At 41.3% G+C, this 72,089-nt stretch overlaps 1 non-coding gene and 1 pseudogene across 1 annotated transcript; one reads left to right on the top strand and one right to left on the bottom strand.

The window, feature by feature from the left end:
- The first annotated feature begins 22,466 nt into the window (after positions 1-22,466).
- LOC122099485 lies at positions 22,467-47,626 on the top strand (annotated as a pseudogene).
- Positions 26,360-26,522, bottom strand: LOC122099506. Its single transcript, XR_006145951.1, has one exon. It is a non-coding gene; the product is annotated as a U1 spliceosomal RNA (small nuclear RNA).
- Positions 47,627-72,089: the final 24,463 nt, after the last annotated feature.

Genomic DNA, 72,089 nt, shown 5'->3' with positions numbered 1-72,089 from the left:
ATTATTTTTCTAAGGGAGCATTGTGAGAATCAAGGAGTCAAAAACCCCCACTATTAACCAAATGTGAGACCTACAGTAAGTCTTTGCCCTTTTGACCTCAGTTAATGTATCTTCTAAATATCTTCCTGCTGTCCTCTGGAAATTCTATGGAGCCAACCTTATGTGTCAGATGAACGTGTGGCCAAAAGGACAAAACTGTCCTTCCTGTGCCAAAGATTAGGTGGGGTTGGAGTGAGGCCAGGCCAGGCCAGGCCATGGGGGACAGTGCTAGGATAGCAAAACCTGCATCCCTCCAGATCAGGCCAGTAGTCAACAATGGCATGTGATCCACATCATCTTTTCTCCAACTTGTTGGTCAAACTCCTGTGAGTCCCTGCTCCAAAGTGCTGACTGTAGGATCTGGTCCCTGAGAGGCATTCATTGAACTTCTCTACAGTTCATGGTCCACTTTACATAATGAAGACTGCTGCCAAGTATGTGTGTGTGTATGTATACAGAATGTTATACTTAACACTATGTCCTGATATTCTTATGAGAATTTTTTGCTTAATCCATGTAAAAAAAGCTAGTGCCAAAATACACAAAAAGTGTCAGCTAATATTCCCAGGCATGGGTTAGTATTAGCACTAGCCTTAGTATAAATCAGAGCACATAGAAAAACCCATCTGATCTACCAGTTGAGAATTCGGGTATCATTTCCTCCTCTGCTGCATTTCAGGCAGTGAAAGACAAATCTTTTCAGTAGACTTGGGGAAGAAGGAGTAAACACCTGTGAGACCAAAAGAAGCCCCATGCTGACATATGAGTACTGTCACACACACACACACACACACACACACACACACACACACACACACACTTGTGGGTCCATCAGTATTCTCAAGCATCTCCCCTGATCTGTGAACTCTATACAGCAAAGGCTAGAATTGGGTGGAAACAGGATTAGAGCAGCTTGTCCACACTTCACCAGCTGTTTGAATGATCTTCCACTGCCCATTAATAGATAGATGTTATCTTAGATGCTCTGCTCTGAGCTGGAGGGACAGTATCTTCCCTTGGGAAGACAGTGAAGGGATTAGACAATCTACATAGGTAATATGAGCAGTCCTGCATCATAAAAATACTTCCTTTAAATGCTAGTTTATTAGAAAGCTTTGAGCACACTCGTCCAGTACTGACATATATTCATGTCGTCTCCCTATTTTGTTTAAATAAAAATCTGTATTTATGAACTCTCATTTCTCCTTGCCCCTTCTGGTATATTCGTGTAGTATCTAATGCCTCACTTTAAAGCTTCATTCCCCCCTCTCTCTGGTGAACTTTGGTGAGAGTTATCAAGTAATTTTCTTATTTAATGCAACCAAGACAAAGCTGATGAAGAAAACAATGTTACCTTCAGGTTAGCATAGGTATCTGCTCTGATAAAGGAAGATGATGGTCTTACAACCATCATACCAAAGGTCCCTCTGGAGATAGGAGATTGCATTTCCTCTGCCTTCCTAGCTTCCAGGGTAACCTCTGGCCTCCCAGTAAAGGAATTCCTTTCTAAGAAAAAAGGCATGCCACCAAATTGCAGAAGGCCACCACATCCACATTATTTCTGCTTAAGAACACTTCTCCTACCATATAGTGCTGATTCACACCAATAACCCTAGCCATTCAGGAGTTTGAGAGCAGAGGATCTCCGTTCAAAACTTGCCGGGGCAAGAACAGTCCACAAAACTTTTTATCACATTCACCACAAAAAGCAAGTAGGAGAGTTGTGGGCCAAGTGGTACAGTACTACCCTTGAACAAAAGCGCTCAATGACAGTGCCCAGTCCTGGAGTTCAAGCCTAATACTGGCACACAGACACACAGACACAGACACAGACACACACACACACACACATACACACACACACACACACACACACACACACACACACACACACGAAAAGCTAGAAGTGGAGCTGTGGCTCAATAGTATAAGATTAGTCTCTTTTTGTACATTTTTATTGTAAAAATGCTGGAGAGAAGGGTTACAGTTACATGAGCAAGGTACTGAGTACATTTCCTATTGATCATTGTTACCTCCTCCTTAGTTTTCTCCCTACCCTACCTTCCCTCCCACCTCCACAAAATACCCTTCCCATCCCACCCCCACCAAAGTTGTAAAGTTCATTTTCAACTTAGTGTTTTGTACATCTTATTGTTACACTGGGTCAACTGTATCCCCAAAATCAAAGTTCAGTCTTATGTGAAAATTTTCACTAAGGTAAAATGTCAATGCCCAGAGTTCAAACCCAATATCAAAATACATTTTTTTAAAAAGACTACTTTTAATAAGCTTTCCAAACATAACTGGTTGTCTTCCTTTTATGGTACTGAGGTTTGAACTCAGGGCCTCATGTTTTCCAGATACACACTGTAGTATTGAGCCACACTTGTATAATTTTTGCTGTTTTTGAGACAGGGTCTCATTACCTGCTCAGGTGTGCAACTGGATTTCAGTCCTCCCACTTTCCTCTCCCATCACTGCTGGGATGAGAGGTGCACACCCCTGTGCACAGCTTCTTCTGTTCAGATGAGGTCTCAAAGAATTCTACCTGGGTTGATCTGAAAACACAACTTTTGCAGTCTCAGCCTCCCCAAAAGCTAAGCTTTTAGGTTCATATCACTATGCTCGGCTTATTGAAGCCCTAAATTCAATCAGCAATACAAAAATTGAAAATGAAAATAAATTTAAATGGAAAGGCAGTATGGTAAGAGCAGGGTAAAAGGATGGAGCATTGATCTTGGGCAGCTCCTGAAGTCCAATCTGATGGCTTTATTTACCAACATTGGAGAATAAAATGAAACTATGTAACAAGACAGCCCTGTCTGTTTTTCCTTAGCAACAAGACAGCCCTGCCTGTCTTTTCTCATTTATGCCAGAGCCAAAGGGCTCAGTAGACCACGAATAAAGGAGGAAGTTAGAGCTGTGTAAGATGAAAAAGAACAAGCCCGGGACATGTCTGGAAATCAAGAAAGCCTCTGGAGCCTTAGAACTCTTAGGCCTTTCAGAGACTACTATTCCAAAAAAAAAAAAAAACAAATGTTCAGAGAGAAAGTCAAGATGTGCTCTGAGGTGTGTAGATTCCCTTACTCAAAGAACATACAGACCTCCCAATGGCACAATCCTCCCTGCCAACTATAGTTCTTCACAGTGAGTGTCAGGGGGTAAACACACTGCCCTTTTCTACCTGCCAGACACCAGCCCACATCCTGAGAGCACCAGGACAGCAGCGAGGGAGGGCTCAGCCCTATAACAGCCCGAAGATGAAGCTCAGAGGACCACACCTAATCACATAATGTTCTCAGACCTCATAAAGTTCTAACCGCTGCCAGAAGGAGTCCTCAGCCTTTCAAAAAAATCAAGCTGTAATACCCAGTTTTACAGCCTATCCCCACCCGCAGGACTTCAAGGAGGGCAATGAACCTAAGCAAGAAGGAATGAAGGGACAAGAGACACGAAGAATGACAGCAAGACAAGGATTCTGATCAAGATGCAAATTTTTATTTTTCACACAGGGGTATTTATATGCTTAGAATAAGGAAGCTTTTTCATTGGCGGTAGCAGCTGCAGGATGTTTGCTTAGGGCAGTGTGAAAAGGTGGTCGTTAGCAGCTACCTGGTGTTTGTTTGGGGCAGGATGAAAAGACCAGATTCTGTAAACAGCCTCGAGATGTTCCAGTGAGATAGTCAAGCCTATCATGCAGAGAGACTCCCTTTAGGGCTCCCGACAACAGCCCAAACTCCCCACCCAGTATTAGTCCTGCTGAGTGACATGCAAGCTAAATAGGGCTCTCTGATAATTTTCCTAAAATTATCAGGCTCCATGCCAGTGTCCACTCATTTGTCCTCTGGTGACAAAGCCTCAGGGTCCTTCAAGACAGAAGCAGCCATGACCTCAACTCCACCTTCTGTGGGCAGTTCAGCAATCCTTACTCTTTTGCTCCCTCAGGGGTCTGTTTCATTTGGGGATAATCTCACAAACACTGTCTCCTAATATCACTGTCCCCGAGGGGCGACTCCCTACCCAAGCAAACAGCCAAACAAGCTGGAGGTGCTCTCTTTGGGAAAGACACACCAGCCTTCCCATGAGCCCATTTTGAGGAGCTCCCCTTTCCCCAGAAGCCTTGGAAGGGGCATCTGCTCCCTCCAGCAGCAGGCCTGCCATTCCTCCCAGACCCAAACTGACCACAGCATCCTCTAGTGAGCTGAACACTCATTTCCAAGTTGGGAAAGCTGCTGTCCCCAAGTTCTTTGTCTGAGTAGATGCTAGGCAGCTTCTTGTGCCTTCAGGTGCCTCAAGTTGCAGACTCTGCAAAGCTATCCAGCAAGGTTTCACCTTTCAGCCTGTCTAGTGTACAGCTAGCCAATCCTGGTGTCTGCTTGAGCTCTGGCTTCCCTGGACATGCAGTGTTAGGGAACCCGCAGCTCCTCCTGCCGGTGCCAGCGTTGAATTGCCCACCAAGAGCGCCAAGTACTCCTGGTCTGTCTACTTTGGTCTTTGGGATTTTGCCCCTCACCAGCATGGGACTCTCTGGTGCATCCAGTTTTAGGGGGATATTTCTGGGTAGCAAGAAAGTCTAACTTTTCATTAGGAAGCCGGCAGTCTACTAATACAGGCTCATCACCTGTCCCCCTGCCAAACTGGACAGTCCTGTTCCTCCAAGGTCCATTGCCCACCCTGTGTTTAGGGGCCCCTTGAGCTCAGCTTCTGCTTCCTGAACATGCCCATGTATTCTGAAAAGAGCCCAGAGAAGCCTTTGACATATGTTGTTCCCCAGAAGTCAGGGCACAGTGAGGCTTCTGCAGTGCACAGCCTTGCTCCTAGCACAGTCACTAACAGGGCAATGGCCCCAGGATCCAATGCAGACCTCTGACTTGGGTAAAAAAGGCTGTGCTTGAGTCGCCCACAAGTCAGCAGTCCTGGCACATTGGCATCTACTAAGTCCACCCCAGTAGCTATGGGGGCTTTGACATAAAGAAAGAAGCAGGCACACCTGTGTAGGCTGACTTTGGAGCAGCTCCTCTTCTAGGTGCAGGCATGGTGGCCTTTGAAGGACAACATGACAGTGCACACACTAGAAGATCACAGCACACACTAGAAGAACTTGGTAAGCCATGGTCCTGTGCTCAGAGACCTGACAGGCAGGAAATCAGAGAGAGAGAGAAAGAGAGAGAGAGGCTAGCTCTGATTTGTACCAGTTTAAATATCCTTGCCGAGAAAATTTTCACCAAGAAATAAAATGGAAAACTTCTAACTCTAACTCTGATGGAGTAGCTGGGATCAATCTAGACTTCCTCCATAAACAATCACAAAAGAGGATGTCATGTGAAAAAAAATATGTATATAAATGTATATATAATATAAATATGTAGGCATATATATGTGTATTCACATATGCAATGTGAATATGTATTGTATGTATAATGTGTGTGTGTGTGTGTGTGTGTATGTGTGTGTGTGTGTGTATATATATATATATATATATATATATATATATATATATATATATATATATATAACATACAGGGAGAAAAAAATACATAGTATTTGAAGGAATAATTACCAAAACCTTCCCAAATTTGATTGAAAGTATGAACCCTTCTATGCAGGAATCTAGCAGCTTATAGAAGTCAATTAACATAATTACACAGGTCCACACTAAGACACATTCTAATTAAACAGTCAAAGACAGAATATCTCCCAAAGCACAGAGACACAACTCATCACACACAAATGATCTTCAATGATATTATGACAAATTTCTCATCCAACACTAGATTAACTATTAGACAGCAAGGGCAACAAATTTAAGTTGCTAAAGGACATATCTAATACCAACCTTTCTAACAAATATATATACTTCCTCCAAATGTGAGCGATGAGCTAAGTAACTAACGATGGCTCAGGCATATAATCCTAACTACTCAGGAAGGTGAATTGTGAGGATTGTGGCTCAGATATTCTGGACCTTGTCCCCTCAGGAGCAAGTTGTAGGACAGCTGTCCTTGAGAAGGCAGAGGCCTTTTTGCCATTTCATTGGTGGAACAAGATATAGGATAAGGTGGGCATCAAGAATGGAGGCTATTGGTTAGTGTCTCCACAGAAGCAATTTATGAGATTCAGGAGTCTTCTATAAGGTCAGAGGACTTTGAGTACTGTCCTAGTGGTTTCAGGAATGGCATAATAGTGACCAGAGCAACCTCAAGCCAACATGGAGTCCTTAGCCACAGTCTTTGAAGCCTATGAGCTACAGTAGCAATGCTGGCAAGCTATGATTGGTCCACTTTTTCTCTGACCTCACTGGCCCAGACTCTGATTGGTCCATTTCCTCTATGATGTCACTATGCTGGGCTGTGATAGCTCCATTTTGAGAGGTCATGCAGGATATATAGGAAGCCACTATACTCCAACCTATGTCAGTTAACACCTTTAGGAGCTCTTGATTGGTGACCCACTGGACTGTCTCAAAGCTAAATTCATGATTTTTTTGGCTGGGGGGTGAGTTGTTATTTGGATTTTAGTATTTATTTTTACTTTTTCTGGGTTTTTCATTATTTTATTTAGTTAATTTTAGGTAGACTTGCTGCCTGCCACCATAGCAGAAGCATGGAAGAATACAAAGAATCATCCTCCAGATCTTTGAAGGAGGAGATCATCAAACAATACCAGACGAAAGAGCTCATTGACCATGGTACTAATGGACAAGTGAAGCTGGCCCATCCTCACCTCACACACATGGCAGTGGCAGTTAAAATACTCCTGAAAGGAGAGTTCTCCAGTCATCAGTTAAAGAATGAGGTGGACATTTTTAAGACGGTATGGCACAAACACATCATGAAGTTGTACCAGGTGATGGAGAAGGAAGAGTATATGTATTTCATCATGGAACTGGTCAGTAGAGGATACCACCTGGGTTGGATCTGAAAATTCTGCAACCTATATGAGGATGAAACCAAGAGGCTCTTCACACAAATTATAAGTGCTGTTCACTACCCACACTAGAATAGAATCACACACCAAGACCTTAAGTCCAACAACATCTTCTTGGATACCAAAGGTAATATCAAGGTCAGCGGTTTGGTCTGAGCATCTGGTTCACCCTGGGGCAGTTGCTATCGAATATATGTGCTGCTGTGCTATTCAATCCCTCTAAATTTTCCTGGAAAAAAGAAATGATGGCTGGGTGCCAGTGGCTCACACCTAGCTATTCAGGAGGCTGAGGTCTGAGGATCACGGTTCAAAGCCAGCCCAGACTGGCTCTACCCTCTGAGCAGACTCATACTGATACCAAAGACTAATATGAGGAGGAAATGGCAGTGGATAGAGGAGGCTAGCAAAATAGCTACCACTCTTCTCAGAACAAGCTATTGAATGTGGGCCTAAGAACAGAGCAGTTCCAGACAAAGGGGAGGAGAGCCCTAAGAGATATCAAAGATAACTTCACTTGAAACACAGGAGACCCTGTTATTGAGATGGGAGAGATTTGTAGGTGGTCTACTAAAAAAGAGTTGTAAGTGGGATTCAAGAATGGAGATCAAAACATTTTGCCCAGCAACACCCTCAGTCCAGCCAAGAAGACAGATGCATCAACTGCCTTAGGTTTCCTCAGGAGAGATTCCAGCCAAGGGGCACCTTATATTGCAGTGTAACTGAACGTTGTAGTTATCAAAGCATGTAATTTTTGTGCATTGTATCAGTTCCTTGCACATTCAAAACTACTTGAATTACACTTGAAATACACCCTAGTCTTTAAAAATATAGTTTGATTTATTTTATTCTTTGCAGTCTCATTATATAGCCAAGTCTGATCTTAACTTCATAATTCTCCTGCCTAGTATCCCAAGTGTTGGGATTACAGGTTTTACAGGGATTACAGGGATTACATCTATGTTATCCATCATACTATTATTTGCATGTTTCCTTAAGTTTTAATACTTTATTTTATCCCTTGGCAGTACTGTGGTTTTGATTCAGAGGCTGGTGCTGGGCAAGCAAGTGCTCTACCTTTTGACCCCTGTCCCCAGCCCCTGTACTTCATTTTACTTTAGATGAGTTCTTATTGTATTATTTTGCTTGAGTCAGAATCAGACTGTGATTGTAATGTATTTTCCTGCTGGGAAGCTTATTTTGTCCTTTTATATTTTTTGTAAATATAATTTTTCTTCTTATTAAAAAGAAGAGAAGGTACACAGAGGTGTTACATTTATATAAGTCATTTTAAAATTCAAAATCTTATTTTAAAAGAGTAAAAATGCAAATAATCACTAAAATTTATCTCTATAAAAAAATGACTACCAGATTAAATTTTTTTGGAGGCTAGGTAAGTGGCATTTGGTATTGTTCTCACTTCAGCTCTAGACAATGCTTCACAGTTCCAGGCCTGCATGACCTAAATAAAAACAAGTAAAAAGTAAGAAAAATGATCCTTTAGGGCACAGCTGTGGAAGATTTGAAATACTCTTGTGCATTTTATTGACCATTTTTACATTTCTGTGGTAATGAAAAGTGATATAACAATTATGGTAGAATTTGACACATTCTTCTAACAAAACATAGCATGACCACATTACCCAGCAATCCCATTGCTCATTGCATAACCAAAAGAACTGAAAAGAAAAAACTAATAGCTCATATGCCAATGATAACAGCAACATTTACAAGAGTCAGAGGTTGGAAATACCTGGAGTGTCTATCAGATGAACAGGTTTATAAAACATGAGGCATGCATAAATGGATTATGCCTTATCCACAGAAAAGCTGCAATTTAATATATGTCTGTCATGGATGGACACCAAAAATAATCTACTATTTATGTGAAACATATTGACTAAACCATTTCATAAGAGAAACTGGAAGATTAAAATTTCTGGGGCAGGTCATTGGGGTGATTATTACTCAATGATTGTGTGGATTCCATCAGTATCGAAAAGATAGTTCACAAATAGAGGTAATGGTTACAAAGCAGTGTGGATATAATTAATGTCACTGAATTTTATACCTGCCTAGCAAGCATGAAGCCCTGCGTTCAACCCCCAGCACATCCAAAAAAAAATGCTAAATCTTCCTTCTGTTACCTACCTTGAGTGGTAGGTGTTTTTCTACTGTTTTGATTGTATTCCTCAGAGGATCTCTGGTGGATCTCTGATGTTTAGTCATGCATTACAGAAAATCCATTATTTGAATATTAATTCTGAGTTTTAAAGGAAACCTCATATATTAAAATGAGAACAATGCTTGCAGTATTAACTCAAGAGGCTAAAGCAGGAAGATCCTTACACAGTTAAGGCTTCATAGAGAGGTCATGTCTAACTGTGGTATCTGCTGAAACTGGAGGGACAATTATTTGTAAGCAATTACAAGTGAGAGATAAGAGAGAGATAAGCTTTTGATCACATTATATTTTGGTCATGTCAGCTTGTATTTAATATTTACATGATTTTTAAAAATTTTCCTTTTTCCCTTACTCTCAGTATGTCATTTTGAAACTTTGTACTATGTTCTCATTTGCCACATTAAAAAAAAAATCATAGTTTTTCTTTATATCATATTAAACATTTTTTTTATTTTTTCTATATTACAACTACTTTTATTTATTTTTGAAAGCTTTTAGCATTTTTTTTTCTGCATATAGGGAGTGGCCACTCTCTCAGAGATTTTTCTCAGTTCTGCCAATTGAACCACAGATCAACTTCCAGATTCATTCTTTGAAAAGTCTCATGCAAAGCCCAGCACAACTAAGGAGGCTGAAATCTGAGGATCTTGGTTTGAAGTCAGTCTGAGCAGCAAAGTCTGAGATTCTTATCTCCAATTAATCACCAAAAAGCGGTGGGTAGTAGAACTCTAGCCTTGAGTTAAACAGGGCAAGTTCAAGCCCTAATACTGGTAATTACACAAACAAGTCTCATGGACTTTCTTGCTTGGGCTGGCTTTGAACTGCAGCCCTTAGATTTCAGCCTCCTGGGTAGTTAGAATTAACAGGCATGAGAAACCAACTGTTGACTTATATTAATTTTTTTTTGGTCGTTCATGGGGCTTAAACTCTGGGCTTAGGTGCTGTCCCAGTGAACTTCAGCTCAAGGCAAGCACTCTACCGCTTGAGCCATAGAACCACTTCCAGTTTTCTGGTGGTTTATTGGAGTTAAGAGTCTCACGGACTTTCCTGCCCGGGGTGGCTTGGAACTGTGTTCCTCAAATATCAACCTCCTGAGTAGCTAGGATTACAGGCGTGTGCCACTGGTACCCGGCTTATTTTACTATTTTTAACCATCTCTTTCTTGCCTTCAACCTCAATACTTTTTTAAATTTTGTCCAGTAGACTTGATCTTTGGGCCACATTGCTGTTTCTTAGTTATTTTGAAGGGGGGTAGGGGTTGAACTCTCAGCTTGGGTGCTGTCTTTGTGCTCTTCAGCTTAAGGCAAATGCTCTATCAGTTTACCCACAGAGTCACTTCAGGTTTTCTGGTGTTTAATTGCAGATAAGAGTCTCATGAACTTTCCTGACCAGGCTGGCTTTGACCCATGATCTTCATATCTCAGCCTCCTGTGTAGTAGGATTACAGGCTAGAACCAGCAGTGCCCTTCTGTTTCTTAGCTTTCTGACTCAAGGATGATGTTTTACAACTTCAACTACAGCTCCACTTCTAGCTTTTTTTGGTTTATTGGACATAAGTTTCAAATGTACTTTTCTGGGTAGTCTGGCTGCAAACCATTATCCTCAGATTTCAGCTTCCTGAGGTGCTCTGATTATACATATGAACCACAAACCCATTGATCAATTAAAAATATTAATATGTTTTATTCACTTTTATTTTTAAAATTTTCCTTGCTTTTATTGTTGTATATGTTCTAGTCCTGGGACTACAAATCAGGGCCTGATACAATGCCAGAGATTTATTTCAAGACTAGTAGCTTGCCACATGGGCCAAAGTATAATTTGTGGCTATACTTGTTTTGTCTTCGTGCTTGAACTAAAGCCCTGGGTGCTGTACTAGAAAGTGATTGCCCAGTTTGCATCTTTGGTCACAGCTCAACTCCAGGTTTTTGTTTTTTTTTTTTACTTCTTGGTAGTTAATAGGAGATGAGTTTTATGCAAAGCCTAGCATGAATCAGTGGGCTGAATTCTGAGGATCATGGTTCAAAGCCAACCAGGGCAGGAAAGCCCATGAGACTCTTAGCTCCAATTAATCAATGAAAACCTGAGAGTGGTATTGCTCTGCCCTTGAACAAAACAACATAAGTTCAAGCCACAAGATAGCACACAAATGCACATACAGAGAAAGCTTCATGGACTTTCTTGCATGGGCCAGCTTTGACCCATGCCCTCAGATTTCAGCCTCTCTTCATCCTCTCTCCTTTGAAAATTTTATTGGCCCTGTAGCTTGACCTCTGACTCTAAGGCCTATGTGTTAGCTTTTAAACTCAAGGCTGGTGCTTTACCACCTCATCCACAGCTCAAGGCTTTGTGCCATGTGGCTAGAGATAAGAATGTCAAGCATGTTCCTTCCTAAGCTGACTTGACTATGCAATGCTCAGTTGTCAGCCTCTTGTGTAGTAAGGATTACACACATGGCCATCAACATTTGGGTCATTTTAAAACTTTAATATGTGCTTGCTTCCACCTTTTTTTCTTTTTCTTTTTCCATTTTTGCTTGTCTTGGGAGTAGAAATTGAAGCTCAGATGTTGTCTCATGGCATACATGGGACCAACCATAACATTTGGCTTTTGAGGGGAGGTTAATTGGAGAGAAAAGAATCAAATAGAGCTAGACCAATTTCAGGAGGCTGAAAATTTAGGAGAGTTCATGACACTCCTATCTCCAACTAACCACTAAAGTCTGAGAGTTGTAGACCATTGAGCAAAATAGTGCAAGTTCAAGCACCAGGACTGGCAAACACACACACACACACACACACACACATACACACACACACACACACACACACGTGTCTTATGAACACTATACCTGAGCTGCGCTTTAAAGAGTACCCTCATATGTCAGCTTGAGTATATAGAATTACAGACATGAGCCACCAATGATTGTCTCATCAAAACCTCTGTTACTTGGTCTTTCTTCTCTTCTTCTACCCTTCTTTTCATTTATTTCACTCCTTTTGTGTGTGTTGGTGCTGGAGCTCGATCTCATGCAAGGCCTGGCCTAATTCAGAAGGCTGAAATCTGTCCATCATGGTTTGAAAGCAGCCTGAGCAGGAAAGTCCATGAAACTCTTATCTCCCTTCAAGCAACAAAAACTTATCCCCAGTGTGGCCACCACACACAAAACAGTCTACTGTAATTTCTTGATTGGGTTTGCCTTTACACAGGATCTTATATTTCAGTCTCCTGCATTTCTAGAATTACAGACATGAGCCAACAGTTCTTGGTTCTCTACTTCCAAGCATTTAATTTTCTTATTGTGATCCTGAGGCTGGATCTCTGAGCCAGGGCACTGTTTCAATAAGTTATTCTTTCAAGGCTGGTGCTTTACAACTACAACCACAGCTTTATTTCTGGTGTTTTTTGCTGGTTAGTTGGAGACTTATGCACTTCCCTGTTCAGGCTGGCTATGAACAACAACCTTCAGATTTCATTCTTGTGAGTCAGTAGGATTACACATATCGACCAAACATTCATGCATGGATCATTTTGAAAATTTAATTGGATTTTCTTACAGGGGGGGGGTTCTTTTTCCTAATCCTGGGGCTTGAACTCAGGCCTTGGGCACTGTCCTTGAACTTCTGTTACTCAAGGTAAGAACTCTACTACTTGAGCCACTGTGCCACTGCTAGCCTTTTTTATTTATGAGGTACTGAGGATACAAATCCAGGGATTAAAACATGGCAGGCAAGCACTCTGTCACTAAGCCACATTCCCAGCCATTCTTACACCTTTCTATTTGTATTTTTATTTTCTTGTGTATGCTGGTCCTGGGTCTAAAAATCAGCCCAGTTGCAGTCCCAGAAGTTTTTATTCAAGACTAGCACACTAAGACATGAACCACAGCATAACTTGTGGCTATTAGTTTTTGTTTTGTTTTAAGTAGCTACTTAGATTTGAGTCAATGAATTCTACCGGGGCTGGCTTTCAACTGTGATCCTCAGATTTGAGCCTCCCGAGTGGCTACTGTCACAGATGTGTGCCACCTATGCTTGGCTCATTATAAGCTCTGGAATTAGTCATTTATTCTCCTAACTTTTCTGCAATTATTTATTTTATTGTTTGTGTGTATGTTGGTCCTGAAGTTAATATCAAGATCTGGGTGCTGTCCCAGAAATTATTTTCTCATTTCTGCCATTGAAGCCACAGCTCATCACCAGGTTTTATTTTTCTTCCTTTTGGTGGTTAATTGGAGATAAGAGTCTCATGTAAAGCCCAGCAAGACACAGGAGGCAGAAATCTGAGGATTGAAGTTGAAGCTATCCTGGATAGGAAAGTCCATGAGACTATTTGCATCAACTAAATACTCAAATTCAAGCCCTAGGCACATAGTAAAAAAGCCCCATGGACTTTCCTGTTTGGACTGGTCTTAAAATGTATCTTCAGACTTCAGCTCCATGAATAGCTAAAATAATAAGCAGGAACCACCAGCCCCAGGCTTATTTTCAAATCTCAAATGGTCATTTCTCCTCTTCTTTCAGTTTTGTTTTTGGTCGACTTTGCGCTGAATTATGGACCAGGGAACTGTTTCCCAGTTTTTTTTCATGAAATTTCAGTACTTTACAACTACTATCATACCTTCATATCCAGCTTTTACTGGGTAGTTGGAGAAAAGAATTTCAATCACTTTCCTGCACAGGCTGGCTTTTAGCGGTGATCCTCATATTTCATCTTTCTGAGTAGCTAGGAATACACACATAAACCAATAACTCATGACTCATTTTGAAACTATAATTTTCTCATTCTCCCATCTTTTATAATTTGTGCTTTTTTTTCTTTTCTTTGTAAGTGTCTGTGCTAGGGCATCAGCACCAGGGTCTGTGTGCTGTCCCAGAGCTTTCTGTTTAAAACTAGCACTCTACCACATGTGCTAGAGCACAGCTAGTGGCATATTTTTGGTGACAAGTGAGACATAAGAGTCTCAGGGATTCTCCTACCTGGGCTAGCCTTCAACTGTGATCCTAAGCTTTCATTCTCCTGAGTAGCTGATAGAACATCAGTGAGCTACCAATGTCATTGGATCTGTCATTGAACTCTGTCATTGGATCTTCCTTCTGCATTTCTACCCTCCTTTAATTCTTCTGTGATTGTCCTGGGGCTTGAACTCAGTGCTTGGTTGCTGTCCCAGAAACTGATTGCCCAATTCTGCCACTTGAGCCATAACTCAATTCCCAGGTTTTTTTTTCTTTTATTTTTGACAATTAATTGGAGATAAGAGTCTGAGACAAAGCCTAGCATAAATCAAGCTAGCCTGGGAAGGAAAGTCCATGAGACTATGACCTCCAATTAACCACTGAATAGTTGGGAGTGGTAGAACTCTATCCTTGAACAAACCAGCACAAGTTCAAGGATGGCACACACAAGCTTCAGGATGGCACAGAGATGTACACACACAAAGTCTCATGGATTTTCTTGCTTGTGTTAGCTTTGAACTCTGATCCTCAGATTTCAGTCTCTCTTCTTCCACTGTCCTTTTTATTTATTTGTAATTTTTAGTGGTCCTGCAGCTTGACCTCTGGCTCTGGGGACTATTTCTTAGCTTTTTAAACAAAGGTTGCTACTTTATCACCTCAGCTTCAGCTCAGGGCTTTGTGCTAGGTAGCTTGGATAAGCATCTCAAGCACGTTTATGAGCAGGCTGACTTGATATCACAATCCTCAGATGTCAGCCTCTTGTGTAGTTAGGATTATACACAGGACCAACAACCCTTGTGTCATTTTAAAACTTTAATATGTGCTTGCCACTATCTACTGTTGTTTACTCTTTTTTTGCATGTGTGTGTTGTTACTGGGTCTACAAATTGGGGCTCATATTCTGTCCCAGAAGTTTTTATTCAAGGCTATCCACTATTACATGAGACACACTATAACTTTTTGGCCCTTTTTTGGGGAGGGTGATTAATTACAGACAAGATTTTCATGGACTCTACTGCCAGGGCTGGACATAAACCATCATCCTCAGATTTTAGCCACTTGAATAGCTAGTAGAACATGTATGAGCCACCAATGCTTGATTCATTTAAGCCTTTGTCACTCACTCTTCCTTGGTTACTTCTACTCTTCTTTATTTCTTCTGTGCATGTCCTGGGGCTTCAACTCAGGGTTTAGGTGGAGTCCCAGAAAATATTTGCCCAGTTCTGTCACTTAAGTCATAGCTCAAATTCCAACTGAATTAGGTGGCTGAAATCTGAGGACCACGTTTCAAAGCTAGCCTGGGCAGAAAATCGATGACACTCTTATCTCCAATTCACCACCCAAAATCTGCTAATGCTAGGGTACTAGCAAAGTATGGTACACAAACACACACATCACAAATACAAACACACACACAAACACACACACACACACACACACACACACACAAACATACACACACACACACATACACCCAAAGTTTCCTGGATTTTGCTTCTTGACCTGGCCTTGAAAGTTGATCCTCAGGGGTTGGGAAGATGGCTCAGAGGTAGAGCGCTTGCCTTGCATGCATGAAGCCCTGGGTTCAATTCCTCAGCACCACATAAGAAAAAAGAAAAAAGCCAGAAGTGGCGCTGTGGCTTAAGTGGTAGAGCACTAGCCTTGAGCTGAAGAGCTAAGGGACAGTGCCCAGGCCCAGAGTTCTTGCCCCGCGTCTGGACCCAAAAAAAAAAGAAAAAGAAAAAAAGAAAGTTGATCCTCAGATTTCTGCCTCCACGATCAACAAGCACCAGGCTTATGTTTCAATTTACAATTGGCCTTTCTTCTCTTCTCCCACATTTTTTTAGCACCAGGAATTGATCTCTGGATCAATAAACAAGTTTTTTTTTTTAGCTTTTTCAACAAATACAATGTTTTACAACTACAATGATATCTACACTGGGTAGTTGGGTAAAAGAGTCTCATGTACTTTCTTGCCCAGTCTAGCTTTGAACCTTGAATAGCTAGGAATACACATATGAACCAAAACCAATGCTCATTTTGAAACTGGCTTTCTCTTTTCCCATCATTTTTAGTTTGTGTTTTTTTTTGTTTTTTGAAATGTGTGTCTAGGATTTCAACTTAGTGCTTAGGTGCTGTTCCAAGCTTACTGTTTGAGACTACCACTCAACCGCACGAGCCAAAGTACAGCTTGTAGCTTATTTTTGGTGGCAAATTAGATAGATGAGTCTCATGAGTCTCATGGACTCTCCTGCCTTGGCTGGTCATGAACTGTGATCCTTAGATTTCATCCTCCTGAGTACCTCGTATAACATGTGTGAGCAACCAATGTTTGATTCATTTCAACCTCTATCACTGATAGAGGTTTTGTACTTCTATCCTCCTTTTCTTTTATTTCTTCTGTGTTTGTCCTGCAGCTTGAACTCAGGGTCTGAGTGCTGTACCAGATACTATTGCCCAGTTCTGCCAGTTGACCACAGCTCAATTCCAGGGTTTTTGTTTTTTTTTCTGTTTTGGTGGTTAATTAGAAATGAGTAGAGCCTGTCAAGATTCATGAGGCTGAAATCTGAGGATCAACGTTTGTACCAGCCTGGGCAGGAAAGTCCATGATATCTCCAATTATAACCACTAAAAAGCTGAGAATAGTAGAGTCTTGAGAAAAACAGTACAAGTTCAAGCAACAGGACTCTCACACAGACATACAGACACACACACACACACGTGTCTTATGGACTTTCCTAATTGGTCTGGTCTTTAAATATTATCCTCATATTTTAGCCTCCTGAGTAACTAGAATTACAGTTATGAGCCACCAATGATTGGCTGATTGGCTCATTGAAGCCTCGGTTATTGGTTCTTCTTCTACCCTTCTTTACATTTATTCATTTCATTGTTTTGTGTGTGATGGTCCTGGAGCTAGAACTCATGCAAGGCCTGGCCTGTTTCAGGAGGCTGAAGTCTGACCATCATGGTTCAAAGCCACGCTGAGCAGAAAGTCTAAGATCCTTACCTCCAATTAACTGCCAAAAATCTGGGAGTAGTACAGTTCCAGCCCTAGGATGTGCCACAAAGAACTGTCTTCTGAGCTTTCTTGCTAAGTTTGGTCTTTACACTGGATCCCCATATTTCTGCCTACTGAGGTTCTTGAATTACAGGCATGAGTCACCAGCCCTGGGTTCTATTTTTCTTATCTTTTTTTGTGATCCAGAGGCTGGATCTCTGAGGCACTCAGGGCACTGTTTTGTAGCTTTCTCACTCAAGGCTGGTGCTTTACAACTCCAGTCACAGCCTCACTTCTGTTTTCTTGTTTGTTTGTTTTGCTGGTGATTTTATGATGAGACACCATAATCCTCAGATTTCATCTATCTTAGTTTCTAGGATTACACACATGAAACAAAAACTCATGGCTCATTTGGAAAATTTAATTGGATTTTCCAATACATTTTTTAATTTCTATTTTTTATTTCTATATGTATGCTGGGCTTTGGGCTATAAATCAGAGCCTGGGTATTGTCCCAGTACTTTTTATTTTTGCCGGTCATGGGGCCTGAACTCTGGGCTTGGGCACTGTCTCTCAACTCTTCAGCTTGAGGCTAGAGCCCTACCACTTGTTCCACAGTGCCACTTCTGGCTTTTTTTCTTATTTTTTGCTGAGGAATTGAACCCAGGGCCTCATGCATGCAAGGCAGCACTCTACTACTGAGGCAACTTCCCAGCCCCGTCACAGTACATTTTTAATACTAGCATGCTAATACGTGAGCCACAGCACAATTTGTGGATTTTTTTTAAAAACTGTAGTTGGCTAATTAGAGATAAGTCCATGGACTCACCTGCCTTGGCTGGCCTTGAACACTGAGTCTCAGATGTGTGACCCTTGAGTAACTTTAATAACAAGTGTAAGCTACCTCAGTTTTTATTTTATCCTCTGAAATTTGCTCTCCCTTTTCTTCTACCTTTCTTTTCATTTATTTATTTTATTCTTGTTTGTACTGGTCCTGAAGCTTATCTCAAGATGTGGGTGCTGTCCCAGAAATCAGTCTCATTTCTGCCATTGGAGACACAGCTCAACCTCCAGCTGTTTTTTTTTTCTTTTCTTTATTTTTTTCGTGGTTCATTAGAGATAAGAGTCTCATGCAATGCACAGAATACCTCAGGAAGCTGAAATCTGAGGATCACAGTTTTGAAGCCAGCCTGCAAAGGAAATTCCATGATTCTCTTTATCTCCAGTTAGCTGGTAGTGATCCCACCAAAAAGCTGAGATTGATAGAACTCCAGCCTTGAATAAAGTAGAACAAATTCAACTCTCATGACTGGCACACACAGAAAAATGGCCAAAGGATTTCCCTGCTTGGGCTTGCCTTTTAAATGGTATTTTCTGATTTTAGTCCCCTATGTAGTTAATATAACATGTGTAAGCCACCTGTGATTGATTAATTTAAAACTCTGTCACTGGCTATTACTTTTTCTACACTTCTTTATTTCTTTTGTGGTGGTCCTTAGGCTTTAACTTGGGGCTTTGGGGTTTGTCTTTTTATGTCTTCTATATAACTTGTTCCAGTTTTGTTCTAATGTTTCATTTGTTTATGTTGCTTTTTATATCTTACATAAGTAAATTTTTATATCTCACAAAAGTAACTTTTAGCTGGTGGCTCATGCCTGTTATCTTACTCAGGAGGCTGACATCGAGGATCACAGTTTGAAGCCAGCACAGGCAGAAAAATCTTGGAAATTCTTATCTCCACTACACTACCAAATGTACTAGAAGTGAAGATATGACTGAAGTAGTAAATTGCTAGACTTGAGCAAAAAACTCAGAGCCCAGGTCTCAAGTTCAAACCCTTGGACTGGCACAAAAAGAAAACTTTCATTAACTTATATTATACCAGGATTACTGGTGTGAGACACCAGTTGGTTTTAAGAACCAACTTTTGTAGCAGCTGCCACTTTTGATGTTTTCCCTAGGAACTTTTATGTTGTTTTTTTCCATGCCTTACATTTACATTCCATTAAATGGCATTCGTATTTCCTTTGTTTGGAGGGACATCTCAATAATTCAATGACAAATCAAAAAAGGCATGTCTTGAATTTTTCTTTAATTTAAATAGGAGTCTAAACCTAGCAGAGAGTGAATGACGGTTTGTTTAATGTATTCATGAATGTGGGAGCCTGCCATTTTGGGTGCTTTCGTGGTGGGGTCATCCTGCAGCTTCACAATAACTTCTATGATGTCACAACCTCTTTTTCCATCACAACGGATAGGTGTCAGCCACTGATCTCACCTTTATGTGGACTTAGATACACAAGGAGGAAAAGAATAATTAGAATAAATGACTATTAACTACAAGACCACAGCTTGATGAGTTTTCCTGACTGAATTCTGATATTACATGAACAGAGCAGGCTCACCTCTATACAAGGGTACTAAGCACTAAGGCTCATCTCTACACAAAGCTACTAAGCACTAAGGACCAGGCACTGCCGTAGGCAACTGGAGAAACATGTGAATACAGCTATGAATGGCCTTCTCCATGCAAATTTCATGCTGAAGGAGAAAACCAAAAATCCCAATGATAATATCAATGAATCAGAAAGATGGTAATCTGGGGAGACAACTTCACATTGAGGATGGGAGGAAGAGACATATGATCTAACAGCAGGGGACTTCATCCATGCTGGCACCAATCTCAATCCCAGATCTCATCCTTCTGAGTAGCCAATTATAGGTATGAAGCACCTGCAGTGGGCTCTTTGATATCAATATCTAACCAATGTGTGCTAAGTTTCTTGGAAGTTTCTTGAGAGGAAGGTTCAAAATTAAGCATATTATGTATCCTAAACATTCATTTCATTATCTTCTAATTATTTGAATATGAGCTGTATTCCTCACTTTTTGGAAAAACCAAGACAATTTTTTTTTCATTGTTCAAATCCTGGGGAGGGAAGGAAAATCACAGCTTCTTTGCCAAACTAGAAAGTAATAGTCATTTCAACTTACCAGTTTTTCCAAATAGTATGTCTTGTCCTTGATGGATTTTTCATCTTCAACAATGTTAGATGGATGAAATTATAAATGGGAGAAAAGCAACCACATAGTAGCAAGTTTATCACAATGACATATAATCTGTCCACTTTCTATCCAATGAAAACATTTGCCACAAGAACTAAAAAACTTGAATAAAAACTTGGAGATTCTACTCTTTATACAAAGTTGTTTTTTTGTTGTTTTTTGTCAGTCATGGGGCTTGAACGTTGGGCCGAGGGGCAGTCCCTTAGCTATTCAGCTCAAGGAAAGCACTCTAGCACTCGAGCCACAGCACAACTTCTAGTTTTCTGGTGGTTATTTGTAGATAAGCTTCATGGAGTTTCCTGCACAGGCTGGCTTTGAACTGCAATCTTCATGTCCCAGCCTCCTGAGTAGATAGGAATACAGACATGAGCCATCAGCACCTAGCCAAACTTGTATTTTCTTCAGTTTTGCTGGCTTGAATGATTACCAAGGAAAAAATAGAACCTAAAATTATTATTTTGTGCTAAAATTTGCAATAGTTTTACCACGAAGAATAGTGAAATATTTAGAATTACATATTTTGAGAAAATGTAGCTTATTAGCTTTATTGTTCTAAAATAATAGAATCTCTTTTTTGTAGACACTGTACTCTGAGTTCAGAACTTGTACATGTTGACAGACACTCTATTCTGTGAGCCACATCCTTCTCATTTTTAAATCAATCATCATTTAAATAATTTGAAGCTCACAGGCATCTTTTGTTAAGATTAAGTAAAATAAGCCTAAACTCCTGCCTTTTGAGTAACAGAAGAAATCCTAATATCTAGAATATATAGACAAAAAATGAAACACCCTAAGAACAAATAATCTAATCAATAAACAGGCAAGGGAATTGACTAGATAGTTCCCCAAAACTGATGTAGGTATTTAAGGAATACATGAAAATATTCAACACCGTTAGTAATCAAGGAAATGCAAATCAAATCTATGTTGAAGTTCATGTCTGCCTAATCAGAATGCCTATTAAAAAAGAAAACAGAAATACTTGCAATGAGGTGGGGAAAGATACCCTACACAATGATGGCAATTAAGTGAATCATTACAGCCCCAACAGAAATCAGTGTGGAAGTTCCACACAAGAAATCCTACATATACACCTGAAGAAATGTAAGTCAGCCTTATAGTACAGCTATTTGCACACTCATTTTTTACAGCATGATTCAAAATAATCACATTCCAGAATTGGCCACCACAGGCAGAAAAGTGTGTAAAACTATTATCTCCAATTAACAATTAAAAATCTGGGAGTAGGACTGTGTACCAAGTCGCAGAGTACCAGCCTTGATGGAAGGAAGCCAATCAAGAGATTAATGTCCTAGGTTCAAGCCTCAGGACTGGCAAACACACACACACACACACACACACACACACACACACACACACACACACACACAATGCTTCCTATATGTTTTAGCCAAGTTTCTTATTCCCCTAAGATTCATACATCTATGACAGATCTAAATGTAATGGGAAAGAGATATTTATAATGATCAACTTCTACTGAAGAACCCAATTTTTTCTTGTTTTTTTTTTGTGGTCTTTGGACTTGAACTCATGGCCTGAGTGCTGTCTGTGTGCATTTTCCCTCAAGGTTGGTGCTCTACCACTTAGATACAGTGCCACTTCCAGGTTTGTGATAGTTTGTTGGAGATAAAGAGTCTCAAGAACTCTGACCTCCACACACTAATTTCTAATTGCAATTCTCAGATTTCACATTCCTGAATTGGTAGAATTAGAGGCCTGATCCACCAATGCCGGGCTAGAACCTGAGTATTTTCACCATTGCTCATTGGAAGAGTTCAATTCTTTTTCCTCCAGAACACTTACCAAGCACAGTTCTCTCTGGTTGGTAATCAAGCAAATACAGAGGCACCAGTAGCTCACACCTGTAAATCCTAGCTACTGAAAAGTCTGAGATATGAGGATAGTGGTTCAAGGCCAGCCCAGACAGGAAAATCTGGGAGACTTTTAGTCCCAATTAACCACAAAAAAATGCCATATGTTGAGTTGTGGCTCAAGAAGTAGAGCTCTACCTTGATCAAATACCTCAGGGATAGACCTCAGGCCCTGAGTTCAAGGCCCAAGACCAGTGCACATGCAAACACACACAATTTAATAACATGGTTCTCAAACCTAGCAAGGTGCCATCCTAATCCATTAATGTCATGCTTTGTTATGAGAACTGGAAAAGTCTAACGTCTGGCGTGGGCTGGTAAACAGCATCTGGACATAGTAATTAGCTCACAGCCAGTCAGACGAACCCAGACCGGAAGCAAGATTGAGGTGGTGCAGGCACATGGACCCTACTCCCCTATTCACCCAGACTGGAATCAGGAGTGAGGTGACACAGGTAAGCAGCCCCCACTCACTAAGACCAGAAGACAGAGTAAGGTGACAAGGGCACCAAGCCCAGACTTATCCAGCCAGGAAGCAGTAGTGAGGTGATGCAGGGACATGGCCCCTACCCACCCAGACCGGAGGCTGTCGTGAGGTGACACAGGCAGCATGGCCCTTACTCCCCCACTCATGCAGACCAGAAGCAAGAGTGAGGTGACACAGGCACGTGGCCCCCACTCACCTAGAGTGGAAGCAGGAGTGAGGTGAAACAGGCATGCAGCCCACACTTACCCAGACTGGAAGTGGGAGTGAGGTGGTGCAGGCACACGGCTCCTACCCACCCAGACCAGAAGCAGGAGTGAGGTGACACAGGCATGCGGCCCCTATTCATCTAGCCAGGAAGCAGAAGTGAGGTGATGGTCGCATGCCACACCAGAGGCATGATCCTAGCATTCCATGGCAGCTCTCTTCTCTCCCAGCCTTTGTGAAGGGCTGCTAGGTTCCATGATGCACTCCGGAGGTCAAGGGGCTGGAGCCAAGGTTGCTGCTGCCTCCCCCAACTGTTACTCCACCTGCTGCAGCTATGGTAGCAAATTTAATAAGTTCTAATTCACAGACCATATACTATGAACTATTAGTGTCTTCATGTACCATGTTCCACTTGCTAGTCACTTAATTGTATAGTTGCCAATGTCTTAAGTGTTCACTGACTTATAAATATGCTGGAATGGAAATCCTAATATCACTGATGTCTTTTAATTTCTAGGAATGATGATTTTGAAATGACCCTTTCTGAAGAGAAGAGGAGGGGACATAGACTCAACTGTTCAAGAGTGCCTTTGGTTGACACTCTATTGGCCCAAGAATGAGTCGACACAGCTGGTATCCAGTTGTTTTGTGTTAGTCTTTGGGTCATGTTTTCTGTTTGGCCTTGGAGTCTTAGGCTTCTCTTTGTAGACACAGAAGATGGGAAAGTAATTGCCAAGGCTTATATAATCAGGAGCCATTTACTTCCTGCCCTTCTGAAATGGCATCTCACTACATAGCCAAGATGGCCTTGAACTTATTTTGCTTCTGCTTCAGCTTCCCAAGTGATGGAATTACAGGCTTACCATACCATGCCGAGCTATCTCTCATGGACCATTTGAAATAGAAAAATCATGACATGTGTGCTTTATCTACTAAGAGACTTGTGCAAAGACCAAATAATTTACAACCCTGTTGTTAAGAATATAGACTCATATTCAACTGAATTTCAAATTCAATTTTGGTTTCTTACCTGCTTTGGGTTAAAGAGGTAGACACTACATCACTGAGTTTTATTCACTTGTACAGAAATGTGGATGGTGCCAGGGACAGGTGGCTCATGCCTATAATCTTACTCAAGAGGCTGAGATGTAAGGATTGTGTTTTGAATCCAGCCCGGGCAGAAAAGTCACCATTAGAATAGGAGGACAAGAGCCAAACTGATGAGCCAGATCCTCTACTGAAAAATGGTTTAATATGGTACATTGTTTCCCACATGTCAGTTTGTCATTCTGCTTCTAGTCAGAAAATTTATAAGGCTCAGAAAAGGATTCAAGCTCTCTGTTAAACCATACTGTAGCCATTTTGATTTTTATTAAAGGAATAATCAATTTAGACATTGGTAGCTCATGCCTATAATCCTTGCTGCTTATGAGGCTGAGATCTGAGGAACATGATTTCAGGCCAGCCCAAGCAGAAAGTCCATGAGACTTGTCTCCAATTAAGCAGTGATAAACCCAGAAGAAGAGGTATGCCTTAATACAGTATTATTCCTAAGGAAAAAGCTTTATTTAAGCTGCCCTAAAACTTCGGGTCATATGTTGGGACATTGCCACGTACAATGCTGCTGGACCCTGCCTTCCTTTGGTGTGTTTGCCTAGAGCCTGGCTTTCACTCCTGTGGATATAGGCTGTTTAGCCCACAACCTTGGGGGTGGCATCATCCGTGTATGGAATATACTGCCCAGACAAAAACCTATGATGGAAGCAATGATTGACAAGGTGTTAGTCCAAAGTTACAATGGTAAGGATGTATTCTGTTTAGCTTTTTTCTTTAGTTAATTGCTTTTTAAAGTTTATCTGCTTATTTAATGTACTCTAGGAAATCAAAAGTTAATATTTGGAATTTTTGGTGCAATTTGCAACTAGGCAAGTAAGAGCACCCATTGCCCCCAAATTCATCATTTAAAATTATTAAAACTCTGTTCAGATGTTTTAGTCATCAGAAATTTGAGCCAGGGATGGGAGCTCACACTTGTAATGCTAGCTGCTGGGTCTTGACAGATACAGAGAGGATTATGATTTGATGTTAGCCCAGGAAAAACATTCAAAATATTGGATCTCAATCAATATTGAACCCAATGCATTGTGCTTCTTATTTCATCTACTCAGAAAGGGTAAAAAGAAGGATTATGGTCTATGCTGGCCTGGTCATAGACATAAAACCCTACCACAAAAATAGCTAAAGCCAAGCCAGGCGCAGGTGGCTCATGCCTGTAATCTTAGCTACACAGGAGGCTGAAATCTGAAGATCACAGATCAAAGCCAGGCCAGGCAGCCCAGTGAGACTCATATCGCCAATAAACCACTAGAAAGCCAGAAGTGGTACTGTGGCTCAAACAGTAGAGCCTTCACCTTGGGCTGAAGAACTCAGGGACAACACCCAGGCACAGAGTTCAAGTTACATAACCAAGAAAAGAAAAATGAGGACTGGGAAGGTGGTCAGTGGTAGAGCGCTTGCCTTGCATGCCTGAGGCCCTGGGTTCGATTCCTCAGCACCACATAAGCAAAAAGAAAAAAGCCAGAAGTGGCGCTGTGGCTTAAGTGAAGAGTTGAGGGACAGTGCCCAGGCCTAGAGTTCAGGCCCCACGACTGGACCCCCCCCCCCAAAAAAAAAGAAAGAAAGAAAGAAAAATAACTAAAGCCAAAAAAAGCAGGTGTATGGCTCATCTGGTAAAGTACCTACCTAAAATGCATGAGGCCCTGAGTTTAAGTTCTAGGATAGAAAGGGGGAAAGGATGTGAAGGAATAGAAGGAAGAAAAGAAGGAAGGGCGGAGTTATTCTGTATATTGTACTTGCCTAGCTATTTCATTAAGGTGGCTTCTCATTCCTTTTTTTTTTTTTTTGGTCGGTTGTTGGGCTTGAACTCAGGTCCTGGATCCTGTCCCTGATCTTTTGTGCTCAAGGATAGTGCTCTAACACTTTGAGTTACATTGTCACTTATGGTTTTCAGTGCTTAATTGGAAATAAGAATCTCATAGATTTTCCTTCCTAGGCTGGTGTTGAACCTTGATCCTCAGATCTCAGCCTTCTAACTAGCTAGAATTACAGGTATGAGCCATTGGCTCTGGTCACTCATTTGTTTTCTTTCTTTTTATTTGTAAGTCATGGGACTTGAACTCTGGGTACTGTCCCTGAGCTCTTCAGCTCAAGTGAAGTGCTCTACCACTTGAGCCAGAGCCCACTTCTGGTTTTCTGGTGGTTAATTGAGGATAAGAATCTCATGAGCTTTCCTATATGGGCTGGCTTTGAACTGCAATCCTCAGATCTCACGATTACATGTGTAAGCCACCTGCACCCAAATTCCTCATTTATTTTCTCATGGTGAGTTCAAGCTGATTTCTCTACTCCTTGTAGTTCCTAGCAACTACAAAGTAGTCCTAGAGGTACCTCATCATTTATAGTAGTCCTTAGGACCAAGTGACTGCTGAGTGCAGGAAAGCAGATGAGGCCAATATAAAATACAATGCTATCTATCTATCTATCTATCTATCTATCTATCTATCTATCTATCTATCTATCTATCTATCTATCTATCTATCCATCCAGTGGAGAGAACTAACACAGTCCCCCACTACCACAAATTATACAGTCGAATTTCCCACATTTGGGGAAATCTCAGGGGTCAGCACATCTGAAGTGCAATAGATAAGCCTGGCCCTGGAAAACCATCTTCATGATCATAGTATCTCCCCTGCCAGGTAAGTAACAAGTGCCAGGTAAGTAACAAGGCTGACTTGGTATTTAAAAAACTAACAAACACATGAGAGTAGTTCACATTTGTAATCCTAGCTACTCAGAATGCTGAAATCTGAGGATTAAGCTTTAAATACTAGATAAATTTTGCTGAATTTTTATTAAAGCTCCTTTGGTGTTTTTAATTGAAGGTTTTATTTATTTTCTTATTTTACTGTTTCTTACTGTGACTACCAAAAAGCTGAGTGACTTCCGTGGCTTGTATTCCTGGATTACTTTGGAGGTGCTCTAAGACTTCATCAGTGGCCAGACTTGTTCTACTCAGTGGAGTAGCCAGCCACAAAGTTGTAAGTGACAATACTTACAGTAAGCAAAATTACATAAAATTAAAAATTCAGACACACAGTTGCACTAGCCATATTTCAAATAAAAATAGAATTCAAGTTTCAGTGAATGTTAGTAAAGTTATAATGCATTCATTTTATCTGTGTCCCCTGTCACACTGCCACAGAAGAATGGAATACTTAGGACATATCATGTGACTCCCAAAGCCTGGATGTACTTACTCTGTTCCTTTACAGAAAATGTTTGCCTGACCATGTACCCTAGTGAATATCATTTATTATGCAGAGCTACCCTCTTTTCTATATGCTGTTATTTCTCCCTATCCTTTTCTCCCTCCCTCTCTCTTCCCTCACCCAATCCCTCCCTTTCCTTGTTTTAGGGATCAAAACTCATGCATGGTAAGTTGCTAAGCTGAATCTCAGCCCTGTGTATGATTTTGTGTTTGGTGAGGGGGTACTTTTTCAGGGCTTGAACTTTGGCTCTGGACACTATCTCAACTTTCTTCCTCCCTCCCTCCCTCCCTTCCTTCCTCCCTTCCTTTCTTCCTTCCTTCCTTCCTTCCTTTCTTTCTTTCTCTCTTTCATTTTGTCAGTCATTGGGCCTGAACTCTGAAATCTGGGCCTGGTCACTGTCCCTCAGGTCTTTAGATGAAGGATAGTGCTTTACCATTTGAGCCACAGCACCACTTCTGGCTTTTTCCGACTTATGTGGTGATGAGTAATGGAACTCAGGGCCTTATGCATGCAAGACAATCACTCTACCCCTAAGCAACCTTCCCAGCCCTCATTTTATTTTAAAAATAAAATTCAAAACATGCCTTTTATCCTCATTCAATTTATTGAAACATAGTATATATTCTTTAAGCTGTTTTTAAAATATTTTTAGTGTAAAAATATTGTACAGAAGGTTTACAGTTACATGAGTAAAGTAGTGGGCACATTTCCTAGTGAGCATTGTCACCTCCTCCTTTCTTTTTCCCCAAACATCCCTTCCCTTCCCACCTTCCCAACACCTCCCATCCACCACAAAAGTTGTAAAGTTTGTTTTCAACATAGTGTTTTGTACATCTCATTGTTACAATGGGTTAAACTGTATCCTTACTTAAGCATCTTGTTATGTACATATAAGACGCAGGTCACCAGAAACAAATACAGTGAATACAGAGTAATACCTTGGAGGAAGAACATACCAGAGAAACAAAAAAAATCACATAGTACATTATAAATATGTTAAAAACAATAGCAAGGAAGAAAAAAGCACTTGAGTTACTATCTTGAGGTTTATTTCACTTAACATCATCCTATATGGTCATATGTACATAGCTTTTGATTTTTTCTTCTTGTCCTAGACATATACTAGTTATTGAAAAAAAAGGGAAACTATAAGACCTACGTTTTGGGGGGGGCCTGGCCTATTTCACTTAATATAATTTTTTCCAAGTCTTTCTATTTCCTAACAAGTGGGGTGATGTAATTCTAATGGAGGCATAGAATTCCATTGTGTACGTGTGTGTGTGTGTGTGTGTGTGTGTGTATAAATATATATATATATATATATATACATGTATATGTATATATACATATATATGTCACATTTTCTTGATCCATTTATCTACTGAGGGACACCTGGGTTGGTTCCATATCCTAGCTATGGTAAATAATGCTGCAATAAACAATTGTGCTGGTAGCTTTAATATAGCCTTGTTTGCAATCATTTGGGTAAATGCTCAAAAGTGGGATTTCTGGGTCATAGGGAAGCTCTATGTGGAGTCTATTGAAGAATATCCATACTGCTTTCCAAAGGGGATGAACACGTTTACACTCCCACCAACAATGCAGTAAGGTTCCTTTTTGACCACATCCCCTCCATCATCTGTTATTATTAGAGTTCTTGATTATAGCCATTCTAACTGGGGTGAGGTGGAATCTCAACATTGTCTTGATTTTCATTTTTATTCTTCATGTGTCTATTGGCCATTCCTATTTCCTCTTCAGAGACCTTTCTCTTTAAGTCTTTAGCCCACTTATTCATGGGGCAGTTGTTTCTTTGAGGATTTGTTTTTGGGGAATTTAATTTTTTGAGTTCTAAATATATTTTAGATATGAGACCCTTGTCCATTGTATGGCTAGTGAAGATCTTCTCCCAGTACTTGGGCTTTCTATTGATCTTGCTAGCTATGTCCTTTGCCATGCAGAAGCTCTGCAGTTTCATGCAATCCCATTTGTCCAACTTTTCTATGATTTTATGTGTTTCTTGGCCTTTATTAAGAAATTTTCGGCATGTGCCAAGGAGACCTAGAGGTTTTCCTCTTCCTTCCTGTAATGGTTTCAGGCTATCTCCTTTGACTCCAAGGTCTTTGATCCATTTGGAGTTGATTCTGTTGCAGGGTGCTATATAAGGATCTAGTTTTAGTTTTCTACAGGTGTGAAATATAGTATATATTTTATAAGTCTTTGTCCATCTCTCTAGAGGCCTCCACAAGTTTATATGTATTTGTAGCTTGGGAAGGGAAATAAGATTTAAATCAGGACAGTAGGAGGCTATGGTTTATAAGGCTCATTTGAGACCCTTTTGGAAGGAATGTTGACTTTTTCCATCTGATATCCTACAGATGACAATCTTGGTACAGGTATTGAGTAGACTGTCACAGGATGGGAAGCTTGTACTGATTTCTCCTGACTTTCTCCTGGGGACAAAGAAGGTGAAGTAGCCATAGGCATGAATCTCTAGGGGGATTGCAATTTATTTGTACTGACTGTGTATTTCTAATTACTGTTGCCACAGGCCAGTGGGTGAAAGGTTTTTTTTCCTTTCCTACTTTAGCTGTAACTAGTTATTTTTCATTTTTTAAATTTTATTTTATTGTAAAGAGTCTATAGAGGGGTTAGAGTTACATAAATAAGGCAATGAGTACATTTCTGGTCAAGCATTGTTACCCCTTCCCTTGTTTTTCTTCCACTATCCCTTACCTCCCCCACCTCCCACACTCCTCCCCTCCCCACCCGAAGTTGTAAAGTTCATTTCCAACATACTGTCTTATGGGTGTCATTGTTGCAACGGGTCATCCTGTGTCCTTGTTTTAGCATTTTGTTATTTCCCTTCCCCTCCCCAAATTAGAAAAATGTATCTACAAGATGCAGGGTATCAAAGTCAAGTACAGTGACAACAGGGGATATACCACAGGGGGAAGAATATACAAAGGAAACCAAACACTTACATAATAAATCTAAAACAAAAACAACAAATGAACACCAAGATATAGTAATTTGTTTTTATAGGACAGTTATTCTAAAACTCCCTAGACATCTTAAGTTTGGACTATTTCTTTTTTTTCTGCCAGTCCTGTGGTTTGAATTTAGGGCACTCTACTGCTTGAGTCCCAGAGCACCACTTTGAGCTTTTTCTGAGTAGTATATCTTATATAGAGTGTCATAACTTTCCAGCTTAGGCAGGTTTCAAATAATGATCCTTAGTTCTCAGCTTCCTGAGCATCTAGGAGTACAAATATGAGCCACTAGGACCTGCCTTGAATAATCCCATAGTTTTAACTACAGCTGTTTTCATATCCCCTACCAACAATGCTTTCTCATACTTTTTAAAGTTATCTCTAAATAGCTTAGGAAGGAGTTTGAGCATTGCTTAATCATTTTTTCACTTTCATTAGTATATACTAGTTGCACACACTGAGAGGTTTGATGGAGTTACTTCCACACACGCATATGATATACTTGCTCACATTCATCCTGACATCCCAGTGCCCAGCCCTTGAATTCAAGGCCCAGAACTACTGTGTACATGCAAACATTCACGGAGACACACACACACACACACACACACACACACACACACACACACACACAGCAGAACAATTAGCAAAGGTTGTACTATGGATCAGAAACTGCAAGGAAACATGGGAAGGTAGATTGTCTTTTCCCAGTTTCTCTGTCTTCCTCCATTCTCTGCTTTTCCTCAGAACAACTCAAGCCCTCCACACCTCGCTTCTGTCTGTTTGAACACCCTGAGCCTGGCTTCCAGTATGCCATTCATAGGGAGCTGCCCTTGCCTGAATAGATGGTCCTCAAAGTAAGCAGACGGTCTCAGGTTATATTTTATTTTTCCATTTGGAGTGTGAATGCAGGCCCTGAGACCATAAGCAGCATCTTGAAGTGTATGGACAACTGTTTTGAGCTACAAAACTCACCTCAGAAAACAAGCAGAGGAAGTGGGATGCAAAATACACAACCTGAACCAATAGATCTATAGGTGACTGAGAGCCAATTTCCACATTAATGGCGTGAATATAAGGGTGAGTCCATTTGAAGACAGGTCTCCAACGATTTCATGGGACCCCATGGACAAGACACGTGTGTGTGTGTGTGTGTGTGTGTGTGTGTGTGTGTGTGTGTGTGTGTGTGCCTGAAGGCTGGGCTGAGGCTCAGGCTGAGGCTGAGTGCAACCTGCCCTTATGCCTTTTTTGCTGCTCTACCACTTCATCCACAGCTCCACTTCTGGCTTTTTTGGTAATTGATTGGAGATGAGATTCTGATGGACTCTCCTACCATGGCAGGCTTCAACTATGATCTTCAAATCCCAGCCTCATGAGTAGCTAGTATTAAAGAAGTGAGGCACTGGAACCTGTCAGGAAGCCTCTTAAATAACAGAGCTATTTTTAGGGAGACAGGAAACACCTCAGTCCAAAAGATGGTGTTGAGTTTTCATGTTTTAAAAGAAAAAAATGCACTCAATAGTGAAGTGTGAAGTAATATTGAAGGAAAGAAGACAGCAAACTTTCATAAATCTGGTGTTGTGAAAGCCCATCAGACATGAGTGTTTCATATAGGAATCAAAATAATATCTATGTGGCAACATTGAGACTCACCCATGTGGTCACGTGAACTGGTTGAAGACCTATTCTCAGACCGACTCACCTTCAAAAGTCTGGGATTCTGCTCTGTGGAAGATGTTTCCCAGTCACACTTGTAAGTCTCTTAGTTCTGTTTTTCACACTTCTCATCCCTCATTCTTAGTATTCACCAAGTATCTTTTCCATTGCTGCTCCAGAAGATGCTTTCAATGTCACTGTAAGAAGTGGCGCTGTAGCTCAAATGGTAGAGCGCTCGCCTTGAGCTGAAGAGCTGAGGGACAGTGCCCAGGCCCAGAGTTCAAGCCCCACGGCCAACCAAAAAAAAAAAAAAAGAATCTTTGGGGCTGGGAAGGTGGCTCAGTGGTAGAGCACTTGCCTTGCATGCTCGTGGCCCTGGGTTCGATTCCTCAGCACCACATAAGAAAAAAGCTGGAAGTGGCGCTATGGCTCAAGTGGTAGAGCACTAGCCTTGAGCTGAAGAGCTGAGGGACAGCGCCCAGTCCCAGAGTTCAGGCCCCACAACTGGACCCCCCCCCAAAAAAAGAAAGTAATATCAATGTCACTGTAAGAATTCATCTAATAAGAGAAACTTGTTTGGAGAACTTTAATACTTATATTAATAATATCATTACTAATAAAGAGTATTATTCAAGAACTACTTTAAGATAAATAAAATGATTCGGAGCAGTTATGTAGTTTGGATATTAAATCTGATAACACACATATATTCCTAGGCCATTACAAATCTGTAGTTACTTCAATCTTACAATACAAATGTTCTTAAGAAAGAAAGTGTTGATAATATAAGCAACCCAGTAGTTGTTGAATGAGATAAATATAGTGAGGACTTCTGTTGAGCTAGTACACACTGGTTCTTGCTCTGAAAGCATCACCTATCTGTTCTGAGAGCCAGTCAGGCTTAAGTAGGACACATGCTTCCGGATGACAGACCTGCCTGGCATTCACTGCCTAAGTCCATTCAGGCCCACAGCCCATAGGCAATATAGAACAATCTTCAGAACAGTCACCCTGACTTTAAAGTTCAAGCCTCTAATCCTAGCTCATCAGCAGACTGATGTCTGAGGATTGTGGTTCAAAGTCACCCTGGGCAGCAAAGTCTGGAAGACTCTTACCTCCAGTTAACCACAAAAAAGCCACAGTGGAAGGGATAAACTGAGAGCAAGGGAAGGGGTGTAATTGTCCCCCAAAAATGTATTCATTACCTGACAACTGTTTAATTTAACTGACTTAACTGTTACCCCTCTGAACATCATATTCCTAATAATATTTTTTTTAAGAAAAGGAAAGATGAGTCTGTGAAGGTGGCTCAATGGTAGAGTGCTTTTCTTGCATTCATGAGGCCCTGAATTCAATTCTTCAGTACCATATAAGCAGAAAGAAAGCTGGAAGGCACACTGTGGCTCAAGTGGTAGAGCACTAGCCTTGATCTGAAGAGATGAGGGACAGTGCCCAAGCCCAGAATTCAGGCCCATAACTTACAAAAAAAATAAAGAAAAGGAAATAAAAAAGGAAGAGTATTGCTGCCAGGCTCAGTGGCCAAGCCTGTAATCCTAGCTATTCATGAGGCTGAGGATCAGTGATTGAAGCCAACTTGGGTAGGAAAGCCTGTACGACTTTTATCTCCAATTATGTACAAAAAAACCTAGAAGTAGAGTTGTGGCTCCAGTGGTAAAGCAGTAGCCTTGAGGGGAAAAACATAAACTACAGGGATAGTATCCATTTCCTGAGTGCAAGCCCCAGAAAGGCACAGAATAAAAGAAGGAAAGACACTATGAACTTGGTTTATCTGTACCTGAGATGTCCTTGTTAGAGACGATTATGGACTGAAACTCTGAACAGGGCATACTAGGTCTGGCATTTTTTCTGCACAAACTGTGTGCACAACCATCTTAACTCCTTCGCTATTCTATAGTTGCAGGTTGCATTATCTTCTCACCATGGAAGAGGTCCAGTATTTACTTTCCTTAGGGTACCTGCTTCCTTGTCTTCTGCTCTTTATTCATGGACAGCAGTATTTTAACTGAGAATGCAAGGAGGAGGATTGGCAAGGCCTTGAAAAAGAGAATTTGCTAGAAGTGGGTGAGACGGTGGTGATAATGCCCAGGACCAGGTGAGCATTTTGGTGATGATTGGGCATGGTGTGTCATTCTTTATCAATATGCTGAGGGGCCATGGGCATGAAGAGGAGGCCTCAATGCCTCCTGGGGTCATTCAGATTACACAGATATAAGCCAGCTAATCTTCCTCTCACTTTCCCAGCATGGAGTTATGGGCCCTGCCTGGAAGGGGACTCATGCCCAAGTACTGACAGCTATCCACACAACATCCAGTTGTGTCCTCTACGTTGTTACTACATTGAGAGCAGTGCAGCACAAATCACATGGAGCATGTCTAAATCATTAAAGGGATGGGAAAGTGGTTCTATGTTATATGGACCAAGACAGACAGAGAACACCATATAAGTTCCCTTTCAGAGTCCCCACTTCTGTTCAATGGCCAAGAGAACATACAGGAAAACCTCCAGAAGGAGGAGCTATGTTCCTAACCTGGACCCTTCACTGCATGATTTCCCACAGCTTATGGATACAATAAAACTAAATCTCTCCAAGATCAGGCATGAAGTCTCTCAGAGACCATTGCCCACATCTGTGAGGAGAGCATAGGAGGTAAAATGGACTGTCAGGGAGGGGAATAGCCACAGAGTGTCTCCGTGACATCTCTGGCATCCAGTATTCAGATAATTAGGGAAAGGTTATGAAAGCATATTTGGTGTGGATAATGAATCATTGCAGCAGGTGGCACAGAGGATGGGAAAGCTAGTTGAAGAGTACATGGGTCCCATCAAGTCCCAAGATGTGCAGATCTACCATCAAGAGAGCTGGACATTATGTTGGATATGTTACATGATAGCCTTTGCTAATGCCAGGTCTTAGACACGTGTTATACTACAGCGACTCTGCTGTCTACTACCACAAATGCATCACCAAGATCATCCTAAGGAAGAACTTCATAGACATTATCATCTGATTGTGTGTGGGGTCTGGGGTGGGGGGGTGTATGTGTGGACACTAGAGATTCCACTTTGGGTCTGGACAGTGCCCCTGAGCCTCTTTTGCTCAAGGCTTGTACTATAGCTCTTAAGCCACAGCTCCACTTTCAGCTTTTTTGATATTTTATTGAAGTCTCACAAGTATTTACTTACAAGATAAACTTTAATTATGAGGTGATATGATTTTAAGGATGATATACTACTATGCAAATGCAATAAATAAAAATGGGAGGTAAAAAGACACTCTAAGGACTATATAGGAAGTTTTATGAAAGCCATGAAAGTATATCTTAAAAAAGTGTTATTAGTGACTTAAACAGCAGTGCTAAATTTTTTGTCCTGTATAAATGAATGAAGTCAGTTATTTCTGTTTAAATGTATAATGTTATTTTTCTCTTTTTACTGTTTGTAATCCATACTATTAATATTAATAGGTGTAGGAGACTCAAGCTGAGCTGTTGAACCTGGAAAAGGTTTGAGAGGTTGGAACATCACCTGAATAGTACTCAGAAAGCTGAGAGCTGACTATGCAAAGGTTAAAACACAGCTCTGTGAAGTAAGCCAGGCCCAAAGAAATATAAGTCCCATGGTTTCCCTTATTTGAAATAACTAGTATATGTCTGAGACAAACAGAAACTGTCAGACAAGTTGATGTTAGGTGAAATGAACCCCAAGATAAGGATTCAAATGTTTTTTTTTCTTTCTTGAGATTGTTTCCAACATATTTATAAAATGATTTCTTTGTTGCTTTGTATGTACCTCCCCATGGAATTATCCCTGCTTTCACTGTAGTTGATGTTGGTATAATTTGTGGAAAGGAAGGAAAAAAAAACAAATTGTTTAAATAGGGATACTGGTGGACCCATTGCAAGAATGAGATGTACAACACGTTATGTCGAAAAGCGAAATTTACAACTTTGGGGGGGGTAGGAAGAGCTGGAGGGAGGGGTGGGGGGCACGACATGGGGGGGGATGGGAGATGGGAAGGGATAGGAAGGGAAAACCAAGGAGGAGGCAGCAATGCTTGATAAGAAATGTGCTCATTATCTTGCCCATGCAATTGTAACTCTCTGTATGGTATTTTCACAATAAAAAAAAAAAAAGAAATAAATATATAAATAAGGTTACAGGTGACCCCATTAAAACAATGAAATGTATAAGATGTTATGTTGAAAAATGAACTTTACAACTTCGGTAGGGGGTGGAGGGAAGGAAGGGGGGTTGAGAGGGGAAGGGATGGTAAGGGGAAACAAAGGAGGAGGCAACAATGCTTGATAAGAAATGTACTCACTATCTTGTCAATGTAATTGTAACTCCTCTGTATGGTATTTTCACAATTAAAAAAAAAAGCACAGCTCTGGAGAGTGTTAAGCTATTGCCCGCTTCCATAGTGCTTTAAAGGCCTTGAAGCCTGGGAGGTAAAAGAATTGACAACTTAACCTAGGAAGCTAGATAAAATAGACCAAATGTCTGGATTTTCTCTAGGTTGCATTCTCCTTTCTCAAAACAAAAAGGGAACCAGTGTTTCTCACTCACTGTGGTGGCTCTGATTGCCATATAGAAGCTTCATTTTTGCATGTATCCATGGTAACCTTCCCAGTGTGAATCCAAATAAATATGATTGCTTGTATGACCTGGGGCCCAAGTGCCAGTAAGCCTTGGGACCCCAGGTCCTCATTGATTTTTTTTTCTTTTTCTCTACACCTGTCCGTGTATTTTCTAATTTTCTTCAGCTTGGTATCCTATTGCACTGCCTTGGGTTGCAATTAGCAACAAATATGAATATTCTTGAGTTGCAAAACATAAAGGCCTTACAAACTTTCTTATCCCAGATGGCTTCACACCACAATCCTCAGATCTAAGCCTTCTGAGTAGGATTACAGGCATAAGCCACTGGCAACCAGCATGCATCTGAAGACTTGATGTCAGTGAGATCTTTCTTGGGGAATGTCTGCACATCTCAGTCCTCCTCAGCTCTGTTCCTTCCTGTTACCCAAACAGAGTCAAACACTTTCACTCCTTTATGTTCAAAATCCTTGAGGTTAGTGAACTGACTTGCCTGCCATGTAGCTCCTTTCTATAAATACAATAGTGGGTTTTACTCCTTACCATCGATTAACTAAATTAACTGGGATCCACACAGAGGTGACATGTCCTTTTCTGGATTGCACACCGTACACCTATGTTTTACTTTATCTAATAAAGTTAACATAACTTACCTTGTTTGAGGGTTCTTAGTTCCCATATTTCTTCCTTCTCATCCCTCTTTCCCTTGCACAGAGGGAAGAACCATTTGGAATTGTGAAGAGTGAGTTTTTAGTCATTTTCTGAAAAGCTTTGCCAATGGATCCTGATTTCCAAGTCCTGAATAACTGGCCTGTAAAGCCTTGTTCTTTAATCTCTCCTCAGCTGACACAAATGACCATATATATCTAAAAAAGGCTTTGGGAAATGAGTTCAGGTTATCAGTTAGGAATCCTTATTACCTGGTCACTGTGCATAAGTTGTTTTTGTTTTTTTGTTTTGTTTTGTTTGAATAGTGTACAATTAGTACCAAAATTAGACTTCCAAGTATTTTTTTTTAATTCAAAGCTAGCAGGCTCTCTTATTTGAACCACAGATCAACTTCTGCCCCACACTCTTTATCTTTTGGTGGTAAATAGGACAGAAGTTTCCCACAGGAAGCCAAGGGCACTACACAGTATCCTCAAACCTGAGGACTGTGGTTCACAACCAGCCTGGGCAGGAAAATCAGTGAGCCTCCTATTCCCAACTAATCAGCAAAAAGAAGTGGAACTGTGGCTGAAGTGGTAGAGCAGCAACCTTCAGCATAAAAAAAGCTAAGAAAAAAAGTTTTAAAAAAGGTAAGTGAAAAACAGATCTAGCACTAAGACAACCACAAAATAAATTTTTTTAAAAAGTGCAAGAGAGCACAAAGAGTCTTAAAAATGATAAAAATTAACAAGAAACTGGTGGCTCACACTTGAAATTCTAGCTACTCAAAACACTGAAATTGAGCATTACTATTCCAAGCCAACCAGGACAGGAAAGCCCATAAAACCCATTGTGTGTGTATGTGTGTGTGTGTGTGTGTGTGTGTGTGTGTGTGTGTGTGTGTGTGTAAAAAGCCCATTTTGTGTGTGTGTGTGTGTGTGTATGAGTGTGTGTGTGATCCTTTCTGGGATATGATCTACAAGTTTTTGCTTGACCATTTCCAATCTTTTGGAGGTTAATTTGAGATAAGAGTCTCATGAACTTTCCTTGTCCCCTGACAATGAACCGCAATCAGTATAAGTCAGGACCTTGTGGGAGTGTCTATACTTACCTCCTACTAACCACCAAAACTAAAAAATGAACCAAATTGCAACTGTTACTAAAGTTTTAGAGCATTCTATCCTTCAGCAGGATTGGTGAGGCCCTAAAAACAAGACAGAGAACCAACAAATAAATAAATGTATTTGAAGAAGAAAAGAGCCAATTAGTTTTTTATAATATAGACTCATATCTTTAATCCAAGCTGAAATGTAAAGATCACAGTTCGAATCCAGCCTGGGCAGGAAAGTCCAACTAACTTCTTTTTGAGTGTGCCAGACATGGGCTTGAACTTGAGGGTTTTTACTCAAGTTTAAAAATACTACTTCCTGTATCATGTGCTTAATTGGAGATGAGACTGATGGACTTTCTAGCCCAGGCTGGCTTTAATCTGTAATCCTTAGATTTTAGGATACTGTGTAGTGCCTTGGTTCCCATGGGACTCTTATTTACTATTAACCACTAAAAGAAAAATAGAGGCGGAAGTTGAGCTGAGGCTCAAGTAGTAGAGCCTGCTAGCTTTGAAATGAAAAACAAAATACCCAACACAAAACAAAACAACCCTCAGCGAGAGTCACTAGGCCTTGAATTCAAGCCTCCCCCCCCCAAAAAAAAAGACCTCAGGAGTTGAGTTTTTGTTCCTGCTAGCTTTGAGCAAAAAACAAAAGGCCAAAAATCTCATGGACAGTGAAGTAGTGTGGCCTAAATGTAGAGCCTGCTAGTTTTGATCTAAAAAAAACAAGCCAGGTGCCTCTGGCTCATGCCTGTAATCCTTGCTACTCAGGAAGCTTAGATATGAGAATCACATTTGGAAGCCAGCCTCGGCTAAAAGGTCCCCTGGTGACTGTTTTTTCCAACTAAGTAGAAGTGGCACTATATCTGAAAATAGTAGTGTGCCTGCTGTGTCCCTGATGGACAGTTCCTAGGCATTGAGTTCAGGCCCCACAACTGACAATATCAATAAATTAATTAATTAAATACTGAGCATAAATGAGTAGGCCCTAATAATAAAGGACATGAACTTTGAAAAAGGGGGAAGGGACAATCAAATAAATGAAAAGGTGGAAAAGGAGCATATTAAGGCCTTCTAAATCAAAACTGTAATTCTACCTGCTCAGATTACTGAAAACTGAGGACTTTGGTTCAAAGCCAGCCCAGGCAGGAAAGTACAGGAGACATATTTTACTGTGTTCAGTAGGGGGGCTTGAACTTGCTATGTTTTGCTCATGGCTACAGGTCTACTTCTTCCAACCTCTCGGTGGTTATTAGAGATAATTGTCTCATTGATTTTCTTGCCCAAGATTGGCATTGAAACATGATTCTCAGATTTCAGTCCTTTCTGTAATGCTCTTGACTTTCTGTTGATATTCTAATCCCCTATTAACCACAAAAAAATGCAAAAGTTGAGCTGTGGCCCAAGTAGTGAAACCAGCTACTATTAAGGTAAAAATAAATAAACCTCAAGGAAAGTCATCATGACTTAATTTCAAGACCTAAGAACCACCACTCAATTAAAAAAAAATAGAACCTCAGTCACTGTGACCTGAGTTTAAGCCCTAGAAAAAGAGCTGCAAAAAAGAAAAACAGCCTGTAGTTTACCTGTGGTCAAAGTTGCAGGTCATGGTAGTTTCAAGGGAAACAAAAAAACAGCATAATAGTTAGTGCCTAATAACAAATGCCAAAAAGAAAGAAATAATAAATAACTGAAAAGGTGAAAGAAGAGGTAATTAAAGATTTGTAAATGTTGACTCACACTTATAATTCTGAATGCTAAGGAAACAGAAATCTGTAGGTCATGGTTCAAAGCCATACTGGACAGGAAAGTCCATGAAACTTGCTTCAGTGTGTTCAGTCGAGGGACTTAAAATTGAAGTGTTTTGCTCAAGGCTACAGCTCTACTATCTTCCACCTATTAGGTTGACTGGAGTTAAGAGGCTCATTGACTTTCCTGCCCAGGCTGACTTTGAACTCTGATCCTCAGATTTCAAGCCTCTCTGTACTGCCCTGGACTACCCATGGAATTCTTGCCTCATATTAATCACTTAAAAAAGGCAGAAGTTTAGCTATGGCTCAAGTAGTAGAGCCATCTACCCTTCAGTTAACTAAGTAAATCAATAAAACCTCAGAAAGAGAGGAGAGGAATGAGAGTGAAAGACAGAACATCTTACAGTAAGCAAAAGGAAAGAAATGTATATATCACCTGGAAGAAATAATTGTATTGTCAAAGCTTATAGAATTGTATTGTCAAAGCTAATAGAATTCACAAACTTTATCGACCATAATAATGACAATTTGCATTGTGAAGGTTAAAATATGTTTGTGACTTCAACTAAATATCACTATTCCACAATATTCTGAAATAAGAGAAATTTAGGTAATCACCTAATCTCAATAATAGTAAAAATCTCAGAAAGAGTCACCAGGCCTTAATTTCAAGCCCTAACACCAACGTGCCTAACTCCGGCCAAACACACACACACACACACACACACACACACACATACACAGAGCAGGAGCTGAGTTCTCACGCTTGGAGCAGAAGCCAAATGAAACAAAAAGTAGACTGTAGTAGACCTATGGCTTAAGTAATAAAGCAAGCTGCTTTTAAGAGAAAAGAAAAGAAAACCTGAGTATGAAGGCAAGGCCCTAAGCCCCTGACTCTTCCCAGAATGGAAATCAGTAATGGAATCCAACAGAACGTGCCCCTTCAGTTCTAGGCCCTCCTATCAAAAATAGATGGTAGGCTTGTTCTTGGCTTCTGGCACAAGTACCTTGTGTAGAGGAAGCCCCTCCTCTTGCTTCCTGGATCCCAGGGTTCAGCCTCTCTTGTGAGTCAGGGTGGGAGGTGGATGGCAGTGTGGCAAGAGGTTCCAAATAGAGTGGCAGCTGTGCTAATTGACTTGAGGCTGACAGCTGGATGCCAGGGTTAAGTGATAACAGGTAGCTATCTCTGATTACCCAGCAGTAGGCAGACTGAGTTGGAGCACCTGCTGGCTCTGCCTATCAAGTCCACCCCATCTCCTCTGCCCCGTAACAAACAGACGTTTAAATGGGGATCTGAGTTGGCTGTGTCAGATTCCTGCTCCCCAGCCCTACCTGTTTTCCTCTGTGTACACCACTGCTGAGGACACACATCCAACTCTTTGCAGCCCTACACCGTGAGGGAGATCATGTACATACAGGCAAGCCACTGTGGCAACCAGATTGGCGCAAAGGGGAGCATGACACTGGCCTAGGATCCTAGTCTCAAATTTAGGGGGATGAGGAGGAAGAGGATGGGGTTGGAGGGTGCAGGTGGTGGTGGTCATGTCTAGGCTGAGGTAGGTGGGGCTCCATAGTAGTCCCTAACCTCCTGGAAATCAAGTCCCCCAGATAGTTTCCCCAATTTCCCTAATTTGTGTGGCCCAGGTGGGTGTGGTTTTTTAAGCAAGGCTGGGGTGGTTTCAAATCCCTTGCATGTCTTAGTCTTACCTGAGACTCAAGTCATTGTACTTAGTTTCCTGGGAATAGACTAATGCATTTTTGGTCTGATTTGAATGAAAGGAGTGCAGTGTCTTTGAGCTGACAGATACAGAGGATTCCCTTTTTGTCAACTGATGAGTATTAGATAATTGAGAACAGTTCATCCACCTTAATGCAAATTTCTCTGAGTTTTCATGCCCTATCTCAGTTCCCTTAAGTTGGGTGTTTTCTAAATCAGTGGTTGTCGGTGTTTGATCTGAGGACCCTTGGGGTTCTGGAGACCCTTCTAGCTGAGTCTTCAAGTTACTGCTTTGGCAATTTCATGTCCATATAAGGCCAGGTTCTCATCATAGAATCCAAACAGAATATGGTATCCCGTAAGATGGAATAAACATAGGAGAACCCAGATGTCTTCTATTCAGCCAGATAGCAAAGAGATTAACAAAACTAAAATACCATCAATTTTTGTGCTTTTTTTAATTTAAAAAATCTAATTTTTTTACAAAAATATTTGTGTCAACAGGACTTGGGTTTCTTATAGTTATTTTAAAATCCATTGTTTGGACAGTTAACATTCTAGGCCATAATACACTTCTAGTTCCATCTCAGTTTGGGGAAACGCTAAGCGATGAGCACAACATTGACTGCACTGGCAACTATTATGTAGACAGCAGCTTACAGCTGCAGAGAATCGAGGTATATTACAATGAGGCAGCTAGTGAGTGTCTCCTGTCCGGCTTCCAATACTGTGGCAGAATAGGTCCCTGGGGAATACTAATGACAAGGAAGGAGTTCCTGCCTTTCTTAGGGTGGTATTGTAGTTCGAATTTGGGGCCTCAATCTTGTAAGTCAAGTGCTGTATCCACCTGAGCCACTCCACCATATATTTTGTTTTAATTTTTGAGTATACACTTGTGAATTTCCTCAGGAAAGCCTTTTACTGAATTCCCCCTACCTGTACTTGCTGACTAGCCACACCTGGATTTTTTTTTTTTTTTGTCATGGGGCTTCAACTCTGGGCATAGGCATTGTCCTTCATCTCTTCAATCTTTCTTTTCCTTTTATTATCAGGGGTTCCTTTTTTTAGAACTCTCTGGGCTTCTGGGATAACTCCTTCTAGCTTAGTTTAATTCATTAATTCTGCTTGTTGTAACATATTTGCAAATTTTAAGTTTTTATGTTTACTATGCGTGAGCCGCAAAACCGCTTGTGAAGTTGTAGGAGTTTTTGGAGGCAGCGTCACATCAGATGATTGATTGGGGCATCGCCCACATTTAATCTTTGGTCCTAGTCTTTATTATTTAGAGAAGTCATCTCTATTGGACTGGAAAGAAACAACATGCTCTGTTCACGGATCAATAGAAAAATAGCCAAAACGAGAATAAAAGCAACGAATGTACAGCCAAGAAGAATATAGTAAGAATAAAGGTAGAGGCTATAAAGGTGCAGCCAAGTGTATGGGAAGCCTTGAACCAACACCCCCTTCCTGCAGGCATGCTTCCTTAAAGCTCTTTGTCTAACGCGATCTCATGCAGACTCCGCAGGAGGTGGCATGACACCAACTATTTCAGGTAGTTTCTTGGAGATGAGAGTCTCCCAGAATTTCCTGCCCCAGCTGGCTTCAATCTGCGATCCTAAGATCTCAGACTTTTGAGTAGCTAGAATTTCACCCTTCAGCAACCAGAGCCCAGTTGCATTGCCCTCTTTAAAATACAGATTAAATTTCTAAAAAAAAAATTTGAAATTGAAAATTTTAAAATTTTAAAGAGGGATGTTCAGTCACTAATATATATGTGAATAGTCCAAATCATAAAGCATAAATAAAGTGTCTCACCTTGAAATCTATAACACTTCTGGACTTCAGCATTTTGAATATGAATACTTAGCCAACAATAAATTCTTTTTAAGGTTTTTAAAGTAAAAAACATTGTCGTGATGTAGAAAAACCCAATAATAATGTGTAAACACTGCTTTTAAATGATATATATTGTCTTTCCTAATACAAACAACCTTACTGAAGTCTACAGAGTAGATTGTCAGTTTTTGTAACTGTCAATGTGAAATTCATTTAATTTTATATAAAGAGTTTCCATTCTACATCATTGTATACAAACAGAATCGTAGATAATTGGTTTTCCTGTGTAATAAACCAATGAAAAAGTGCAAACAAAAGGACAGAGCTATTTAATGTATTTGAGTTTTATAGATCTACATTTGGGGATTTCCTCACCTTGGTATTTTGTGTTGATATTGCTTAAGTAAGATATAAGACTTTAATCTTGTGGTTCCTTGGTTGAGAGTCGTTGTGTGGAATTGTGTCACTGCTATGAACAGTATTTTATGTTGTGTCTTTATTAGATCCTGTATATCAGGCAGGATGGCCAGTTTTCTTCATGTCATTGTTTAGGAAGGGGGCAGTCTCAAACTCATGTTTATATCATTTTAACTGATATCCCTTTTGAAAAATCAGGTTAAATGGCAAATTGCAAGTAATTGCCCAAGGTTGCTCTGAGTATTTGAATACAGGGAAATGTGCTATTTGATAACAATTATTGAAACATTATAACACAAGAAATATGAATTTTATGTATTTTCCCCAGGAAAGCATTATACTTGAATTCCCCCTACATCTACTTGCTGAAGAGCCACACCTGGCTCTTTTGTTTTGTTTGTTTGTTTTTTTTGTCGGCAGTGGCACTTAAACTCTGGGCCTATGCACTGTGCCCCAACTCTTCTGTTCAAGACAAGCAGCCCTACCACTTAAGCCACAGTGCCATTTCTGGTTTTCTATTAGTTTATTGGAGATAAGAGTCTCACAGACTTTCCTGCCCAGGCTGGCTTTGAACAGTGATGATCTCCAACTTCAGAGTTGCTAAGATTATAGGCATGAGCCATTGGTGCTCTGCACCTAGCTACTTTTAATTGGGGAAGGGAAGGGATAGTGGGAGAACAACAAAGGAGTGGGTAACAATGTTCGACAATAAATGTTCTCATTTCCTTACTCATGTAACTGTAACTCCTCTATACAGCACCTTTACAATAAAAATAAAATTAACAAAAAAGAGAAAGCTTCTTGCTGATAGGCAATGATGACTCACACCAATAATCCTAGCTACTCAGGAGGCTGAGAAATGAGAATCATCGTTCAAATCCAGCCTGGGCAGGAAAGTCCCTGAGACCCTTATCTACAATAAACAACTCAGAAAACTGAGAGTTGGACTGTGGCTCAAGTGATAGAGGTGCTAGCCTTGAGCTGAAGAGCTGAGGGACAGTGCCCAGGCCCAGAGTTCAAGCCCCACCATGAACAACAACAACAACAAAAAAGGTGTTGTCATCTTTCTTTTGCCCCATTAGACTCAAAGCCTGATGCTCATCTTTGCCTCCTGAGTAGCTGAGATTTCAGCCACCATGCCCAAAGCAAAGGAATAAAATGCATGGAAATAGACAACTGCAAACGTCCTTAAAGTTGCTGAAGCCTCTTGCATGGTGATTCATTCTCAAGATATCTTTTCTGTTTCCATGTCTGAAATGCTGTAATTTCTATAATGAATGCTGAGAGCCACTTAGAATCATAAGCTCTGCTCCTAAGTTCCTTGTCAAGTATAGGCCCAAGTCAACTCTTGTTCCCACAGGCAACAAATATGTTCCTCGGGCCATCATGGTGGACCTAGAGCCTGGCACCTTAGACTTAGTAGGATCGGAACCATAGAGTTTCAGTCCAGACACTTCATATTTAGTATGCCAGCATGGTCCATAGAAGATGGCTAACAGGCACCCCTCCTTCCTAACATCCAGACACTCCAGTTCCCAGAGCTGAGCTGAGCCTTTATTCATCTAGATATCATCCTCACCTAACCCACCTATTTCAGTCCACAGGAGTCATGTCCCTGTCCACTCAATCAGCACAGATAAATACCAGTCTGCAAACAGCCTCTGAAGGGAATGATCAGCGAGCAGGGAACGCCTCCAACAAGGTTTCAGTGCTTCTGGCCATTTCAAATACCTGGCAATAACAGGGAACCATTTGAGGACACCAGAAATCAAAGCACAGCTATGTGTGAGCAAGGTGCAGACAAGTGCCTGCAGCTAAGCTTCCCTCTGACCATTCTGTTCTCTTGTTCCTCCTGTGAAAGTAAGTACTTTTCCAGTATTGAGGCAGGCTCTGTTCATTTTTTTTGGTCGGTCGTGGGGCTTGAACTCTGGGCCTGAGCACTGTACCTCAGCTCTTCAGCACAAGGCAAGCACTCTACCGCTTGAACCACAGCATCCCTTCTGGCTTTTTCTGTTTATGTGGTGTTGAGGAATCGATCCCAGGGCCTTGTGCATGTGAGGCAAGCACTCTACCACTGAGACCCCTTCCCATCACCAGGCTCTGTTCATTTTTAGAAGTACGTGGTTTGGGTTAAAATGTATCTTCCTCCACATTGTCTTTACTTTCTTTAGAACCTGGGTGATTTGTAGGGTCCCAGATACATTGAAAACATTTCCTGGGGGCTAGGAAGGTGGCTAAGCAGTACCGTGCTTGCCTTGCATGCATGAGGCCCTGGGTTCGATTCCTCAGCACCATATAATCAGGAAAAAAAGCCAGAAGTGGTGCTGTGGCTTAAGTGGTAGAGCACTAGCCTTGAGCTGAAGAGCTGAGGGACAGCGCCCAGGCCCAGAGTTCAGGCCCACGACTAGACCCCAAAAAAGAAAACATTTCCTTTATTTCACCAGTGTATCTAAAATAATAGCCAAAGTTGCTCAGAGGAGCCTATAGTCTTCACAATGCATATAGCAAAGTCATTATTCCTGGAGTATGTGTCTCATCATGTCTTTGTGTCTGATAGGCCAGAACAGAGCAGGCAATAACTGGGCCAAGGGCCACTACACAGAGGGAACCGACTGTGCTGGAAGTGGTGAGCAGAAAGGTGTGTCTGTCTCCAGGGTTTCTAGCTGGCCTACTCCCTGGGAGGTAGCACCAGTTCAGGCATGGGCACCCTGAGTCTCAACAAGATCCGAGAGGAGTTCCCAGACAGCATCATGAACACCTTCAGTGTCATGCCCTTGCCCAAGATGTTGGACACTGGCACCTTAGACTCAGTGAGATTGGAACCATTTGGCCAGAGTTTCAGACCAGACAACTTCATATTTGATATGTCATCATAGTCCATGGGAGATGGCTAACGGGCACCCCTCCTCCCTAACATCCAGACACTCTAGTTCCCAGTGCTGGGCTGAGCCTTTATCCACCTAACCCTATCATCCTCACCTAACCCTACAACACCATCTTGTCTGTCCACCAGTTGGTGGAAAATGTAGATGAAACATTCTGCATTGACAACAAGGCCCTGTATGACATCTGCTTTTGCACCCTGAAGCTGCCCATGCCCACCTATGGAGACCTGAACTACCTTGTGTTGGCTACCATGATCAAGGTCACCACCTGCCTGCGCTTCCCTGCCCAGCTGAATGCAGACCTGCGCAAGCTGGCTGTGAACACGGTGTCCTTGCCCTGCCTGCGCTTCTTCATGCCTGGCCTTGCACCCCTGACAAGCCGTGCCAGCCAGCAGTACAATGCTCTCTCAGTGCCCAAGCTCACCCAGCAGATGTTTACACCAAGAACACGATGGTCACCTGTGATCCCCGCCATGGCTTCTACCTGACAGCGGCTGCCATCTTCCGAGACTGCATGTCCATGAAGGAGGTGGATGAGCAGATGCTCAACTTGCAGAACAAGAACACCAGCTACTTTGCAGAATGGATCCCCAACAACGTGAAGACACTTGTGTGTGACATTCCCACACATGGCCTCACGATGTTGGCCACATTCATTGGCAACAACACGGCCATCCAGGAACCCTTCAAGCACACCTCAGAGCAGTTCAGTGCCATGTTGCAACACAAGGCATTCTTGCACTGGTATACAAGCGAGGGCATGCATGAGATGGAGTTCACTGAGGCTGAAAGCAACATCAATGACCCGGTGTCCAAGTACCAGCAAATCAAAGATGCCACTGCTGATGAACAGGGGGAATTTGAAGAAGTCTTGTGGAAGAAGAGGTTTAAGATTTCCCATTGCTAGCAGTGCAACAGGAATGCCAGGGCCTGCCTATTGCTTCTCAAATAAATGGTGCTATCCTGAGCTACTGTTGTCCTGCAGTGGGACCTTGCTATGTATCATCATGCTCAGCCTTCTCTGTCAGGAACTCACTGACAGTGAATGTAAAAATGCAGATTTCTTTTAAATATGATTGTTTTAAAACCCTATTTGTATAAATAAAGAAGTATACATTTTATACCCTGAGCCCTTATTCTTCTTTAGAATCCTTTTTATTCTTTCAGTGTATTTGAAATATAAATTTGGACAGAAGGATTTAATCTTAGCAATATAGGACTGGTGCTCAAGAGGAGTATTAAATTCATGGTTTTTCTGCTATTTTGAAGAGGAGGATGACAAGTGCCAATGTTGTTGTTTTTCCTCCTGGCCCAGTTTTATAGTTTTCAATCTCTCAAAAGCATGCAACTAGCAAAAAAGCAGTTTGAAGAGAAAGAAAACTAGATCCAGATGCTACTTCTCCTTCAGACAACCACAGGTTCTTGTCTCATGTCCCATCAGAGGGATTTCAGTCACATTCCCAGAAACAGTATCAGGAACACTGATCCCTGTGTTTAGAGTTCAGTTGGCAATGAAGCAGCACTCACAGGATGAGTGCAAGTTCCTGGTTGCCAGGGTAGTTTCTCAAGGTGTCTGGCAGCTTTAAGTACAGAAGTGATTCTAGATGTTTGAGGGAGTGAGAGGCTGAGAAGCTGACCAGTCCCATAGTGTATCAAGAACTGCTTGACACAGTACTTCCAAGTCAAGGAGAGGAGGGGAGACATGGCCTGTCCCAATGACCCATTCTCATGTTCATTTTTCCAGCAGTCAAAGCTGTCTGAGGCCCACAGGGTGTTGTAAGGATATAAGGGATGGATGGATCTAGCCTGCTGGGTATGTTTACTTTACATGAGTGAAACAGAAATCTCAATTGCTTAGAACCTACAATGGCCAGGAAGAGGGTGAACACTTCTGTTTTCACTGGAGGCCAAATCAATCACTGGTTCTTTTTGCCAGAATCTTTCACTCTTCTTTCAGTGAGGCTCCAGGCAGGTTGTCTGTGCCAAGCATTCCTCCATGGCCACCAATAACCTGTAAGAGTACCTTTTTCCTCAGAAAAAGGGCTATGGGAATACTGCAACTTATAGAAAGCTCTAAGGAAAAGGTACTTCTGGGTGAGGTGCAAGTACCTTGTTGCTAGTAAAGTTGGGAGATGGTAAGTTCCGTAAGTTTTCCTCTACCAGGCCTGAGGTTGGGGTAGGGTAGGGAGGGGTGGGATAGAGATCTTTAAGCCAAGCTGGTCTCACTCATTAGAAAGTAAACTGTCCCAGAGAGTGATCTGTGACTAGAAGCAGGTTATTTTGTGTCCTTGCCCCAGGGAGATCAAAGTGCAAATAGCTTCCATTGTGGGAGTCCTATGGAGTAAGTATTGATACCCCTGGGTCTCTAGTCCTAGAACTGACCAGGTTGGATGAACCCAAATCTTCTAAGGCTGCTGGGTCAGAACTGAAGGCAGGCCTGGCCAAGGCACTCTCATTCCTCAGTGGGTTAAGGATTGAGGCCAAGCTGTGATGGAGGCACCACCCATCCTATCTACCAGTGTTTGACTAAGAACATTTTTGTTTTCTCTTAAGTACCCATTTATGAGTCTTTTCATGAGTCTTTTCTGGTGGCTTTGGCTTATTTCTTTACACTTTTGAAGAAGTAGTTCTTGGTTCATAATTAATGACTCATGCCTCACTCCTTAGAAAACTCCTGTTGATAATTTTACCAGTAGACCACCATGTATTTCTCAGGCATGACTTTTGTTTTCTCCTAGCCAGAGCTCTGCATTCATTGCCACACAAGCTAATGTGGAGGTGATTCCTATAGATCGGTGATTTTTTTGTCCAATTGCTAAGTGCAGCATCTCCCTTATTCTCATGTACCTTAGTAATTGTATCAAATACTTAATAGAGTTCTTGACAAGTATGATAAACAAAGTTCAGAGGTGAAGATGCAGCTCAGTAGTAGAGTACATCCCTGGCATGCACATGACTCTCAGTTCAGTCCCCAGCACCAAAAGGAGGAAAGGCAACAAATGTTAGGCTCAGGAGAGGATACATTAGGACTCATAGAACAGCAGCACCTAGATTGGCAATGAGGAGTTGTGAAATGAGGGAACATTGGTAGAATATTTGTAGAGGGAAAGAAGAGAGCCCCTTGATGTGTGTACCCTTTTAGAAAGCAGAGGTAAAAACAGGGAATGAACCTCTGGTAGTCAGCCTAGGCCGTGGAAGGAAGAAGCCATGACATGTATGTTACTCTATTGGGACCAGAGTGTAAAGTGGCACCACCATACCAGGTCATGGCCCAACAAGAACAAGTTTGTCAGAAACACATTCTTGCATTGGAGAGATGTCTTTTGACCACTTTGGCCATGTTAATATTTCCTTATGCTGCTTCTTTTTCCTTCCAACTTGTCATACCTATAGCAGATCCTGTCCAGGAGACCCATTCTCTCTAATCTTATTCTCTAAGTCTCCCAGTTTATAGCTCCATATATCCTAGACCAAAAAAGTAGGGGGTAGATACTCTGTCAGACATAGATTGAAACTGAAAGGTATCTTTGAAGTAGACTTTGAAAAGGTTCAGGTATTGACAGTCTTGTGTTGATATGTGCTGTGATTGCAACCAGCTTCTGGTCTAATTCTGAGATGACAGTGGGAGAGAAATGGTGATAGGACATCATGGACCACTATGGTTTCAAAACCTTCGCAGGTACATCTCCATTCATGGATGTGCTATCAGCCAACATACAGATGTCTGTTAAAGGGATGATGGCCGGGAAAAGGAAATTTATTGGCCACAGATGAGACCAGCCTTTGGACAAGTGGTTGCCTTTCAGTGTGAGGCAAAGAATGCCTACCTATACAGAGATATTTTTCAGGAAGCAAGATGATTTACTCACATCTTCTTATCCACAAAATAATCTGAGAATAACTCTGGAAGACCAGGGGTGAGAGTCATGTGCTTTGTGTTTCTACACGACTGCTTTGCTTCATGGCTCTTTATGCTCTTCTGAAACCTCCTTCTGAGCTGGCCCACAATGTGGCCAGGAGGCAGGAATCAAAGGGGACTTGGAAGCTTGGCTGCTAATCACTCTGGCCACACTGACTTGGGGCTGTAGGCATGTGCTGGGAATCTGCTCCATTCTAATGGTATGGGCTCCAGTGGGAGATTTGGTTCTTACCAGGAGAAGGTAACAGTGCCTCTGTTTTTGAGCCATCTCCCAGGTCAGGATGTCTTTATCTGCAGAGGCTGGAGCTTTGCCATATCTCTCATCATGACAGGTTTTTTTCTTTCGACTTTTTCTTTTTTCTTTCTTTCTTTTTCTTTCTTTCTTTCTTTCTTTCTTTCTTTCTTTCTTTCTTTCTTTCTTTCTTTCTTTCTTTCTTTCTTTCTTTCTTTCTTTCTTTCTTTCTTTCTTTCTCTCTCTCTCTTTCTCTCTTTCCTTTTTCCCTTTCTTTCTTTCTTTCTTTTACTTTTTTTTCCTTTATTTTGTCAGTCATGGGACTTGAACTCTAGGCCTAGGGGCTGTCTCTCTGTTCTTCAGCTCAAGTCTAGCTCTCTATCACTTGAGCCACAGTGCCACTTCCAGTTTTCTGGTGGTTTCTTGGAGATAAGTGTCTCAAGGCCTTTCCTGCCCAAGCTGGTTTTTTACTGGCATACTCATATCTCTGCTTCCTGTGTAGCTAGGTTTACAGTCAAGGGCCACTGGTGCCCAGTTTGACAGGTTAATTATTTGCTAAACATAACAATGGCCACATTCTGTCCTGGGAGAAGTTTCCCCATCATCCTACAACACTGGTGGTCTTAGTGTTGTGGCAGAGCACACAGCAAGGGGGCTTTCTATGCATGCATATTGACTAATACCTGAAAAGGCAGCTTGCAAAGGCCAAGGAGATTGTTGTTGGAGAGATTGTTGTTCAAAAGCCCTTAGTGCTAGGAAGACTCTAGAAATGCATACATCTCAACTTGCACTGGGCATTTCCAAATTTTAAGTTCTAGTGTTGCTTCTTTTCCTTTGTACACAGCTTGAGTAGGTTGTTCCAGACAAGGAAGGCTACCTACAGAAGGTCTGTGTGCTAGCTACACTCATACAGAACAAGTTCAGGGCTTGATTTTTGGTACATTTTTAGACTGCAATCTGTTCACTGGTGAGGTTTTTTAATGTTTCCAAGATCATTTTAAATGATTTTGTGCCCTCTCACCATATCACTTAGGTTTCTATCCTAAGCTAAATCAGCAACAACAATAACAAAAACAACAACAAACAGACTGGACTCACTTGTAAAGTAGTTAAAAGTGCCACCTGCTGTTCAAACTGCAGAAATACCCATTTCTTGTAACCTTCAGAGAAACAAAGGCTTTCTTCTTCTTCTTCTTCTTCTTCTTCTTATTATTGTGAAAATACCGTACAGATGGGTCTTTCTTTTCCTATGCTATTCCTCTTGTTTCATAGTTACAGTGTATTTTGTCCCCAGCACATATGTCTCTCCTTCCAGAAAATAAGCAATGTACAGACTGTTTATTGCTGTTCTATGCAAAGCAAAGCACATCAGTCTGGGCATGAGTTTTCTGTAGTCTAGTTTGTCGACTAGTAAAACGCTTATAGTAGTCTGTACCCAAAGTGGTTCTTATCATTGGAACTTATGGTGACTTCCAGGTGATAAAAGAAGTCCAGAGTGCCCTGAAAACAGCCACTGCCGATGACAGCAGGTGTATCTCAGTGCACTGGGCAGCGTCTTCTATTGTGGCCTGGATTTAACTTACTTGATAGACCATCTCACAGATGATAGAAAGAGAAAAGGCACCAAGATGGCAGATGCAATCAGGTTTGCAGAGCCAATGTGTTTGCATCAGGGTTGGGGTTAGTTTTCCAAGTACTAGAACTGAAGATCACAGCCCTGCATAGGCTTCAATGTCAGTCATTTAAGTCAGTTGACTCGATTAACTCATCTGCTCTTTCTGTGAGTCTGATATTAATGACTGCTTATCAGAGGCCAACAACTGAAACCCAGCAAGTGCTCAGCATGTTGGCTAAGAGTGCTGTATAGATAATGTACAGCTGCATGGTACTTGTGCTGTACACTTCTCCTATGCTTCCCCAAATTCTAAATATTTCTAGTAGAGAGGAAAAAAGCTGAATCCAGCTAATGAGCACATCTTACATCTGTTGGGTTGTTTTAATAGTATTATCGTTTGATTGGACTCAAAGCCTCATACATGCTAGCATGCATTCTACCACCTCCTGCCCCCTTCTTGCTTTAAGTATTTTAAGTAATTTTTGGGCTTTGCTCTTCCCTCACGTACACCTCCCACAGAGCTGGGATTTCAGGAATGAACCACCTAGCCAGAAGAATTTGTTGAGATAAGGTCTGCTTGCTAACACTTTGCCTAGACTAGCCTTGGATCTCAATCCCCCCCATCTCTGTTATTCCCCAGAATAACATACCTATGGTTTGAAATATTATAATCCCATTAAATATTATAATCCCATTATTATTCTGAGTTCTCAGATTGGAGTTTTGTGGTGCTAGAAGGCACTGCTTTCTTACTTGACTTGAAATTACAAACCTTCATCAGTGGACATAATTCTGCTCTAGATTATCAGAACCTCATATCAATGTGTGACACTGCTCATTGTTAAATCATAGTTCAGGATATGTTGCATGACTTTAAGCCTCACTTTTTACGCACACACACACACACACACACATACACAAACACACACACATGCCATTGTCTTCAGTGGTGACTTTGTACATCTTCTGTGAGACCACCTGAGTCCTCTCCTGTGCATCTTAGAGCTTTTTTTTTTTTACCAATCTTGCTGCTCTCCAGTCTGCTCCCTCCTCAGGTATCCAGTCTCTGCCCTTGACAGTGGCTGAGGCTTATAGTACTAGTATTAGAGAAAGAGAAAAGATAGATACAGATATTTAAGTAGAAACTTCATCTCTTGCACTTTTAGGTGATTTTAGATGCTTGTTTTCATCAGATCCTCACTCCTATTATTTCTCCCAGCCTCACAATGCCATGTCCTTCTCCTAGATCCCACAGAAGGCTCAACTGATATTATAGGAAACCGAAACATTGTGCTTCTGTGAAAGCTGCATTGCTGCTGCTTTGAGTAAATGCATTTTTATCAGTGATAATTTTGCTTAATGGAATATGGGAGAATCAGAAAAAACTACTTATTTAAAGCTGTTTCACTTAACCTTTCTCTTACTCAGTTTATTTAAATTAACTTCATATGCCTATGAGGGACATTACACAAAACAATCTTTCTATGTATTATATTTTTGCCTGTTTCTGTGGTATCATGACTCAAATTCCTTAAACTTTTTGAGGCAAAACTCTTCATTGTGGCAAATATTCAGAATGGAAGGAAAGGGAAGTGAGAATGGAGATCAATTAACATCTTACATCATCCACTGTCCAGGGCTGCTATTTCCACTATTGGAATTGATGATACCCAGTTTGCAGATTCATTGTCATGAAATGGCCCTTACATCATTGATAAAACTGAGTATCTTGGGTTCCCTTTATAGCATTGGACTTTTGATGTCTGCATACTATGTGTCTGAAGGACCCAAGAGCAAGCTTATCTCCACAGAAGTGAGGTCTCCTCTCATGATAGAGTGAGATAATGTGGGGACTTTCCAAAGGAAGAGGCTATTACTCAGCACTCCTATCTTACAGGATTTGGAGAGAGAACAAAACAAACCCATAAACTGGCCCTAGAACTTGACCTCTTCCTACTCATTCCTTTCTTCTTCAGATAATAAAGCTGAGTAAGCTGAGGAAGGAAGCACATTACCTCCTAATTCAAATTTTGTTGCCTGGTTTCCCCAGACAATTCCTACACCATTCCATGAGGGTTTGACCTAAGATCTGATCTTGTCAAGTGTCTTCTCAGAAGGAATTCTATTGAAAAATAATGTCTTCAAAAACTAACTTTGTGGAAAATCTTTCCTTCCCTTCCATATCTAAGACAGCCTTTAACTCAGTTCACAGATGATCCAGTGGGAACAAATACAAATTGAGTATGCTGCATTGTACACCTCTTAATGTTTATGGGCTTTCATTTTAAGTTTTAAAGGATAAGTATAAAAACCAGGAGCCTGCTGGTTCATGCCTGTAATCCTAGCTACTCAGGGGGCTGAAATCTGAGGATTGCAGTTTGAAGCCAGCTGAGACAAGAAAGTCCATGAGACCCTTATCTCCAATAAACTACTAAGAAAAAGCTGGAAGTGGTGTTGGGATTTAGTTGGTAGAACACTAGCCTTGAGCACAAAGAGGCTGAGAGACAGTGTACAGGCCCTATGTTCAAGCCCCATGGCTAGCAAACACAACCACATGTATACTTACTTAACAAAACTGTACACATTTCCTCTTTAGGTCCATCATGATCTCCTACCACTAGCCACACTGCCGCTGGACTTTTGTAGTACATGATCGTACAGCTTTGTGGACCGGAGAGGTCTCTCCTGACAGGTCATTTCTACAAAGATTTGGTGGGTGGCTGTGTTTTAACAAACTGAGTTTCTGTTCAACTCATGTTTACAAATGAGTTTACACATCATCATTGCACCCTTCCTCTGAGCAGGGCTGCTGGTGAATTTAGCATGGACCTCTGAAATAGAGACATAATTTCATTTGACATTATTACCATTCCAGGCAAAAATTGAAATTCCAGTTATAAAACAATATATCAATCCTATTGAAATCCTGGTATTGATTTTCCTCAAAGACTTTGAAACCAGAATTTTTTTTTAATCTTGAAAATGTAGTACAGAGGGGTTACAATTACATGAGCAAGGTAATGAGTACATTTCTTTTTTGGGGGTTGGGGAGTCCGGTCGTGGGCCTGAACTCTGGGCCTGGTCACTGTCCCTCAGCTCTTCACCTCAAGGCTAGCGCTCAACCTCTTGAGCCACACTACCACTTCCAGCTTTTTATTTCTGCTTCTGTGGTGCTGAGGAATCAAACCAGGGCCTCATGCATGCAAGGCAAGCACTGTACCACTGAGCCACCTTCCCAGCCCAAATGAGTACATTTCTTATCAAGCATTGTTCCCTCCTCCTTTGTTTCCCCTTACCATCCCTTCCCATCTCCCTCCCCATACCACACCAGAGTTGTAAAGTTCGTTTTTCGACATAACGTCTTGTACATCTCATTGTTGCAATGGGTCCATCTGTATCCCTGTTTAAACAATTTGTTTTTTCCCTTCCCCTCCACAAATTATAGCAACATCAAATACAGTGAAAACAGGGTTTATACTGAGGAGGAGGGACATAAAAAACCACAAAGCAATCATCTTATAAATATGTTTAAAACAATAGCAAGAAAGAAAAAATATGTGAGTCCTTATCTTGGGGTTCATTTCACCTCTGAACATTTCTGCTTGTCTCAGACATATACTAGTCATTGCAAATAAGGGAAACCATGGGACCTGTGTTTCTTTGGGCTTGAGATGAGAATTTTTTATATATGTACAAATATATCATGGGAGAAGCATGGAATCGTGGACAGTTTTTGATTCTTATGCGTTCATGTACCAGAGCTTTATCGTTAAACTCCATTGTGAGCTTTCGAATAATGCCTTGGGCCATCTCATTTAGAAACCTTAGATATTAGTGCAGCTTGTTCTTTTAAAGGATCAATTCTTGCATAATGCAAAACATTACTTACCTTGGGGGCAATTGGCAAGGCTGAGATGAGGTCGGCCTCACCTAACAGACAACACCTCACACCAATTGCTGGAATCTGCATCTGTAAGCCCTGTTCTCCTGTGTTCCTTACAAACCTCCCAACCTCCCTCCTTACACTATAATCTAGCTGGAAGCATTGACTCACACTTGTAATTCTAGCTACTCTAAAGTCTGAGATACATCCAGAGGATTTGTGTTAAGACCAGATCAATTAGAAAAGTCTGTTAAAATTGAGCCTCCAATGATTAGTACAAACAGAACTGAAAGTGTGATTCAAGTAGTCAAGTGCCAGCCAACTAAGCAGAAGACCCTGAGTTCAACTGCAGGACTTGCAGAGGGGTGGGGTGGGGGGAGGGAGGGGGGAGGGGAGATGCAGCACTATATTCCATCTGATAGTATTCAGAGGATGAGGAACTAGTAGCAAGTGCTTCAATAGCTGTTGTAAGTCAAGCCCTGGCTTAGAACTCTGATTATGAAAAGTTGTAGTTATTCTTCAATGGTCAGGCTCAAACTACCTATAAAGAATAACTTTATATGTATGTAGGTATAAGTTTATGCTTTGATCTACTGTGTGAAATCAGAACAAGAAACTACCTCTGAAAACAGAATCAGCTGTATGGTAGGGAGGAAGAAGCAGATTCCCTATATAGTATAGCATCAACCTCCCTGGAACTACAAAGCCTATAAAACAAATTCCAGCACAGCATTGGCTGTGTTTTATGGCAAGTGCTTGTCCCCTGCAAAGGCCACCCTCTCCCATGTCTGCTTTGCTCTCCAATTTCCTGTGGCAGTAGCATCCACCAACACATAATGGGATACAGGCATTGAGATGCTTGCTGATCTTTCTTTCCAACCTTATGTCTTAAATTAGCTTATCTCCATGTCCATAAGTTAATTTAGTCCAGTTTATAAGACCTTAGAAAATACGTGTTTCCAATTCAATGTGTAAAGTCTCCTTGCAGGGGCAGGTTATATCCCTTGGTCAATAACCCTTCAGTCAGTACCAGACAATCTTAGTGCCAAGTTCACTCTGAATTTTCCTTTTTCTTGGATACAAGAACTCCCTAAAAAAAATAAAAAAGAACTCCCTGAAATCAGTATGATCTTTAGGTCTTCAAAGAGAAAAAGTTGGAAAGGCTATATGCAATAGTCAGAGTGGCCAAGAGCCACTGTAAATACGAAAGCCGTTCTGGCTATGTCACCTAAAACCGGTGGCAGCAGCCACACCTGTGTAATATCCAGGCTGTAGGTAAGCCTTTACAACCTGCAGCAGGTAGATCCACAGTCTACCTTTTCTGGGAGGAGGCTTTTTAAGAAATCTTAGTTTTTATGATTTGCACATTTTCTGCTTGGCAACTTCCAATCTAGAATATATTTTTGTCATCTGCTCACATATGCAATGTTTTTACTTGTTCCCTGTGTATTGTTTTTAACTTTAGAAACTTAGTGAATACTTTCATCCAGTCTAAGAAGCCTAATTTTGTAGCAGTAAAGGGCCCAGCCATTGGACTAGAAGCATCCATATTGTCTCTTTGTGATGTGGTTTGGACTAAGGAAAAGGCTTGGTTCCAAATACCCTGTACCCCCGTAGGACAGGATTCAGATGGCTGCTCTACTGGTATCTTTCCCAAGGATATAGGAGGCACATCTGTGAGTACCTTGGCTAAAAACTTATTTTAGACAATGTCCTAAGAACCTGTGCTTTGGGTGTTGTTCCACTCAAGGTATCTTGTGTGTTCTCTGGGGACATTTCATCAAACCTACTTGGTTCATGTAGTGCTGTAATACTTCCAAGGAGAAGGCCTTTCCTCCCATGAGGAGCCTCCAGATTTACCTAAATCACGCTGATATCCAGTTTTCAATCAAGAATTTTCTTTTACTTCACTTTAAAAGCTGCCCTTTTAAAGTGGCAGTGGGAGGCCATGCACAGTTGCTCACACACACCTGTAATACTAGCCTTTTGGGAGGCTGATACCAGAATTGCAGTTTGAAGCCAGTGTAGGCAGAGAAACCCAAGAGATTCTTATTGCAATTAGCTTGGAAAAAGCCACTAGGGATCAGTGGCTGGAATGGTAGAGTGCCAGCTTTGAACAAAAAGAGCCAGGTTAAGAGCCAAAGGCCCTGAGTTCAATCCTATTATACACAATGTCCCCCACACCCGTACCCACACACCTTCCCCAACAAACACACAAGAGCAATTAGGGAGCAAACTTGCACAAATAAAAGAAGCGGGGAGAGGGGTTCAGTATAATTTTGTGGTTCATTTTTTTCACTATTTAAATTGGTCCATTCATGATGAGAGATTGTGTTTGTGGTTTCTCAATTACATATACCTTGTTCCTTAGTTCTAGAGACAGACTGAGAGTGTTGGCAGAGAGGAGAATGCACAGAGATTGAATTCTGTTGAAGGGAGGGACTGGATGTCAGATTGGATAGGGGACAAGTGCAACTCCTCCAGCTCCACCACTGAGTGTCCCATAGTTTGACCTGGCCAATTGGCATGATGCTGTCTTTGTACCCATCAGTGTGGGGAGTGTAGGAAGACCATTGTGTCATGGAAAATGACTGTAGCTGAGGGAGTTGCAGAAGGAACTGACAGCCCACAACTGAAATAACAGGATCTCCCTTTGGGGTTCACAGCTAAGTTTACCTCCTCATGTAGAAATATCCAGTATCCAAAGGTATCACTTCCTTGGGGAGCCTACAATGAGGGGAGATAGTACAATTTCAGGAGCAATCTTGGGAGCAATTAGGGTAAAATGAAAAAGAAAATGCGTGACTCCTCTCTGAAATTCCAGAGGGTAAGAGTAACTGAGGAGAGCAAGCTGTCAGTCACTGCTGAGTTGGTAGGGTTGAGAAGGAAGGCACATTGGAGCTGGAAGTCACATGTGTATTCCTAACTATTTAAGATGCTGAGATTTGGATGATCATTATTCAGGGCCAGCCCAGGCCAAAAACTGGGTGACATCTCCTCTTAAGCTAGCAATGAATATCAACTTCACTACAACAGGAAGCTTAAAATAGGTGAGTCCAGGCCCAGGCATGTACCTGGATAGGAAGCAAGACCATAACTAAAAAATGACCAGCACAAAATAGGCATATAGCTCACCTACCTAGCAAGTACAGTACTCTGAGTTCTAACACGAGTACCATGAACAAGGGTAAGCATGGTGACCTCGGTGGCCCAGTGTGATTCACTGAGATGGCTGCAGCATCTGTTGCTCTGTAGGCTCCTGCCAAAGAGGAACAGTCCGTCGACATCCCTCAATCTATGTCTACCAAGACAGCAAATGCTGAGCAGAACCCCTCACAATGGCCAAGGATGGAGGTTTGGTTGGAACTTTGGCCCCTCAAAGGGGAGGAGAGCAATGATCTGCAGGACCAGATGGCCTCCTGAGTGAGAGAAAGGGCAGAAGGAGGCAATGTTGAGGTTGGTATGAGGTTTGTGTTTAATGACTAATATGGCTTCAGTGGAAATGTTCTGACTTTGAATAATATGTTTTATGACATGTGAATCAAGGGAGAGCTAGGGCAGTGAGGGAAACACACTTGTGTAAATTTTCCATAGGTTGAAACTTACTCTAAAGTCTAAGTTGTTTTTGAAAACTGAAATGTGGAGAAGTTGATAAAAGAGCACAGCTCCCCAGTACTGGCACTGTTCTCTGTAGATTTACCTGCCCTATCCATCCCTCTACTGGTGGGTACTTGTCCCCAGGGTGCCTCATACCCCATCCCAGTGTGCTGCTCAATCCAGAACAGCTGCTGTTGGGCAGGGAGGATCAGGAAGCCCTGATGCACTCATGTGCCAACAGTGCTTCCTTCCCTTGGAGGCACAACACAATCCAAAGCTCTGCAGCACCCTATCATTGCTATGAATTGGAGCCACCAACACTTGGGCTTTGCCTGCATTATTCCCCCACACCTCCAGACCAGCCTTTTGGGGACTTCTGAGACCTGGAGAATACGAAAGGGAGGCCTGGAGGCAGCATCTATTCCCATTGGAGCACTGAGTTTGCCACAAGGACCTAACAGGCTGAGAATCTTGGGAATGAACAGTTCAGGGTGGCTAAACCTTGATACTCTCTGCTAACATGTCAGGCATTTACTGACATTTATATTCTAGCCCTCTGTGTCCATCAAACCATGGCCATTTGGGGTGTGTGTGTATGTCTGATAAGTCAGAAAGTGATTGGCTAGCAAACAAGAATGACCAGTGCTAATGGGTTCACATGGTTGACTGTATTGGCCCTTTATGAGAGATCTCTGGTAGATCTGAATGTGATGTTGCAGTTGACAATTCTTTCCATCAACTCATCCCTCTATTTATCATTCAATTCACATCCTACTCCCTACTTTTCCAGCTCTCTGACCAGCAGTCCAGGTTAACACTCAGTATTGTTCAGCCCTAATACTTTGACATCAAGTAGATGACCAGTGCAGTCCCATTTGGGGTTATTTTCCTCTTCTTGTCACTATAGAATGATACTGTAAGGAAGTGGTCAGTCCCCTCCTTGGCTTGCATACCCACACTGTCTGACCACAACCAATCCATTTCTATAAGCTCATAAGTTCTTAGTAAGTATGAAGGTGTCTTCTCAGAAATTGCATGCCACGTTTTAGGCTCCTGTCTTTCTTCACCTGTAGCCTAGCATACCTTCCTTGGGCAGATTACTGAGTTTTTCTGAAACTTCGCCAGCAATTTGAGAAGAGTAAGGGTTGGACTCAGGTCTCAGCCTCCTACTTTCCTGATATCCAGGAGTCCCATAAGTACAAGAGGGTATTCTGCCCTCACCTTGGAGGTCCATGTTCAGCACATGAGGGTATCGGGTCAGGTCCCATAGTGCTCCACCTGGCATTGAAATGCTGTTTTGTCCATTTTACTATGCTGTGTCCACCTATCCCTACCTGATTAAGGGTAGATCTTTAAGCTCATTGTGAGTTATTACTGAAGAAGGTGACTTGCTAACAATTAAATGCTAATTCTACCACTAAAGAATCCTTATTTCCAGGAAAATGTTAAGATCATTGTAAACAATAATCTGGGGGAATGTGTGGAGGTGCAATGGTATGGGAGGATGAGGGTCAACTAGAGGAAAGACTAAGTAAATATGGATAGGTAAACACCATCTAACCAAATGGCATTTTGGAAATGGAATCTTTGTACTGAATGTTTCAGTGGTAGAATTCTTGATGGTTCATTGTGTTTGGAAAGATTCAAATTGGTTTGAAGTCTCTGCAACATAAGCACGTGTAACTTAATATTATCAGTGTACACAACAAGTGCATGAGTATGTGAAGTTGTACACATACACACACATACACAAAGTTGGAATTGAAGAGATGTTATTAGTACAGACCTGGGACTAAAGGGCCTGTGCTACCAGCAGCACAAGGTGACCTACACTATGATAGCTCTTGCTCAGATTGTATGCTCACCGTAAGCCATACTTCCAGCCCTTCTTTTGCGATTATTTTGAAGGTGGGATCTCAAGACTTTCCTGCTTAGGCTGGTCTCGGAGCCACCATCCTCCAGATTTAAGCCTACTGATTAGCTAAGATCACAGGTGTGAGCCACCAATCCTGGCCCACTGCTTGTGTGTTTAAGTGGAAAATGGTTAACAGCCTTGAATCAGCCATGTCATTCACACTCTTGGCAAAATTCAGGAACTCCTTTTATTGTCTTGCACATCCAATAATTTGGAAAAGTGAAAAGCACAAGTCAGGAAAGACTCCCTAGTAACAAATAGATGTGTATGGAGCTAGCTGGGAAGAAGGAAAATGGACCACCATGACAGTGTGCTGGCTAGAGACAGATGGCTCCAGTTAGACCAGATGGAGAGAACCAGATAAAGGCGTGAATAGAAAGTAAATGGAAGAGAGCGATGTTAGAGCTATTGGCTGACTTTCAAAGGGAAGAAAACAAAAAGAAGTAATGAGGCTAGTCATGGTGGTACATGCCTATGATCTGCATACAAAGGTAGCTTAGCCCAAAGTCCTACTTAGATTAGACCCTATCTCAAAAAAGAGAAGAGAAGTTACTGAGAGAACAGAGTGGAACCACTATCACCGAGTTCTCTGGACCTCAACATGTTGGCATATACTATTGAGAATATATTTCTATTGGCTAGCAGGACTAGGCTGTGGCTTCCCTACTGTATGTTGAGAAAGAAAATGATACTCTAAGATGGGAAAATTCAGTGGTCCTAGGGCCCTTCTCCTTTATCCATTCTCACTTGTCTGCCTTGAAGAACTGACTTAATATAAAGAACAAGGTTTAGTGAGATTTCTGATAAGTGTTTACTTATAATAGATCCTTTTCCCCCAAGAAGAGGCTGCTTAGTCAACCTGTGGATTAGCAGAACATTCCACACTCTTCAGATGCTCATGACCTGTCCAAGACTGTGCTCAAATGCCAGCCTCACTTAGGGTGATGTTCAGAACCTTGCAAGGCTTTCTGCTGAGGAACAGGTCCCCTGCCACTGTGTTCATCTTTTTTGACTCTCTTGAAGAGTGGTGAGTCAGCCATACCTGTGCCCTCCAGCATTTGCTCGTGTGCTCTGTGCACTGCGTGGAAGTAAAAAAGCAGTGGAAACTGTAGTGTCCTCTGGGCACTTTTCATGAAGATTTCATCTCTTGAGAAGGGAGACTCTATCCACTGCTTGTTTACCTGAAGCCCAGAAGCTCTGGGTCTGGTTTTCAGCACCGCCAGGGAAACACAGAAGGAAGTCATCATTTCAACCCATTCTCCCCTCTTCACCCTGCATGAGCATCTGAGAGCCTGTTGCTGGAATGGTAAATCCAGACACTTTCCTCTGAAACCAAAATGAAAACCTGGGACAAAATTAAAGTCAATGTAAAGTGAATAAGCATGTATCGATGTATACACTATTACATATTGTAAAAACAAAAGAATGTCCACTTCCTTCATGCAGTCATTCGAAGTCATGTGTCAGACTCACTCAGCATGGCAATAATTTTGGGAACATCAAAGTCCTGGCTGCTTTGTCTCTTATAGTTATATCCACATGGTGAAATGTGATATCCAGCAGTAATAGCTCAGCCATTAGAACATGGGCTCTGTGTCTCAGGAACAAGTCACTTTTTGTAACTCAGAGAGGAAAAGAAACCCCAGACAGCCATTCTATGCCTGGCTGACTTCCATAAGATTAACAATTACTTGGCCTTATTTATGGCTCATTTTCTTGCATATGAAGAGTTCACACATGGGAGCTGGCTTTAGAGGACAGAGTGCAGATAAAGGAAGTTAAAACAATAATCTCAAACACAAAGTAGACCTTTTCTAGTTCACATTTTTGGAGTCCATATGATTCTGAAGGAGGTTATGCCTTTCTCATAATAGCCCAGCCCATCTGCCCATTGGATCATGACTCCACACAATTCATAATTAGTGTCTACTAGCATGTGTGCCACAGGGTCTGGGATTTGTGAGTACCCATCCTCAGTGTTGACAGTGGGGGATGAGGCCCCCTCTGTCTGCTTGCATCATGTTTCACATCTCAAAACTCTCCTTCCTTTCAGGCCAATGAAACGATGCTCAGTGGTTGGAAGCTGACCACACAGGAGACTTGTGGCAAAGGCCTGGTCTCCCAGGTTTCTGGCCAGGGAAGTCATGGTTCTAGTCATGGAGCTTGCCTCCTGTAATACAGTTGTTCATGTAGTTGGTTCTTTTACATGTTAGCTTTTAAAAAATAAAATCTTGGGCTGGGAAGTTGGCTTAGTGGTAGAGTGCTTGCCTAGCATGCATGAAGCCCTGAGTTTGATTCTTCAGTAACCACATACCCAGAAAAAGCCAGAAGTGTTGCTGTGGCTCAAAGGTTAATATGTTAGCTTTAAGCAAAAAATGCTTAGGGACAGTGCACAGGCACTGAGTTCAGGCCCCAGGAATTGCAAAAATGAACAAATTGTTGATCAGCTTTTACCACTTCAGGCCATAAAAAAGGGTAACAAGGCTCAGTACTGCTGCTACAAGAGCTCATGTCTTCCCACAAACAGAGGGTAAGGCTCATGTCTCTCACTTTCCAGTACCCAGAAAACCCTCATATGGTGAATGGATCAATAAAATGTGGTATACATGTATGAGCTTACATATATTTATATGTATGTATGTATGTATGAGGTTACATACATGTATACCACATTTTATGTACATATATGTATATATAGATATAAATATATACATATATGTGTGTATATGTACATATATATACATATATATAAATGTATGTATAAACACACACACAAACAGAGAGAAATCCCACTCATCCATCAGAGAGCATGATACACTACCATTTGTAATAATGTGGAAAGACTGGGAAAGCATTATATTATGGGAAGTAATCCAGACCCAGAGAACACAAGCTTCATGGTTTCCCTTATTTGTGGCTGCTAGAATGCTCCAATAAACCCAAAAGCAAATACACTCAGTTGTATACTAATAGTTACAGATGAATTAACTGAAGTATAGTAGACTCTATGAAGAGAAGAAATAGTGTGGTATTTTTTCCTCTAAAGAAATGTTTAATGGTTTGCCAAGAAAACAAAAACTCTCAAAATTTGCCTGGCAATCCATTCACTTGTTAATAACTTAGTAATTAAGGATGCTCTCACCAGAGTGGGCAAGAGTAAGCGTAGTAGTCACACACATTTTAGTGACTAAAATTCCAAAGCCTACTGACATCACAAATAAATGTATCATGTTTAAAATTTTAATCTATTTCTATTTCCTAACTTTCCACACCAAGAATTATTGTCTTACAAGGGAATATGAAAATAAAAACATCCATTTGTGGAAATGAGCATGAGGTTAGTTGTTCTTTCTCAGAAGTTTGTCTCAATGAAAACAAAGAAATAAACTTAAATGCTGGGGAAAATAAACGTTATTACTTCATTATACCATAAAAGAATGTAAACTGTGAGCAAGGTAAATATGACAGGCAAAAATAAGGCAAATAACCGAGTTTCAGTGAAGTAAATTTCTTTTTTCTCATTGCTATCTAAAACCCTCCATCTCTGTGTTCTTCTGGTACACAGCTGAGAATCTAGCAGACCTCTTAAGGACCAAAGCAGAATGGACAATCTCCACACAGGCCAGATGAACACAGTGAGTTGACAAGTACCCAAGGAGTGGGTGTTTCAATATGGGAAACTGTTGGAATAATTATTCTTTCCTCATAATCCAGACAAATGTTCATGCCAAGGTCCAAAAATGTCCCCAAGTCAGGCTTATAAAGGCCACATGTGAAAAAGAAATAATCTAACATGAAAGTTAAATGTTTCAAACAGAAATGTGGTTATGCATGACTGTAATCCTAGAACTCTGCAATGTGAGGCAGGAGGATCTTGACTTTTAGTCCAGCTAGGCAATAAAGCCAGGTCTTGCCTTAGGAAGCTGAGGTTTCCTACTATCACTTGCCAAAGAATAACTACTTGCACTAGAAGCACCATCTGAGATTTCCATGGCACCCTGTCCATCTTCACATTCATTGCCTTTACTGGTTTCTTCTCTGTCACCATTTTCTAGTCAATCAACTACAGTTCATCTTCCTTGGCCCTATCTTCTGCACACAAATTGTTCCTGCCAACAGTGCCAATCCTATTGTTTCTCTGTATTTTAAACAGTGTCCTATCTTCATCTGATTGATCATTTTCACTGGATCTCCATGGTATACTTGTGAGCTCAATTACTAGATGTGGTTGTTTCTTTGGTCTTGGAGATAATTCAATATTTCAATAATTCAATATTTCAGATGTCCTGAAATCCCTCTCCAAACTTGAGCCATGCTTCGGAGAGGGAAGCAGCAGCTGTGCCCACTCTCCTAAGACTTGCTCTTCTGACCTGTGGTGGACTCTTGTGAAAAGGATGGGTACTCTATGTCCCACTTCCTTTTCCACTTGGATCTGCTGGTGCCATCACCAGAGACGTGGTATCAATCCATGATAATATACTTGTTTGGAGAGAATAAGACAAAAACCAATAAAGGAAGCACAAGGAAAGTATATGGTGTTCAGTGTGAAAATAGAAAATTCATAGTGAAGCAAAATTTATGCAGGTTAAACCTTCATTTTCAGAGGCCATGAAGGTCAAGCCATCATACTAGTTCTTCATGTCTGTGTGTAACATTTATCCTCATGCTCTTCTGTGGTCATGTAGATCATACTGACCACCAGGAGTCACTGGAAGTACAGGATACATTTGGTGCAGGGGTGGAGGGGTTCTCCTGGAGGCCTTTTTTGGCACTGACAGGCCAGTGATGAGGGCAAGAAGGAGACAGCAGTAGTTGCAGGGATTACTGACAATTATTAGATATTAAATTATGTCTCCAGCCGGGCGCTGGTGGCTCATGCCTGTAATCCTAGCTACTCAGGAGGCTGAGATCTGAGGATCGTGGTTCAAAGCCAGCCCGGGCAGGAAAGACCGTGAGACTCCTATCTCCAATAAACCACCAGAAAACCGGAAGTGGCGCTGTAGCTCAAGTGGTAGAGTGCTAGCCTTGAGCTGAAGAGCTGAGGGACAGCGCCCAGGCCCAGAGTTCAAGCCCCACGACCGACCAAAAAAAATAATAATAAATAAATAAATAAATTATGTCTCTATTTAATGATGCGTCCCTGTTGAGCAATTAATAAAGCATTAATTAATAATTACTCAATATCCTGTTCTTGTTTATTATATATGTACATATATACATATATTTACATATTTTATAGATTGAGGCAGATGTCTATATATAATTAAATTATGCATCATGTGTCACTACCTATTATTAGGTATTTAATTATGTCTCCATGTAATTTTTATTCTGGTAATGCTTAATAAAATATTAATAAAACTTAACACACTTCCTATAATTGTTGCATCTAATTTAATCTAGAATGATTCACTAATTCAACCCTTTATCATTTATTGTAGTGACAATTATTCCACCTATGACATTTATTACATTTATGACATCCTATTACATAGCATATAGATTTGCATCCAAATTATACATCCTACCTGACACTGAGCACTTTCAAAGAAAAAGAAAACGTGTCATGCTCAGCTTCTCACTCCAAGATTATACTTTTGGCAGTGCTGGGATCTAAATTCAGGGCCTAGAAGTTCATGAATGAGTGATTGTAAGCACAGCAGCCAATTCAGCTCCTAGGCAATTCCCAGGCCCTGAAATCAAGCCCCATATGTTGACTCCATATTGTGCTTAGTGTATCTATTCACTAAATTTTTTCTTTTATGCATCTATTTGCCATTTATTTTATTGACTGTTATTACACATGGAATATTTATTACATCTATTACAGAGGATATAGATTTGCCTATGTATGAAACTTCACACCTGACATCCAAGACTTTCACAGAAAAGGAAAACATGTGTCACCATGGGCTTCTTACTCCATGATTCAATTTTTGTGAGTGCTGGCATCTGAACTCACAGCCTACAAGGCCCAATGCATGAATGGGTGAATGTCAGCACGCCAGCCTGGTGCATATTGAGCCCACAATTAGTTCCCAGCACCTGAGATCAAGCCCCAGGGTTTGACAAAATAAGAACAGATTGACATGCAGATGGTAGTACACAAATAAATATAGATCTTTATAGAGTGCCAGAGATGTCTATATAATATTCAGTTATATATGCTACATTACTACCAATTATTGGGTACTTATTATGCCTCCATGTAATTAATATTGTTTTCATCCTTAATGAATTATTAATTAAATCAACCACTGTCCCAAAATAATTGCGTCCATGTAATTAATAGTATTCATTTAGTGTGCCAAAAATATTCATTAAACTCCATCGGCCTCCTAAAATCACTCTAATTTTATAGTAGTATCATTCAGGAACAACCAATTCAACCTTGACATTCATAACCTTCCATCGGTATTCCTATGAATAGGAACGAGACTCTTAGGGTCTCCTGCCATTGGTAAGGTCAGGACCGGACTTCCCACCCAGGGCCTATGTTGCCATGTTGGCCTATGGCTTCCCTGATAGTCTGCCAGCCTTCAGCAATGCTAGGTTACCAACACTTTTCAACTGTGTCATTCCGACCCAGGAAGGTCACCTTGCAAAGAAAACAAATGTAAAACTTTCAGCCATATGCAAGGTGCCAGGGTTTTTTTTTTCTTGTGTTATTTTTTTTCCTGTCAGCCTTTGGGGCCCAGGAACCCAGGTTCAGCTGTGGGTCCAGTAGCTAGAGTGAAAGAAGCTGAGGCAGAGTTGTCGGACCTGAGTTCAACCCTTGTGCTTGACAAAATAAAAATGCATACATACATACATACATACATATATGCATACATACATACATTAAAAATATATAAAATATTTTGAGGCTCCTTGGCTTGGAATTCAGGCCATTTTTTCTGCCAGGCCTGGGATTTGAACTCAGGGTCTGGGTAAATCTGCAGCATTGTGGGGAAGGGGAAGCTCACCATGCTGGAAGACAAGAAAGTCAGACCTGTCTCCAGGGCCGGAATTCAAGTCCTAGCACTCATATACATTTTAAATCCATGGTTTATATTTACATACACGTTTACTGCATATTGCAGCTAGTGTAGTTATTCATTTTATTCTGTTTTATTTATTTATTATGTATTTTAGTGAGTATGATTACACATATAACATTTTTTACATCCTATTTCGTAGGACATAGATTTGCCTATGTATTGTACATCATTCCTGAGACCCAGGACTTTCACCGATAAGGAAAATAAGTGTGACAATTGGCTTCTTCCACCAGGATTAAGTTTTTGGCAGTTCTGTTATTTGAACTCCGGACCTAGAAGGCCCACTTCATGAATGAGTCAATGTTAGCACACCAGTCTGATGCAAGTGAAGCTGTCGGGCAACTTTGAGGACCTGAGATCAAGCCCTAGGGGTGGCCAATATATAAACACATAGATGTGTAGATTTCAGTGTGTGTGTGTATTTACGTATGTATATGCATCCATAAATGTATACAGAGACAGATAGACATTTATGTAGATCTTAGTGTATAACTCTATATAAAGTGATGTCTATATCTTACTTTTATATATTCTAATACTACCAACTATTTGGTCTAAAATTATGCCTCCATTAATTAATCACAGTACAAGACTTAATAAATATTAAATTATCAATGAGCTGTATTTATTGCATACAAACTTATAGAATGACAAGCTAATTAGTAATTCAATTAGCACATTTCAAACATCCTATTAGTGTTCCTATATATAGGAACAAGTTTCCTAGGATCTTCAGCAGTGTGTATCTTCAGCAGTGTGTAGGTGCCAGTCCCAGAATCCAACTCAGGGCCTAGATGTGTGAGTTGAGCTTCACTAATAGCCCACCAGCTTTCAGCCATGCAAGGTCACGTTCAATTTTCAAGCCAAGTCATTGAGACCCAGGATGGTCACAGTGCAAAGGAAACAAAGGTAAAACAGTTATGTAAAACTTCCTGGTTTTTTCCTCCTCCATTTGTGTTGGTTTGATTTTTTTTTTTTTTTTGCCAGTGCTGGGAGTTGAACTAGGATCCTAGGATCCCTGGATCATCTGTGGGTGTAAAAAGCTGCACCCCAGCCTAGAGTAATCATGGTTTAAGACACAATAAAATGCTTCCTTGAGCAAAAAGAGCACAGGGAAAATGTCTAGGTTCACAGTTCAAACCGCAGGACCTGCCACACAAAAAAAGAGCCAGTAACTCCATGTGTCTGTGTATCTATGCATGTATTTCTATTGGTGAACATCCAGATTCTCTATGAACAAAAGCACCCAGCTAGGAAATTTGCTTTGAATAGAATGATTTCATAGCACAGAGAGTGCTTTCAAGACATTGCATGTTCCGGGGCTCCCCTCACTGTTCCCAGTGTAGCCTGAGTGTTTCTGTGCACCCCAGGCAGCTGGAGGAAGTCTGCTTCATTGTTGGAACAGGCAGACAAAAAGCCTCACTCCTGTACAGCGTTGTAGCAATTCATCTGGGGGCAATTGGTGAGGATGAATGTGGGTGGGCTCTGAAGTCCAGGAGAAAAAGGCCTCTTTGTACCCCAAGCTCTTTTTCTCCCCAGTGCTCTGTTTTGACAGGAAGCCTTCATTTGTGCCACCTCCCATGTCAGGCCTGGGTGATGTCTCCGAGCTCTTCAGCTCAAGCTCTATCACTTGAGCTACAGCACTCCTTCAGGCTTTCTGGTGGTTCACTGGAGATAACCATCTCAAGGAATTTCCTGCCCAGGCTGGTTTGGAATGTGATCCTCAGCTCTCTGCCTCCTGAGTAGCTAGGATGACAGGCACGAGTCAGCAGCGCTGGCTTCCACTTCAAGTTGCTAAGTGGTGAGTAGGAGATAATAGTCTCATGGGACCTTTTTTGTCCCGGATAGTTTTGAACCCAGACCCTCAGATCTCAGCTTCCTGAATAGGCAGGATGACAGACCTCAACTACAGATGCCTAGGGTCCTTGGTTCCACGTGATAGGGCACTAGCCATGAGCCCAACAGGGAAGGGTCACAACCGAGAAAAATAAGCCAGGAGACAACTCATTAGAGTTCAATACATACATAATTTTGGCCCTGATATGGGGACATATTTGAGCTTCAACTTTCTTATGTGCACAATCATCTTATTTGTGGACCAGATGAAAGAATGCACCCCGTGAAAGACAGCACAAAACACCTCATGAAGGTCTCATCACATAGCTGTATCCCACAAGCTGTCATTAGAATTAGGGTGTTTTCATCAGTATCACCATTCTTTCAGAAACATGTCACAAACTGCACAAAGTTCACATCTAATGGTTTAGAGGGGTGGGTTTTTTTTGGGGGGGAGTTAGCCATGGGTATTGCACTCTAGGGTTGGGGCTACTGTCCTAAGATCTTTAGCTCAAGGCTAGAGCTCTAAAACTTTGAGCCACAGCTCAGACTTTTGCAGACTTCCTGCCAGGGCTGGGTTTTAAACCCACCAGTGTCAGATCTTAGCCCCCAGGTATCTTAGATGACAGGGGTGAATGAGCCAGCAGCATCTGGTTCCATGGAGCTAGCTGGGTTGCAGTGGTTTACTTCTGGCTAAGTCAGGTTAGATGGCAGTTGTCAGTACCAGACTCCCAGCTTGCCCTGTGATGAGGTATTTGCAATCCTATCCTTATATCATTGTGCTCAGAACATTCTTTTTTTGTTTTGTTTTGATGTCAGACAGCACGACTTCCGAATTTTTCTGTGCATGTGGTAGTGAGGAATAGAAACCAGGGCTTTGTATGTACTAGGAGAGCACTCTACACTGAGCCCCAGGAGTGACAAGTATATATACAAATAAATGTGTAGATTGGTAGATAGATAGATAGATAGATAGATGTATATGTATAAAACAAGAGAGATGTCTATATATAATGAAATTGCATATATGATAGTACTATAATTGGCAACTAAATTATTCCTTCCTTTTTTAAGTATCATGATTGAATACATAATAAAGTAGTAATTGAAAATTAGTTAATGTGGTATAATTGTGTATAATTTTATAATATGAAAATCATACACAAACTACTAATTTAATTGTTACTTTTATAACATTCCATTTTTATGGATGTATCATCAGAATGGGTTTCTTAGAACCTCCCACCATTCATTAGTGGTAGTCCTGGGATTTGACCTCCAGGCCTAAGTTGCCAGTTTTGGCTATGGCTTCCCTAATAGTCCACCAAACATC

The sequence above is a fragment of the Dipodomys spectabilis genome, unplaced genomic scaffold, assembly GCF_019054845.1.
Source record: "Dipodomys spectabilis isolate Male_0828 unplaced genomic scaffold, ASM1905484v1 ptg000516l, whole genome shotgun sequence".
Classification (NCBI taxonomy): Eukaryota; Metazoa; Chordata; class Mammalia; order Rodentia; family Heteromyidae; genus Dipodomys; species Dipodomys spectabilis.
This window is presented reverse-complemented; position numbering and strand designations above follow the sequence as displayed.